The sequence below is a fragment of the Cuculus canorus genome, unplaced genomic scaffold, assembly GCF_017976375.1.
Source record: "Cuculus canorus isolate bCucCan1 unplaced genomic scaffold, bCucCan1.pri subtelo1, whole genome shotgun sequence".
NCBI classification, from domain to species: domain Eukaryota; kingdom Metazoa; phylum Chordata; class Aves; order Cuculiformes; family Cuculidae; genus Cuculus; species Cuculus canorus.
The window spans coordinates 234,687-301,378 of record NW_026527860.1 but is presented as its reverse complement, the minus strand read 5'-3'; the positions used below and the strand labels follow the sequence as shown (position 1 = coordinate 301,378).

The 66,692-nt window shown below is 53.3% G+C and overlaps 3 protein-coding genes and 1 long non-coding RNA gene across 13 annotated transcripts; 2 read left to right on the top strand and 2 right to left on the bottom strand.

The window, feature by feature from the left end:
* Positions 1-22,523: 22,523 nt before the first annotated feature.
* On the bottom strand, positions 22,524-32,749 carry LOC128850844 (uncharacterized). Its single transcript, XM_054055858.1, has 6 exons — positions 32,650-32,749; positions 30,639-30,866; positions 25,235-25,298; positions 24,747-24,935; positions 24,185-24,481; positions 22,524-24,078 (listed from the first exon to the last, which is right to left on the bottom strand). The coding sequence occupies exons 4-6, from the start codon at positions 24,906-24,908 to the stop codon at positions 23,530-23,532; spliced, it is 1,008 nt and encodes a 335-aa protein (XP_053911833.1). The 5' UTR covers positions 24,909-24,935; positions 25,235-25,298; positions 30,639-30,866; positions 32,650-32,749; the 3' UTR covers positions 22,524-23,529.
* A 5,689-nt stretch (positions 32,750-38,438) lies between these two features.
* Positions 38,439-43,785, bottom strand: LOC128850847 (uncharacterized). Its single transcript, XR_008448103.1, has 5 exons — positions 43,624-43,785; positions 41,791-41,905; positions 41,120-41,329; positions 39,196-40,006; positions 38,439-38,573 (listed from the first exon to the last, which is right to left on the bottom strand). It is a non-coding gene; the product is annotated as an uncharacterized LOC128850847 (long non-coding RNA).
* Positions 43,786-43,871: 86 nt separating this feature from the next.
* On the top strand, positions 43,872-57,354 carry LOC128850845 (uncharacterized). Of its 10 annotated transcripts, none has more exons than XR_008448095.1 (8): positions 43,873-44,479; positions 49,839-50,048; positions 51,044-51,854; positions 52,582-52,693; positions 54,144-54,342; positions 54,664-54,764; positions 55,351-55,447; positions 57,232-57,354. XR_008448095.1 is itself a non-coding variant. In XM_054055859.1 (3 exons), exons 1-3 carry the CDS (start codon positions 45,822-45,824, stop codon positions 51,337-51,339), a joined length of 639 nt encoding a protein of 212 aa, XP_053911834.1. In that variant the 5' UTR covers positions 45,669-45,821; the 3' UTR covers positions 51,340-52,464. The 10 variants fall into 10 exon arrangements, 1 of the variants encoding a protein (XP_053911834.1); XR_008448098.1 differs by lacking the exon at positions 43,873-44,479 and adding an exon at positions 44,495-44,983 and having other exon boundaries at positions 51,671-51,854; XR_008448101.1 differs by lacking the exon at positions 43,873-44,479 and adding an exon at positions 44,495-44,983 and having other exon boundaries at positions 52,602-52,693.
* A 3,002-nt stretch (positions 57,355-60,356) lies between these two features.
* On the top strand, positions 60,357-63,196 carry LOC128850855 (uncharacterized). The gene is made up of 5 exons (XM_054055868.1): positions 60,357-61,610; positions 61,698-61,744; positions 62,009-62,305; positions 62,412-62,730; positions 63,117-63,196. The coding sequence occupies exons 1-5, from the start codon at positions 61,583-61,585 to the stop codon at positions 63,194-63,196; spliced, it is 771 nt and encodes a 256-aa protein (XP_053911843.1). The 5' UTR covers positions 60,357-61,582.
* The last annotated feature ends 3,496 nt before the right edge of the window (positions 63,197-66,692 follow it).

The following is a 66,692-nucleotide window of genomic DNA, read 5'->3' as shown; positions in this document are numbered from 1 at the left end:
TCAGAGGGGTATTTGAAGGATGGAAAGGGGTTCCAGAGGGTTCTGGAAGGGGTTTGGTGGTCTCAGAGTAGTCTTTGGAGGATCTAAAGGGGTTCCAGAGGGGACCTTGAAGGATCTAAAGGGTTTCCAGGGAGCTCTGTAATGGTTTTGGTGGTCCCAGAAGGGTCTTTGAAGGACCTTAAAGGGTTTCAGAGGGTTCTGGAAGGGTTTTGGTGGTCTCAGAGGGGTCTTGGAAGGATCTAAAGTGGTTCCAGAGGGGTCCTTGAAGGATCTAAAGGGTTTCCAGAGGGTTCTGGAAGGGTTTTGGTGGTCTCAGAGGGTCTTGGAAGGATCTAAAGTGGTTCCAGAGGTGTCCTTGAAGGATCTAAAGGAGTTCCAGAGGGTTCTGGAAGGGTTTTGGTGTTCTTCAAGGGGTCCTGGAAGGATCTAAAGGGGTTCCAGAGGGGTCCTTGAAGGATCTAATGGGGTTCCAGAGGGTTCTGGAAGGGTTTTGGTGGTCTCAGAATGGTCCTGGAAGGATCTAAAGGGGTTCCAGAGGGGTCCTTGAAGGATCTAATGGGGTTCCAGAGGGTTCTGGAAGGGTTTTGGTGGTCTCAGAGGGGTCTTTGAAGGATCTAAAAGGGTTCCAGATGGGTCTCTGAAGGATATAAAGGGGTTCAAGAGGGTTCTGTAATGGTTTTGGTGGTCCCAGAAGGGTCTTTGAAGGATCTAAAAGGGTTCCAGAGGGGTCCTTGAAGGATCTAATGGGGTTCCAGAGGGTTCTGGATGGGTTTTGGTGGTCCCAGAGGGGTCTTTGAAGGACCAAATTGGTTCCAGAGGGGTCCTTGAAAGATCTAAAGGGGTTCCAGAGGGTTCTGGAAGGGTTTTGGTGGTCTCAGAGGGGTCCTTGAAGGATCTAAAGGGTTTTCAGAGGGTTCTGGAAGGGTTTTGGTGGTCCCAGAGGGGTCTTTGAAGGACCTAAAGGGGTTTCAGAGGGTTCTGGAAGGGTTTTGGTGGTCTCAGAGTGGTCTTTGAAGGACCTAAAGGGGTTACAGAGGTGTCCTTGAAGGACCTAAAGGGATTCCAGAGGGTTCTGGAAGGGTTTTGGTGGTCTCAGAATGGTCCTGGAAAGATCTAAAGGGGTTCCAGAGAGGTCCTGGAGGGATCTAAGGGAGTTCCAGAGGGTTCTGGAAGGGTTTTGGTGGTCTCAGAAGGGTCCTGGAGTGTTCTAAAGGGGATCCAGAGGGTTCTGGAAGGGTTTTGGTGGTCTTCAAGCGGTCCTGGAAGGATCTAAAGGGCTTCCAGAGGGGTCCTTGAAGGATCTAAAGGGCTTCCAGAGGGGTCCTGGAAGGATCTAAAGGGGTTCCAGAGGGTTCTGGAAGGGTATTGGTGGTCTCAGAGGGGTCCTTGAAGGATCTAAAGGGCTTCCAGAGGGGTCCTGGAAGGATCTAAAGGGGTTCCAGAGAGTTTAGAAAGGGTTTTGGTGGTCTCAGAGGGGTCCTGGAAGGATCTAAAGGGTTTCCACAGGGGTCCTTGAAGGATCTAAAGGGGTTCCAGAGGGTTCTGGAAGGGTTTTGGTGGTCTCAGAGGGGTCTTTGAAGGATCTAAAGGGGTTCCAGAGGGGTTCTGGAACGATCTAAAGGAGTTCCAGAGGAGTCCTTGTTAGAACTAAAGGGGTTCCAGAGGGTTCTGGAAGGTTTTTGGTGGTCTCAGAGGGGTCTTTGAAGGATCTAAAGGGGTTCCAGAGGGTTCTGGAAGGGGTTTGGTGGTCTTTGAAGGATCTAAAGGGGTTCCAGAGGGGACCTTGAAGGATCTGAAGGGTTTCCAGGGAGCTCTGTAATGGTTTTGGTGGTCCCAGAAGGGTCTTTGAAGGACCTTAAAGGGTTTCAGAGGGTTTTGGATGGGTTTTGGTGGTCTCAGAGGGTCTTGGAAGGATCTAAAGGGGTTCCAGAGGGTTCTGGAAGGGTTTTGGTGGTCTCAGAGGGTCTTGGAAGGATCTAAAGGGGTTCCAGAGGGTTCTGGAAGGGTTTTGGTGGTCTCAGATGGGTCCATGAAGGATCTAAAGGGGTTCCAGAGGGGTCCTTGAAGGAACTAAAGGGGTTCCAGAGGGTTCTGGAAGGGTTTTGGTGGTCTTAGACGGCCTTTGAAGGATCTAAAGGGGTTCCAGAGGGGTCCTTGAAGGATCTAAAGCGTTTTCAGAGGGTTCTGGAAGGGTTTTGGTGGTCTCAGAGGGGTATTTGAAGGATCGAAAGGGGTTCCAGAGGGGTCCTGGAACGATCTAAAGGAGTTCCAGAGGAGTCCTTGATAGAACTAAAGGTGTTCCAGAGGGTTCTGAAACGGTTTTGTGGTCTCAGAGGGTTCTTTGAAGGATCTAAAGGGGTTCCAGAGGGTTCTGGAAGGGGTTTGGTGGTCTCAGAGGGGTCTTTGAAGAATCTAAAGGGGTACCAGAGGGGACCTTGAAGGATCTAAAGGGTTTCCAGGGAGCTCTGTAATGGTTTTGGTGGTCCCAGAAGGGTCTTTGAAGGACCTTAAAGGGTTTCAGAGGGTTTTGGATGGGTTTTGGTGGTCTCAGAGGGGTCTTTGAAGTTTCTAAAGGGGTTCCAGAGGGGTCCTTGAAGGATCTAAAGGGGTTCCAGAGGGTTCTGGAAGGGTTTTGGTGGTCCCAGAGGGGTAATGGAAGGATCTAAAGGGGTTCCAGAGGGTTCTGTAATGGTTTTGGTGGTCCCAGAAGGGTCTTTGAAGGACCTTAAAGGGTTTCAGAGGGTTCTGGAAGGGTTTTGGTGGTCTCAGAGGGGTCTTTGAAGGATCTAAAGGGGTTCCAGAAGGGTCCCTGAAGGAACTAAAGGGGTTCCAGAGGGTTCTGGAAGGGTTTTGGTGGTCTGAGATGGGTCCATGAAGGATCTAAAGGGGTTCCAGAGGGGTCCTTGAAGGATCTAATGGGGTTTACAGAGGGTTCTGGAAGGGTTTTGGTGGTCCCAGAGGGGTCTTTGAAGGACCAAAGGGGTTCCAAAGGGGTCCTTGAAGGATCTAAAGGGTTTTCAGAGGGTTCTGGAAGGGTTTTGGTGGTCTCAGAGGGGTATTTGAAGGATCGAAAGGGGTTTCAGAGGGTTCTGGAAGGGTTTTGGTGGTCTCAGAGGGGTCCTGGAAGGTTCTAAAGGGTTTTCAGAGGGTTCTGGAAGGGTTTTGGTGGTCTCAGAGGGTCTTGGAAGGATCTAAAGTGGTTCCAGAGAGTTCTGTAATGGTTTTGGTGGTCCCAGAAGGGTCTTTGAAGGACTTTAAAGGGTTTCAGAGGGTTTTGGATGGGTTTTGGTGGTCTCAGAGGGGTCTTTGAAGGATCTAAAGGGGTTCCAGAGGGGTCCTTGAAGGAACTAAAGGGGTTCCAGAGGGTTCTGGAAGGGTTTTGGTGGTCTGAGATGGGTCCATGAAGGATCTAAAGGGGTTCCAGAGGGGTCCTTGAAGGATCTAATGGGGTTTACAGAGGGTTCTGGAAGGGTTTTGGTGGTCCCAGAGGGGTCTTTGAAGGACCAAAGGGGTTCCAGAGGGGTCCTTGAAGGATCTAAAGGGTTTTCAGAGGGTTCTGGAAGGGTTTTGGTGGTCTCAGAGGGGTATTTGAAGGATCAAAAGGGTTTTCAGAGGGTTCTGGAAGGGTTTTGGTGGTCCCAGAGGGGTCTTTGAAGGACCTTAATGGGTTTCAGAGGGTTTTGGATGGGTTTTGGTGGTCTCAGAGGGTCTTGGAAGGATCTAAAGTGGTTCCAGAGGGGTCCTTGAAGGATCTAAAGGGTTTCCAGAGGGTTCTGGAAGGGTTTTGGTGGTCTCAGAGGGGTCTTTGAAGGACCTAAAGGGGTTTCAGAGGGTTCTGGAAGGGTTTTGGTGGTCTCAGAGTGGTCTTTGAAGGACCTAAAGGGGTTACAGAAGTGTCCTTGAAGGACCTAAAGGGATTCCAGAGGGTTCTGGAAGGGTTTTGGTGGTCTCAGAATGGTCCTGGAAAGATCTAAAGGGGTTCCAGAGAGGTCCAGGAGGGATCTAAGGGAGTTCCAGAGGGTTCTGGAAGGGTTTTGGTGGTCTTCAAGCGGTCCTGGAAGGATCTAAAGGGGTTCCAGAGGGGTCCTTGAAGGATCTAAAGGGGTTCCAGAGGGGTCCTGGAAGGATCTAAAGGGGTTCCAGAGGGTTCTGGAAGGGTTTTGGTGGTCTCAGAGGGGTCTTGGAAGGATCTAAAGGGGTTCCAGAGGGTTCCTGGAAGGATCTAAAGGGGTTCCAGAGGGTTCAGAAAGGGTTTTGGTGGTCTCAGAGGGGTCCTGGAAGGATCTAAAGGGTTTCCACAGGGGTCCTTGAAGGAACTAAAGGGGTTCCAGAGGGTTCTGGAAGGGTTTTGGTGGTCTCAGAGGGGTCTTTGAAGGATCTAAAGGGGTTCCAGAGGGTTCTGGAAGGGGTTTGGTGGTCTTTGAAGGATCTAAAGGGGTTCCAGAGGGGACCTTGAAGGATCTGAAGGGTTTCCAGGGAGCTCTGTAATGGTTTTGGTGGTCCCAGAAGGGTCTTTGAAGGACCTTAAAGGGTTTCAGAGGGTTTTGGATGGGTTTTGGTGGTCTCAGAGGGTCTTGGAAGGATCTAAAGGGGTTCCAGAGGGGTCCTTGAAGGATCTAAAGGGGTTCCAGAGGGTTCTGGAAGGGTTTTGGTGGTCTCAGACGGGTCTTGGAAGGATCTAAAGGGGTTCCAGGGGCGTCCTTGAAGGAACTAAAGGGGTTCCAGAGGGTTCTGGAAGGGTTTTGGTGGTCTTAGAGGGCCTTTGAAGGATCTAAAGGGGTTCCAGAGGGGTCCTTGAAGGATCTAAAGCGTTTTCAGAGGGTTCTGGAAGGGTTTTGGTGGTCTCAGAGGGGTATTTGAAGGATCAAAAGGGTTTTCAGAGGGTTCTGGAAGGGTTTTGGTGGTCTCAGAGGGGTCCTGGAAGGTTCTAAAGGGTTTTCAGAGGGTTCTGGAAGGGTTTTGGTGGTCTCAGAGGGGTATTTGAAGGATGGAAAGGGGTTCCAGAGGGTTCTGGAAGGGGTTTGGTGGTCTCAGAGTGGTCTTTGGAGGATCTAAAGGGGTACCAGAGGGGACCTTGAAGGATCTAACGGGTTTCCAGGGAGCTCTGTAATGGTTTTGGTGGTCCCAGCAGGGTCTTTGAAGGACCTTAAAGGGTTTCAGAGGGTTCTGGAAGGGTTTTGGTGGTCTCAGAGGGGTCTTGGAAGGATCTAAAGTGGTTCCAGAGGGGTCCTTGAAGGATCTAAAGGGTTTCCAGAGGGTTCTGGAAGGGTTTTGGTGGTCTCAGAGGGTCTTGGAAGGATCTAAAGTGGTTCCAGAGGTGTCCTTGAAGGATCTAAAGGAGTTCCAGAGGGTTCTGGAAGGGTTTTGGTGTTCTTCAAGGGGTCCTGGAAGGATCTAAAGGGGTTCCAGAGGGGTCCTTGAAGGATCTAATGGGGTTCCAGAGGGTTCTGGAAGGGTTTTGGTGGTCTCAGAATGGTCCTGGAAGGATCTAAAGGGGTTCCAGAGGGGTCCTTGAAGGATCTAATGGGGTTCCAGAGGGTTCTGGAAGGGTTTTGGTGGTCTCAGAGGGGTCTTTGAAGGATCTAAAAGGGTTCCAGATGGGTCTCTGAAGGATATAAAGGGGTTCAAGAGGGTTCTGTAATGGTTTTGGTGGTCCCAGAAGGGTCTTTGAAGGATCTAAAAGGGTTCCAGAGGGGTCCTTGAAGGATCTAATGGGGTTCCAGAGGGTTCTGGATGGGTTTTGGTGGTCCCAGAGGGGTCTTTGAAGGACCAAATTGGTTCCAGAGGGGTCCTTGAAAGATCTAAAGGGGTTCCAGAGGGTTCTGGAAGGGTTTTGGTGGTCTCAGAGGGGTCCTTGAAGGATCTAAAGGGTTTTCAGAGGGTTCTGGAAGGGTTTTGGTGGTCCCAGAGGGGTCTTTGAAGGACCTAAAGGGGTTTCAGAGGGTTCTGGAATGATTTTGGTGGTCTCAGAGTGGTCTTTGAAGGACCTAAAGGGGTTACAGAGGTGTCCTTGAAGGACCTAAAGGGATTCCAGAGGGTTCTGGAAGGGTTTTGGTGGTCTCAGAATGGTCCTGGAAAGATCTAAAGGGGTTCCAGAGAGGTCCTGGAGGGATCTAAGGGAGTTCCAGAGGGTTCTGGAAGGGTTTTGGTGGTCTCAGAAGGGTCCTGGAGTGTTCTAAAGGGGATCCAGAGGGTTCTGGAAGGGTTTTGGTGGTCTTCAAGCGGTCCTGGAAGGATCTAAAGGGCTTCCAGAGGGGTCCTTGAAGGATCTAAAGGGCTTCCAGAGGGGTCCTGGAAGGATCTAAAGGGGTTCCAGAGGGTTCTGGAAGGGTATTGGTGGTCTCAGAGGGGTCCTTGAAGGATCTAAAGGGCTTCCAGAGGGGTCCTGGAAGGATCTAAAGGGGTTCCAGAGAGTTTAGAAAGGGTTTTGGTGGTCTCAGAGGGGTCCTGGAAGGATCTAAAGGGTTTCCACAGGGGTCCTTGAAGGATCTAAAGGGGTTCCAGAGGGTTCTGGAAGGGTTTTGGTGGTCTCAGAGGGGTCTTTGAAGGATCTAAAGGGGTTCCAGAGGGGTTCTGGAACGATCTAAAGGAGTTCCAGAGGAGTCCTTGTTAGAACTAAAGGGGTTCCAGAGGGTTCTGGAAGGTTTTTGGTGGTCTCAGAGGGGTCTTTGAAGGATCTAAAGGGGTTCCAGAGGGTTCTGGAAGGGGTTTGGTGGTCTTTGAAGGATCTAAAGGGGTTCCAGAGGGGACCTTGAAGGATCTGAAGGGTTTCCAGGGAGCTCTGTAATGGTTTTGGTGGTCCCAGCAGGGTCTTTGAAGGACCTTAAAGGGTTTCAGAGGGTTTTGGATGGGTTTTGGTGGTCTCAGAGGGTCTTGGAAGGATCTAAAGGGGTTCCAGAGGGTTCTGGAAGGGTTTTGGTGGTCTCAGAGGGTCTTGGAAGGATCTAAAGGGGTTCCAGAGGGTTCTGGAAGGGTTTTGGTGGTCTCAGATGGGTCCATGAAGGATCTAAAGGGGTTCCAGAGGGGTCCTTGAAGGATCTAAAGGGGTTCCAGAGGGTTCTGGAAGGGTTTTGGTGGTCTTAGACGGCCTTTGAAGGATCTAAAGGGGTTCCAGAGGGGTCCTTGAAGGATCTAAAGCGTTTTCAGAGGGTTCTGGAAGGGTTTTGGTGGTCTCAGAGGGGTCTTTGAAGGATCTAAAGGGGTTCCAGAGGGGTCCTGGAACGATCTAAAGGAGTTCCAGAGGAGTCCTTGATAGAACTAAAGGTGTTCCAGAGGGTTCTGAAACGGTTTTGTGGTCTCAGAGGGTTCTTTGAAGGATCTAAAGGGGTTCCAGAGGGTTCTGGAAGGGGTTTGGTGGTCTCAGAGTGGTCTTTGAAGGATCTAAAGGGGTACCAGAGGGGACCTTGAAGGATCTAAAGGGTTTCCAGGGAGCTCTGTAATGGTTTTGGTGGTCCCAGAAGGGTCTTTGAAGGACCTTAAAGGGTTTCAGAGGGTTTTGGATGGGTTTTGGTGGTCTCAGAGGGGTCTTTGAAGTTTCTAAAGGGGTTCCAGAGGGGTCCTTGAAGGATCTAAAGGGGTTCCAGAGGGTTCTGGAAGGGTTTTGGTGGTCCCAGAGGGGTAATGGAAGGATCTAAAGGGGTTCCAGAGGGTTCTGTAATGGTTTTGGTGGTCCCAGAAGGGTCTTTGAAGGACCTTAAAGGGTTTCAGAGGGTTCTGGAAGGGTTTTGGTGGTCTCAGAGGGGTCTTTGAAGGATCTAAAGGGGTTCCAGAAGGGTCCCTGAAGGAACTAAAGGGGTTCCAGAGGGTTCTGGAAGGGTTTTGGTGGTCTGAGATGGGTCCATGAAGGATCTAAAGGGGTTCCAGAGGGGTCCTTGAAGGATCTAATGGGGTTTACAGAGGGTTCTGGAAGGGTTTTGGTGGTCCCAGAGGGGTCTTTGAAGGACCAAAGGGGTTCCAGAGGGGTCCTTGAAGGATCTAAAGGGTTTTCAGAGGGTTCTGGAAGGGTTTTGGTGGTCTCAGAGGGGTATTTGAAGGATCGAAAGGGGTTCCAGAGGGTTCTGGAAGGGTTTTGGTGGTCTCAGAGGGGTCCTGGAAGGTTCTAAAGGGTTTTCAGAGGGTTCTGGAAGGGTTTTGGTGGTCTCAGAGGGTCTTGGAAGGATCTAAAGTGGTTCCAGAGAGTTCTGTAATGGTTTTGGTGGTCCCAGAAGGGTCTTTGAAGGACTTTAAAGGGTTTCAGAGGGTTTTGGATGGGTTTTGGTGGTCTCAGAGGGGTCTTTGAAGGATCTAAAGGGGTTCCAGAGGGGTCCTTGAAGGAACTAAAGGGGTTCCAGAGGGTTCTGGAAGGGTTTTGGTGGTCTGAGATGGGTCCATGAAGGATCTAAAGGGGTTCCAGAGGGGTCCTTGAAGGATCTAATGGGGTTTACAGAGGGTTCTGGAAGGGTTTTGGTGGTCCCAGAGGGGTCTTTGAAGGACCAAAGGGGTTCCAGAGGGGTCCTTGAAGGATCTAAAGGGTTTTCAGAGGGTTCTGGAAGGGTTTTGGTGGTCTCAAAGGGGTATTTGAAGGATCAAAAGGGTTTTCAGAGGGTTCTGGAAGGGTTTTGGTGGTCTCAGAGGGGTCTTTGAAGGACCTTAAAGGGTTTCAGAGGGTTTTGGATGGGTTTTGGTGGTCTCAGAGGGTCTTGGAAGGATCTAAAGTGGTTCCAGAGGGGTCCTTGAAGGATCTAAAGGGTTTCCAGAGGGTTCTGGAAGGGTTTTGGTGGTCCCAGAGGGGTCTTTGAAGGACCTAAAGGGGTTCCAGAGGGTTCTGGAATGATTTTGGTGGTCTCAGAGTGGTCTTTGAAGGACCTAAAGGGGTTACAGAAGTGTCCTTGAAGGACCTAAAGGGATTCCAGAGGGTTCTGGAAGGGTTTTGGTGGTCTCAGAATGGTCCTGGAAAGATCTAAAGGGGTTCCAGAGAGGTCCTGGAGGGATCTAAGGGAGTTCCAGAGGGTTCTGGAAGGGTTTTGGTGGTCTTCAAGCGGTCCTGGAAGGATCTAAAGGGGTTCCAGAGGGGTCCTTGAAGGATCTAAAGGGCTTCCAGAGGGGTCCTGGAAGGATCTAAAGGGGTTCCAGAGGGTTCTGGAAGGGTTTTGGTGGTCTCAGAGGGGTCCTTGAAGGATCTAAAGGGCTTCCAGAGGGGTCCTGGAAGGATCTAAAGGGGTTCCAGAGGGTTCAGAAAGGGTTTTGGTGGTCTCAGAGGGGTCCTGGAAGGATCTAAAGGGTTTCCACAGGGGTCCTTGAAGGAACTAAAGGGGTTCCAGAGGGTTCTGGAAGGTTTTTGGTGGTCTCAGAGGGGTCTTTGAAGGATCTAAAGGGGTTCCAGAGGGTTCTGGAAGGGGTTTGGTGGTCTTTGAAGGATCTAAAGGGGTTCCAGAGGGGACCTTGAAGGATCTGAAGGGGTTCCAGGGAGCTCTGTAATGGTTTTGGTGGTCCCAGAAGGGTCTTTGAAGGACCTTAAAGGGTTTCAGAGGGTTCTGGAAGGGTTTTGGTGGTCTCAGAGGGTCTTGGAAGGATCTAAAGGGGTTCCAGAGGGGTCCTTGAAGGATCTAAAGGGGTTCCAGAGGGTTCTGGAAGGGTTTTGGTGGTCTCAGAGGGTCTTGGAAGGATCTAAAGGGGTTCCAGAGGGGTCCTTGAAGGAACTAAAGGGGTTCCAGAGGGTTCTGGAAGGGTTTTGGTGGTCTTAGAGGGCCTTTGAAGGATCTAAAGGGGTTCCAGAGGGGTCCTTGAAGGATCTAAAGCGTTTTCAGAGGGTTCTGGAAGGGTTTTGGTGGTCTCAGAGGGGTATTTGAAGGATCAAAAGGGTTTTCAGAGGGTTCTGGAAGGGTTTTGGTGGTCTCAGAGGGGTCCTGGAAGGTTCTAAAGGGTTTTCAGAGGGTTCTGGAAGGGTTTTGGTGGTCTCAGAGGGGTATTTGAAGGATGGAAAGGGGTTCCAGAGGGTTCTGGAAGGGGTTTGGTGGTCTCAGAGTAGTCTTTGGAGGATCTAAAGGGGTTCCAGAGGGGACCTTGAAGGATCTAAAGGGTTTCCAGGGAGCTCTGTAATGGTTTTGGTGGTCCCAGAAGGGTCTTTGAAGGACCTTAAAGGGTTTCAGAGGGTTCTGGAAGGGTTTTGGTGGTCTCAGAGGGGTCTTGGAAGGATCTAAAGTGGTTCCAGAGGGGTCCTTGAAGGATCTAAAGGGTTTCCAGAGGGTTCTGGAAGGGTTTTGGTGGTCTCAGAGGGTCTTGGAAGGATCTAAAGTGGTTCCAGAGGTGTCCTTGAAGGATCTAAAGGAGTTCCAGAGGGTTCTGGAAGGGTTTTGGTGTTCTTCAAGGGGTCCTGGAAGGATCTAAAGGGGTTCCAGAGGGGTCCTTGAAGGATCTAATGGGGTTCCAGAGGGTTCTGGAAGGGTTTTGGTGGTCTCAGAATGGTCCTGGAAGGATCTAAAGGGGTTCCAGAGGGGTCCTTGAAGGATCTAAAGGGGTTCCAGAGGGTTCTGGAAGGGTTTTGGTGGTCTCAGAGGGGTCTTTGAAGGATCTAAAAGGGTTCCAGATGGGTCTCTGAAGGATATAAATGGGTTCAAGAGGGTTCTGTAAAGGTTTTGGTGGTCCCAGAGGGGTCTTTGAAGGATCTAAAAGGGTTCCAGAGGGGTCCTTGAAGGATCTAAAGGGGTTCCAGAGGGTTCTGGAAGGGTTTTGGTGGTCCCAGAGGGGTCTTTGAAGGACCAAATTGGTTCCAGAGGGGTCCTTGAAAGATCTAAAGGGGTTTTCAGAGGGTTCTGGAAGGGTTTTGGTGGTCTCAGAGGGGTCCTTGAAGGATCCAAAGGGTTTTCAGAGGGTTCTGGAAGGGTTTTGGTGGTCCCAGAGGGGTCTTTGAAGGACCTAAAGGGGTTTCAGAGGGTTCTGGAATGATTTTGGTGGTCTCAGAGTGGTCTTTGAAGGACCTAAAGGGGTTACAGAGGTGTCCTTGAAGGACCTAAAGGGATTCCAGAGGGTTCTGGAAGGGTTTTGGTGGTCTCAGAATGGTCCTGGAAAGATCTAAAGGGGTTCCAGAGAGGTCCTGGAGGGATCTAAGGGAGTTCCAGAGGGTTCTGGAAGGGTTTTGGTGGTCTCAGAAGGGTCCTGGAGTGTTCTAAAGGGGATCCAGAGGGTTCTGGAAGGGTTTTGGTGGTCTTCAAGCGGTCCTGGAAGGATCTAAAGGGCTTCCAGAGGGGTCCTTGAAGGATCTAAAGGGCTTCCAGAGGGGTCCTGGAAGGATCTAAAGGGGTTCCAGAGGGTTCAGAAAGGGTTTTGGTGGTCTCAGAGGGGTCCTTGAAGGATCTAAAGGGCTTCCAGAGGGGTCCTGGAAGGATCTAAAGGGGTTCCAGAGAGTTTAGAAAGGGTTTTGGTGGTCTCAGAGGGGTCCTGGAAGGATCTAAAGGGTTTCCACAGGGGTCCTTGAAGGATCTAAAGGGGTTCCAGAGGGTTCTGGAAGGGTTTTGGTGGTCTCAGAGGGGTCTTTGAAGGATCTAAAGGGGTTCCAGAGGGGTTCTGGAACGATCTAAAGGAGTTCCAGAGGAGTCCTTGTTAGAACTAATGGGGTTCCAGAGGGTTCTGGAAGGTTTTTGGTGGTCTCAGAGGGGTCTTTGAAGGATCTAAAGGGGTTCCAGAGGGTTCTGGAAGGGGTTTGGTGGTCTTTGAAGGATCTAAAGGGGTTCCAGAGGGGACCTTGAAGGATCTGAAGGGTTTCCAGGGAGCTCTGTAATGGTTTTGGTGGTCCCAGAAGGGTCTTTGAAGGACCTTAAAGGGTTTCAGAGGGTTTTGGATGGGTTTTGGTGGTCTCAGAGGGTCTTGGAAGGATCTAAAGGGGTTCCAGAGGGTTCTGGAAGGGTTTTGGTGGTCTCAGAGGGTCTTGAAAGGATCTAAAGTGGTTCCAGAGGGTTCTGGAAGGGTTTTGGTGGTCTCAGATGGGTCCATGAAGGATCTAAAGGGGTTCCAGAGGGGTCCTTGAAGGATCTAATGGGGTTCCAGAGGGTTCTGGAAGGGTTTTGGTGGTCTTAGAGGGCCTTTGAAGGATCTAAAGGGGTTCCAGAGGGGTCCTTGAAGGATCTAAAGGGTTTTCAGAGGGTTCTGGAAGGGTTTTGGTGGTCTCAGAGGGGTATTTGAAGGATCGAAAGGGGTTCCAGAGGGGTCCTGGAACGATCTAAAGGAGTTCCAGAGGAGTCCTTGATAGAACTAAAGGTGTTCCAGAGGGTTCTGAAACGGTTTTGTGGTCTCAGAGGGTTCTTTGAAGGATCTAAAGGGGTTCCAGAGGGTTCTGGAAGGGGTTTGGTGGTCTCAGAGGGGTCTTTGAAGAATCTAAAGGGGTACCAGAGGGGACCTTGAAGGATCTAAAGGGTTTCCAGGGAGCTCTGTAATGGTTTTGGTGGTCCCAGAAGGGTCTTTGAAGGACCTTAAAGGGTTTCAGAGGGTTTTGGATGGGTTTTGGTGGTCTCAGAGGGGTCTTTGAAGTTTCTAAAGGGGTTCCAGAGGGGTCCTTGAAGGATCTAAAGGGGTTCCAGAGGGTTCTGGAAGGGTTTTGGTGGTCCCAGAGGGGTAATGGAAGGATCTAAAGGGGTTCCAGAGGGTTCTGTAATGGTTTTGGTGGTCCCAGAAGGGTCTTTGAAGGACCTTAAAGGGTTTCAGAGGGTTCTGGAAGGGTTTTGGTGGTCTCAGAGGGGTCTTTGAAGGATCTAAAGGGGTTCCAGAGGGGTCCCTGAAGGAACTAAAGGGGTTCCAGAGGGTTCTGGAAGGGTTTTGGTGGTCTGAGATGGGTCCATGAAGGATCTAAAGGGGTTCCAGAGGGGTCCTTGAAGGATCTAATGGGGTTTACAGAGGGTTCTGGAAGGGTTTTGGTGGTCCCAGAGGGGTCTTTGAAGGACCAAAGGGGTTACAGAGGGGTCCTTGAAGGATCTAAAGGGTTTTCAGAGGGTTCTGGAAGGGTTTTGGTGGTCTCAGAGGGGTATTTGAAGGATCGAAAGGGGTTTCAGAGGGTTCTGGAAGGGTTTTGGTGGTCTCAGAGGGGTCCTGGAAGGTTCTAAAGGGTTTTCAGAGGGTTCTGGAAGGGTTTTGGTGGTCTCAGAGGGTCTTGGAAGGATCTAAAGTGGTTCCAGAGAGTTCTGTAATGGTTTTGGTGGTCCCAGAAGGGTCTTTGAAGGACTTTAAAGGGTTTCAGAGGGTTTTGGATGGGTTTTGGTGGTCTCAGAGGGGTCTTTGAAGGATCTAAAGGGGTTCCAGAGGGGTCCTTGAAGGAACTAAAGGGGTTCCAGAGGGTTCTGGAAGGGTTTTGGTGGTCTGAGATGGGTCCATGAAGGATCTAAAGGGGTTCCAGAGGGGTCCTTGAAGGATCTAATGGGGTTTACAGAGGGTTCTGGAAGGGTTTTGGTGGTCCCAGAGGGGTCTTTGAAGGACCAAAGGGGTTCCAGAGGGGTCCTTGAAGGATCTAAAGGGTTTTCAGAGGGTTCTGGAAGGGTTTTGGTGGTCTCAAAGGGGTATTTGAAGGATCAAAAGGGTTTTCAGAGGGTTCTGGAAGGGTTTTGGTGGTCTCAGAGGGGTCTTTGAAGGACCTTAAAGGGTTTCAGAGGGTTTTGGATGGGTTTTGGTGGTCTCAGAGGGTCTTGGAAGGATCTAAAGTGGTTCCAGAGGGGTCCTTGAAGGATCTAAAGGGGTTCCAGAGGGTTCTGGAAGGGTTTTGGTGGTCCCAGAGGGGTCTTTGAAGGACCTAAAGGGGTTTCAGAGGGTTCTGGAATGATTTTGGTGGTCTCAGAGTGGTCTTTGAAGGACCTAAAGGGGTTACAGAAGTGTCCTTGAAGGACCTAAAGGGATTCCAGAGGGTTCTGGAAGGGTTTTGGTGGTCTCAGAATGGTCCTGGAAAGATCTAAAGGGGTTCCAGAGAGGTCCTGGAGGGATCTAAGGGAGTTCCAGAGGGTTCTGGAAGGGTTTTGGTGGTCTTCAAGCGGTCCTGGAAGGATCTAAAGGGGTTCCAGAGGGGTCGTGGAAGGATCTAAAGGGCTTCCAGAGGGGTCCTGGAAGGATCTAAAGGGGTTCCAGAGGGTTCTGGAAGGGTTTTGGTGGTCTCAGAGGGGTCCTTGAAGGATCTAAAGGGGTTCCAGAGGGGTCCTGGAAGGATCTAAAGGGGTTCCAGACGATTCTGGAAGGGTTTTGGTGGTCTCAGAGGGGTCCTGGAAGGATCTAAAGGGTTTCCACAGGGGTCCTTGAAGGAACTAAAGGGGTTCCAGAGGGTTCTGGAATGGTTTCGGTGGTCTCAGAGGGGTCTTTGAAGGATCTAAAGGGGTTCCAGAGGGTTCTGGAAGGGGTTTGGTGGTCTTTGAAGGATCTAAAGGGGTTCCAGAGGGGACCTTGAAGGATCTGAAGGGGTTCCAGGGAGCTCTGTAATGGTTTTGGTGGTCCCAGAAGGGTCTTTGAAGGACCTTAAAGGGTTTCAGAGGGTTCTGGAAGGGTTTTGGTGGTCTCAGAGGGTCTTGGAAGGATCTAAAGGGGTTCCAGAGGGGTCCTTGAAGGATCTAAAGGGGTTCCAGAGGGTTCTGGAAGGGTTTTGGTGGTCTCAGAGGGTCTTGGAAGGATCTAAAGGGGTTCCAGAGGGGTCCTTGAAGGAACTAAAGGGGTTCCAGAGGGTTCTGGAAGGGTTTTGGTGGTCTTAGAGGGCCTTTGAAGGATCTAAAGGGGTTCCAGAGGGGTCCTTGAAGGATCTAAAGCGTTTTCAGAGGGTTCTGGAAGGGTTTTGGTGGTCTCAGAGGGGTATTTGAAGGATCGAAAGGGGTTTCAGAGGGTTCTGGAAGGGTTTTGGTGGTCTCAGAGGGGTCCTGGAAGGTTCTAAAGGGTTTTCAGAGGGTTCTGGAAGGGTTTTGGTGCTCTCAGAGGGGTATTTGAAGGATCGAAAGGGGTTCCAGAGGGTTCTGGAAGGGTTTTGGTGGTCTCAGAGGGGTCTTTGGAGGATCTAAAGGGGTTCCAGAGGGGACCTTGAAGGATCTAAAGGGTTTCCAGGGAGCTCTGTAATGGTTTTGGTGGTCCCAGCAGGGTCTTTGAAGGACCTTAAAGGGTTCCAGAGGGTTCTGGAGGGGTTTTGGTGGTCTCAGAGGGGTCATGGAAGGAACTGAATGGGTTCCAGAGGGGTCCTTGAAGGATCTAAAGGGTTTCCAGAGGATTCTGGAAGGGTTTTGGTGGTCTCAGAGGGTCTTGGAAGGATCTAAAGTGGTTCCAGAGGTGTCCTTGAAGGATCTAAAGGAGTTCCAGAGGGTTCTGGAAGGGTTTTGGTGTTCTTCAAGGGGTCCTGGAAGGATCTAAAGGGGTTCCAGAGGGGTCCTTGAAGGATCTAATGGGGTTCCAGAGGGTTCTGGAAGGGTTTTGGTGGTCTCAGAATGGTCCTGGAAGGATCTAAAGGGGTTCCAGAGGGGTCCTTGAAGGATCTAATGGGGTTCCAGAGGGTTCTGGAAGGGTTTTGGTGGTCTCAGAGGGGTCTTTGAAGGATCTAAAAGGGTTCCAGATGGGTCTCTGAAGGATATAAAGGGGTTCAAGAGGGTTCTGTAATGGTTTTGGTGGTCCCAGAGGGGTCTTTGAAGGATCTAAAAGGGTTCCAGAGGGGTCCTTGAAGGATCTAATGGGGTTCCAGAGGGTTCTGGAAGGGTTTTGGTGGTCCCAGAGGGGTCTTTGAAGGACCAAATTGGTTCCAGAGGGGTCCTTGAAGGACCTAAAGGGGTTCCAGAGGGTTCTGGAAGGGTTTTGGTGGTCTCAGAGGGGTCTTTGAAGGATCTAAAGGGGTTCCAGAGGGTTCTGGAAGGGTATTGGTGGTCCCAGAGGGGTCTTTGAAGGACCTAAAGGGGTTTCAGAGGGTTCTGGAATGGTTTTGGTGGTCTCAGAGTGGTCTTTGAAGGACCTAAAGGGGTTACAGAGGTGTCCTTGAAGGACCTAAAGGGATTCCAGAGGGTTCTGGAAGGGTTTTGGTGGTCTCAGAATGGTCCTGGAAAGATCTAAAGGGGTTCCAGAGAGGTCCTGGAGGGATCTAAAGGAGTTCCAGAGGGTTCTGGAAGGGTTTTGGTGGTCTCAGAAGGGTCCTGGAGTGTTCTAAAGGGGATCCAGAGGGTTCTGGAAGGGTTTTGGTGGTCTTCAAGCGGTCCTGGAAGGATCTAAAGGGCTTCCAGAGGGGTCCTTGAAGGATCTAAAGGGCTTCCAGAGGGGTCCTGGAAGGATCTAAAGGGGTTCCAGAGGGTTCAGAAAGGGTTTTGGTGGTCTCAGAGGGGTCCTTGAAGGATCTAAAGGGCTTCCAGAGGGGTCCTGGAAGGATCTAAAGGGGTTCCAGAGGGTTCAGAAAGGGTTTTGGTGGTCTCAGAGGGGTCCTGGAAGGATCTAAAGGGTTTCCACAGGGGTCCTTGAAGGATCTAAAGGGGTTCCAGAGGGTTCTGGAAGGGTTTTGGTGGTCTCAGAGGGGTCTTTGAAGGATCTAAAGGGGTTCCAGAGGGGTTCTGGAACGATCTAAAGGAGTTCCAGAGGAGTCCTTGATAGAACTAAAGGGGTTCCAGAGGGTTATGGAAGGTTTTTGGTGGTCTCAGAGGGGTCTTTGAAGGATCTAAAGGGGTTCCAGAGGGTTCTGGAAGGGGTTTGGTGGTCTTTGAAGGATCTAAAGGGGTTCCAGAGGGGACCTTGAAGGATCTAAAGGGTTTCCAGGGAGCTCTGTAATGGTTTTGGTGGTCCCAGAAGGGTCTTTGAAGGACCTTAAAGGGTTTCAGAGGGTTTTGGATGGGTTTTGGTGGTCTCAGAGGGGACCTGGAAGGATCTAAAGGGGTTCCAGAGGGTTCTGGAAGGGTTTTGGTGGTCTCAGAGGGTCTTGGAAGGATCTAAAGGGGTTCCAGAGGGTTCTGGAAGGGTTTTGGTGGTCTCAGATGGGTCCATGAAGGATCTAAAGGGGTTCCAGAGGGGTCCTTGAAGGATCTAAAGGGGTTCCAGAGGGTTCTGGAAGGGTTTTGGTGGTCTTCAAGAAGGCCTTGAAGGATCTAAAGGGTTTCCAGAGGGGTCCTTGAAGGATCTAAAGGGTTTTCAGAGGGTTCTGGAAGGGTTTTGGTGGTCTCAGAGGGGTATTTGAAGGATCGAAAGGGGTTCCAGAGGGGTCCTGGAACGATCTAAAGGAGTTCCAGAGGAGTCCTTGATAGAACTAAAGGTGTTCCAGAGGGTTCTGAAACGGTTTTGTGGTCTCAGAGGGTTCTTTGAAGGATCTAAAGGGGTTCCAGAGGGTTCTGGAAGGGGTTTGGTGGTCTCAGAGGGGTCTTTGAAGGATCTAAAGGGGTACCAGAGGGGACCTTGAAGGATCTAAAGGGTTTCCAGGGAGCTCTGTAATGGTTTTGGTGGTCCCAGAAGGGTCTTTGAAGGACCTTAAAGGGTTTCAGAGGGTTTTGGATGGGTTTTGGTGGTCTCAGAGGGGTCTTTGAAGTTTCTAAAGGGGTTCCAGAGGGGTCCTTGAAGGATCTAAAGGAGTTCCAGAGGGTTCTGGAAGGGTTTTGGTGGTCCCAGAGGGGTAATGGAAGGATCTAAAGGGGTTCCAGAGGGTTCTGTAATGGTTTTGGTGGTCCCAGAAGGGTCTTTGAAGGACCTTAAAGGGTTTCAGAGGGTTCTGGAAGGGTTTTGGTGGTCTCAGAGGGGTCTTTGAAGGATCTAAAGGGGTTCCAGAGGGGTCCCTGAAGGAACTAAAGGGGTTCCAGAGGGTTCTGGAAGGGTTTTGGTGGTCTGAGATGGGTCCATGAAGGATCTAAAGGGGTTCCAGAGGGGTCCTTGAAGGATCTAAAGGGGTTCCAGAGGGTTCTGGAAGGGTTTTGGTGGTCTCAGAGGGTCTTGGAAGGATCTAAAGTGGTTCCAGAGGGGTCCTTGAAGGATCTAAAGGAGTTCCAGAGGGTTCTGGAAGGGTTTTGGTGGTCCCAGAGGGGTAATGGAAGGATCTAAAGGGGTTCCAGAGGGTTCTGTAATGGTTTTGTGGTCCAGAAGGGTCCTTTGAAGGACCTTAAAGGGGTTTCAGAGGGTTTGGAATGGGTTTTGGTGGTCTCCAGAGGGTCTTGGAAGGATCTAAAGTGGTTCCAGAGGGGTCCTTGAAGGATCTAAAGGGTTTCCAGGGGGTTCTGGAAGGGTTTTGGTGGTCTCAGAGGGTCTTGGAAGGATCTAAAGTGGTTCCAGAGGTGTCCTTGAAGGATCTAAAGGAGTTCCAGAGGGTTCTGGAAGGGTTTTGGTGGTCTCAGAGGGGTCCTGGAAGGATCTTAAAGTGGTTCCAGAGGTGTCCTTGAACGATCTAAAGGAGTTCCAGAGGGTTCTGGAAGGGTTTTGGTGTTCTTCAAGGGGTCCTGGAAGGATCTAAAGGGGTTCCAGAGGGTTCTGAAATGGTTTTGGTGGTCCCAGAGGGGTCTTTGAAGGACTAAAGGGGTTCCAGAGGGGTCCTTGAAGGATCTAAAGGGTTTTCAAAGGGTTCTGTAATGGTTTTGGTGGTCTCAGAGGGTCTTTGAAGGATCTAAAAGGGTTCCAGAGGGGTCCTTGAAGGATCTAATGGGGTTCCAGAGGGTTCTGGATGGGTTTTGGTGGTCCCAGAGGGGTCTTTGAAGGACCAAATTGGTTCTAGAGGGGTCCTTGAAAGATCTAAAGGGGTTCCAGAGGGTTCTGGAAGGGTTTTGGTGGTCTCAGAGCGTCTTGGAAGGATCTAAAGTGGTTCCAGAGGGGTCCTTGAAGGATCTAAAGGGTTTCCAGGGAGCTCTGTAATGGTTTTGGTGGTCCCAGAAGGGTCTTTGAAGGACCTTAAAGGGTTTCAGAGGGTTTTGGATGGGTTTTGGTGGTCTCAGAGGGTCTTGGAAGGATCTAAAGTGGTTCCAGAGGGGTCCTTGAAGGATCTAAAGGGTTTCCAGAGGGTTCTGGAAGGGTTTTGGTGGTCTCAGAGGGTCTTGGAAGGATCTAAAGTGGTTCCAGAGGTGTCCTTGAACGATCTAAAGGAGTTCCAGAGGGTTCTGGAAGGGTTTTGGTGTTCTTCAAGGGGTCCTGGAAGGATCTAAAGGGGTTCCAGAGGGTTCTGAAATGGTTTTGGTGGTCCCAGAGGGGTCTTTGAAGGACTAAAGGGGTTCCAGAGGGGTCCTTGAAGGATCTAAAGGGTTTTCAGAGGGTTCTGTAATGGTTTTGGTGGTCTCAGAGGGTCTTTGAAGGATCTAAAAGGGTTCCAGAGGGGTCCTTGAAGGATCTAATGGGGTTCCAGAGGGTTCTGGATGGGTTTTGGTGGTCCCAGAGGGGTCTTTGAAGGACCAAATTGGTTCTAGAGGGGTCCTTGAAAGATCTAAAGGGGTTCCAGAGGGTTCTGGAAGGGTTTTGGTGGTCTCAGAGCGTCTTGGAAGGATCTAAAGTGGTTCCAGAGGGGTCCTTGAAGGATCTAAAGGAGTTCCAGAGGGTTCTGGAAGGGTTTTGGTGGTCTTCAAGGGGTCCTGGAAGGATCTAAAGGGGTTCCAGCGGGGTCCTTGAAGGATCTAATGGGGTTCCAGAGGGTTCTGGAAGGGTTTTGGTGGTCTTCAAGGGGTCCTGGAAGGATCTAAAGGGGTTCCAGAGGGATCCTTGAAGGATCTAATGGGGTTCCAGAGGGTTCTGGAAGGGTTTTGGTGGTCTCAGAATGGTCCTGGAAGGATCTAAAGGGGTTCCAGTGGGGTCCTTGAAGGATCTAAAGGGGTTCCAGAGGGTTCTGAAATGGTTTTGGTGGTCCCAGAGGGGTCTTTGAAGGACTAAAGGGGTTCCAGAGGGATCCTTGAAGGATCTAAAGGGTTTTCAGAGGGTTCTGGAAGGGTTTTGGTGGTCCCAGAGGGGTCTTTGAAGGACCTAAAGGGATTCCAGAGGGTTCTGGAATGATTTTGGTGGTCTCAGAGCGGTCTTTGAAGGACCTAAAGGGGTTACAGAGGTGTCCTTGAAGGACCTAAAGGGATTCCAGAGGGTTCTGGAAGGGTTTCGGTGGTCTCAGAATGGTCCTGGAAAGATCTAAAAGGGTTCCAGAGAGGTCCTGGAGGGATCTAAAGGAGTTCCAGAGGGTTCTGGAAGGGTTTTGGTGGTCTCAGAGAGGTCCTGGAATGTTCTAAAGGGGATCCAAAGGGTTCTGGAAGGGTTTTGGTGACTCAGAGGGTTCCATGAAGGATCTAAAGGGGTTCCAGAGGGTTCAGAAAGGGTTTTGGTGGTCTCAGAGGGGTCCTGGAAGGATACAAAGGGGTTCCAGAGGGGTCCTGGAAGGATCTAAAGGGCTTCCAGAGAGGTCCTGGAAGGATCTAAAGGGGTTCCAGAGGGGTCCTGGAAGGATCTAAAGGGGTTCCAGACGGTCAGAAAGGGTTTTGGTGGTCTCAGAGGGGTCCTGGAAGGATCTAAAGGGTTTCCACAGGGGTCCTTGAAGGAACTAAAGGGGTTCCAGAGGGTTCTGGAAGGGTTTTGGTGGTCTCAGAGGCCAGTCCGTTCCTCGCAGCCCAGCTTCATCCAGGGGCTCCCGCTGCAGCCCAGCCCCATAGACTCCCGACCCCAGGAGGGACCCCCTCACCTTGATGTGCCCCTTGACAGTCTCCATACGCTCCAAGCGCATCTCCTCGGGGATGCCGATCTCCTCCCAGATGTCCCGCAGAGCCGCCATGGCTCCGTTCAGGACTGACACGGCCTCAGCCGCCACCACGTCGCTGCAGGCACCGGGGCCGCCACCCGTCAGCAGCTGCCACCCAGCACCACTCGGCCCCGGTGCCCAGTGGCTGCTGCCACCCTCCCCATTGCCCTGCCCAGGACCCCTCCAAACCCCGAAACCAGCCACCACCGAGGATCTCTTTGCCCGGTTGCTGTCCCCTTGCCCACAATCCACACTGACCCCCTGCCTGGGACCCCTCGCCTGTTACCCCATCCCTCTGCCGAGTGCTCCGCCTTGCCCACTGCCCCGGTGCCCGTTGTCCAGTGCTCCCCCCCTTGCCAGGGCTCTTTCTCACTATCCTTATTCCCGGTGCCGACACCCTTGCCCAGTGCCCCTCGCCCGTTGCTCGCCCTACCCCCGCTTGTCCGGGTCCCGGTGCCTGTTGCCCCCCCCGCCCGGGTCCGAGTGCCCCCTCTTGACCGGGACCCATGCCCGGTGCCCCTCCCTAGCCCGTGCCTCCTGCCCTGTGCCCCCTCCTCCTTGCCCAAGTCCCGATGGCCACTGCTCGCCCCCTCCTTGCCCGAGTCCCGGTCCCAGTGCCCGTTGCCACCACCCCCACCTCCCCCCATTGCCCGAGTCTCGGACCCGATGGCCATTGCCCCCTTCCCCCCTTAGAATCATAGAACCACCAGGTCGGAAAGGACCCACTGGATCATCGAGTCCAACCATTCCCAACACTCCCTAAACCATGTCCCTAAGCACTTCATCCACCCGTCCCTGAAACACCTCCAGGGAAGGGGACTCCCCCCCCCTCCCTGGGCAGCCTCTGCCGGTGCCCCATGACTCTTGCCGTTAAAATTATTTTTCTGATATCCAGCCCGACCCTCCCCTGGCGGAGCTTCAGGCCATTACCCCTTGTCCCGTCCCCTGTCACTTGGAAGATACCCGTTTTACCCCGCGCTTTGCCCGGGTCCCGGTCCCGACGGCCGTTACCGCCCCGTCCCCCCTTGCCCGAGTCCCGGTCCCGATAGCCGTTAACCCCTGTCTCCCCTTGCCCGGGTCCCGGTCCCGATAGCCGTTAACCCCCGTCCCCCCTTGCCCGAGTCCCGGTCCCGATAGCCGTTACCCCCCCGTCCCCCCTTGCCCGAGTCCCGGTCCCGATAGCCGTTAACCCCCCGTCCCCCCTTGCCCGAGTCCCGGTCCCGATAGCCGTTACCCCCCCGTCCCCCCTTGCCCGAGTCCCGGTCCCGATAGCCGTTAACCCCCGTCCCCCCTTGCCCGAGTCCCGGTCCCGCTACCCGTTGCATCCCCCCTTTTGCCTGGCTCCCAGTCCCGGTGCCCGTTGCCCCTCCTCCTTGCCCGGGTCCCGGCCCCCGTGCCCGTTGCAGCCTCCCCTTTGCCCGGGTCGCGGTGCTCGTTGCACCGCCCGCCTTGTCCGGATCCCGGTCCCGGTGCCCCCTCTTGCCCAGTGCCCATTGGCCATTGCCCCTTGCCCGGGACCCGTGCCCGGTGCCCCTCCCTGGCCCGTGTCCCGGTGCCCCCTGCCCAGCGCCCCTACCCTTGCCTGGGTCCCGGTCCCGGTCCCGGTGCCCCTTATGCTCGGTGCCCCCTTTGCCCAGGCCCCGGTGCGCCCTCCCTTGCGCCCCTCCTGCCCGGGTCCCGGTGCCGCCCGCACCTCCTCCGCATGGCTCCGCCACACTCCGCGCTCGCCGCTGCGATCCAAACCGCCCACCGCCGACGCCGACTGTCCGCCGACTGCGGCCGCCTCACCGCTGGCCCCGCCTCAACCGCCGCGCGGGCCAATGGCAGCGCCCCCTAGCGCCCCGCCCGGCCAATCGCACGCCAGAGTGACCAAGGGCTCGGCCCCCCCGCCCCCTCCGCTCGGGCCGCGCTGCGCATGCGCCGTGCGCGCGGGGTGGAGGGGGCACCGCGGGATGTCCCTCCTCCTTCGCCGCGGGGTGGGAGGGGTCACCCGGGGACGCCCCTCTCTCCATTGGCCCAGGGGACCCCGGTCCTCCCGCCTCTCCCGCAGGACCCACCGTCCCGGGACACCCGGCACTACGCGGGGAACGGCTTGAAAGTGAACGGGGAAGATTTACATCAGACATTAGGGAGAAATTCTTCACCGTGAGGGCGGGGAGGCCCTGGCCCAGGTTGCCCAGGGGGGCCATGGCTGCCCCATCCCCGGAGGTGTTCAAGGCCAGGTTGGATGGGGCTTGGAGCAACAGGATCCAGTGTCCCTGCCCAAGGCAGGGGGTGGCACTGGATGGCCTTAAAGGTCCCTTCCAACCCAAGCCATTCCATCTTTCCACCTTTCATCTCATTTAACGGGTGACACAGGTCGCCGTGTTCCTCAAAGCACGATTGTTTTCGCTAAACTGAAGCCATTTGCCTTAAAAAGAGACTGGTGGAAGAGCAAAGGGCAACCGCTTGAACAATAGGAGCATTTCTGTGCCATGAAGGCCATTTAAGCCATCATCTTCAAATAAATCGTGTTGGAGGTGCTCTAGGCCAGGCTGGATGGGGCTTGCCGAACCCTGATGGGCTTTGAGCTCCCTTCCTACCTACACCATTCCAGGATTCTATGACCCCTAAGGCAGAGCTGGAGCCGGAGCCAGAGCGGTACAGGGGAGCTGTTTATTGGCAGCCTCAGGCCTTGGCCTCGATCATGGCCTCCATCACCCGGGCGCTGTTGGTGATGGCCGTGGTCAGGAAGATGAACTTGAACCCTGGGGGAGAGCCACGGGACACAGCCCCACAACACCATGAGGCAGAACCATCAGGCAGAGCTGTGGGACTCAGCCCCACAGCACCGTGGGGCAGAGCTGTGGGACTCTTGTGGTAGGTGTCCCTGTCCATGGCAGGGCTATCTTTAAGGCTAACTATCATCCCTGGAACCTGTCTGCCATCCCCAAACCCCTGTGCCACCCGCAAACCCCTCTGGCATCCCAGAATCCCTCAAGCATTCCTGAACCTTCCTGCCACCCCTGACTCCCTCTGGCACCCCCAAACCCCTCTGCAATTCCTGAGCCCCTCTGGCATTCTGGAATCTTTCTTCCACCCCTGAACCGCCTTGCCCTTCCCAAACCCCTCTGCCACCCCTGAACCCCTTTGCCATTCCCAAACCCCTCTGGCACCCCTGAACCCCTTTGCCATTCCCAAAGCCCTTTACCATTCTGGAACCTCTCTGCCATTCTTGAACCCCTCTGCTCCCTCGTATCCCTCTGCCACCCCACTGCCACAGCAGCTCTGGCCCTGTGCCGTGTGTGTCTCTGAGGGTGCCCAGCCTGCACAGAGTGACCAGAGCTGCTCTGGCACCAGCGGGCACGTGGGCAAGGCAGCAGCTCCACAAGGACATACCAACCCCAGCTTCTTGCTTCTAGCTGGAAAATTGCTCTTTCTGGCCAAAGAATTAAATGCATCTGTGATCTTTCCTGGAAAACAAGAGGAGAAGAAACAGCTCAGAGCCTCAGGATTAGTCACAGCTGGGCAGAGGGACGCACAGAGTTCCGGGCTCCAGAAGAGAACCAGCAGCAGCACCTGCCAGCCCTGCTGCTCCCATGGGCCAAAGCTCTGCCCTGCTCGTAGCTCTGTGCCCGCAGTGTCCACTTTTGCTGCGTGCTTCCATCCGGCTCTGGAGCAGCAGCTCCCAGCAGGGCAGGGCTGTGCTCCCAGCTCCCCAGGGGCAGAGGGCTGGCTCTCAGCGGCAGCACGGTCTGTCACCAGCTTGCTGACTCTGCTCTCCACAGCGGTCAGCGTCTCTGCGGCCGACTGCTCGGTCAGCAGCCCGATGCGCTTGAGGTTGTGGAAGGTCAACAAGTGCTCAGGCCCGTAGCTCTGGGGAAGGGGACAGGTGGATCAGCACAGAGCCCTGGCTGTGGGCGTAGAAAAGCGGGAGGGTGTTATCTCCACGGGGGAGGCTGCTTAGGGCAACCCCGCAGGCAAAGGGCAGCGGCAGGCAGGGCTCAGGGCTCCTGGGGAGATGTGGAGGCAGGGGCTGTCCTGTGGAGACAGCCCAAGCATCCCTGGGGAATGCTGTTTCCCAGCACCTTGTGCCAAGTCTGACACAACGCTTGCTCTGCTGCGAGCCCTGGACACTCACCTGCAGGTATTGGGTTTTCAGGGACCGGTAATCTTTGGGGATGAGACCTGTGGGGAGCAGCAGGGTGAGCTCTGCACCCAGGCTGGAGGGCCCCCGATCCAACCTTCCCTGCCCAGAGCAGACAGACACCTCACCGTTCTCCGTGATGGAGAGGAGGCACATCAGGCGCAAGCTCTCGATGGGGGACACCTGTATGGGAGCAGGCAGTGAGCCCCTGCAGCGAGCCCCTGCAGTGAGCCATGCAGCCCACAGTGAGAGATGCAGCCCCGCAGTGAGCCCCGCAGCCCTGCAATGAGCCCCAGAGTGAGCCCTGCAACCTCGCAGTGAGCCCCTGTAGCCTCGCAGTGAGCCCTGCAGTGAGCCCCTGTAGCCCTGCAGTGAGCCCCCACAGTGAGCCCCCACAGTGAGCCTTGCAACCCCGCAGAGAGTCCCACAGTCCTGCAGTGAGCGCCGCAGCAGGACGGCGCAGCTGAGCCTGTGTCACTCACCTGCCGGTCAATGTGCTCCTCTATGAAGCTGTGCTCTCTCAGATGTCGAAGCCTTCCAGCAGAGCTGTGGTGGGGGAAGACGCAGCCTCACTTCACCCATCCCCAGGGCTCTCTCTCCAGCCGGAGGCCATGCTCAGCTCCCTCCCTGAGCCCCAGGGAATGAGGCAGGCTTGCAATGCTGGGCTGCCTACCCGACCACACTGTTGGGTGTGTTAGGGCATCTCTGGTTTGGGTCAACCAGGCTGAGCATGGGACAACTTGCAGGTCGCTCCACAGGAGGCAAGCCTGGTGCTGGCTTAGGAATTTGCAAGAGCTGTGCCTCACCTGACCTACCAAATGGGGACACGGCATCCACGCTGCACACTGGCTTTGGTTATTGCCCGCAAAGGTATCAGCTTTCCATTCTGCACGTGACACAGCCAGACCCGGCCGGGCCGCTCTGCAGAGACAGGACAGCGGCCACAGCCTGCTCTGGAGCGGCCATCTGGCCTGGCTGGCAGCTCTGCGAGAAGGAGTCCTCTCCCACGGCTGCTGACCAAGTGCCACTGGAACGCAGCGGGGAGGGAAACCAGCTGCACACACAGCACGGAGCTCATCTGAGCCATCGACAGTGACGCCAGCAGGGAGGCGGGGGACACAAAAAGGACAAACCCAGACCTCACAGCCCCGAACGGGACCGAAGTCTCCAGACACGGACAGCAGTTATCAGCACAGCCAACAGCTGCCTTCAGCTGCAAAGACCTTGTCAATGAAATCAGATTTAGTAGCGCCAGTCTCCTATTACATAACCATATTTCTGCCCGGTGCATTTCTTACTGTTTCATTTTCTCAAAAGGAAACAAAGAAGTGCCAGTGTGAGGATGTAGGGAGGGGAGGAAGTGGCTCAGAAACGCAGTGAGTTTTGTTAGAAGGTCTGTGAACAGAGGCACCCTGAGCACAGAATGAGAACGGCCCTTCAATCAATCCACAAGTGATTTTGCACTTAAACCGGAGAACATCTCAGTAGAAAACCTTTTCTGAGACCGAGATGCAAAACCAGAGTCTGCATTTCAATGGAGAAGCTCTGGTTGCTCAGCCACGGGCTCTGTCAGCAGAGCTGGCCTTTCATCAGGGATGGAGCCCACATCTCCAAGACCATCAGTGCCTGATGAAGATCCAACGTTTGGGCATATTCGCTGGTTGGTGATAACAAGGTGCCCTTGTAGTGCTACGTGATATCACACGATAAAGGTCAGGTGGGAAACTGTGGCATCAGGAACATTCACCCAGAGCAGCTACAGCCTCCTATGTAGCGCAAATTCCCTTCTCCTGCAGTCCCATACCCTGGGCCCTTCTGGGACGTGGACTTTCACAGTCATTCTGCTGCCAAGGATCAGGAGGCTGGGGCTGGACAGACTATGAGGGACACCAGGACACACTCATTTCCTATTCCTTTGCTCCCATTTGACCTCATGGTGGCCGAATGCTGCCTAAGCAACCAGCAGCCCTGGTCTAACACCCCAAAGGCCGCTGCGGAGGAACACAAGTGACGCATGTTCTCATGCTGCAGCGCTCCACATTGGCCACACACAGACCTCTCAACTCAAGGTCCCAGCCCAGGGTGCACTCACCAAACGAGACGTCACCAAAGTGGAGAGAAGGTACATCAAAAGGAAAAGCTGGTCCAATGACACAGCCCCTGTGAGGACAAAGACAGGCATTAGCTTGGTTAGAGACGTGCAAAGCTTTCAGCTTGCATTACCACTCAGATCAACCAAACCTGGTCTCAGAACCATGGTGAGTTTCAAATCAACCAGTCACCCTTGTGCTCAGCATCACATCCGTGCGGACAGGAGGCAGCCCAGGCAAAGCAGCTGGCAGCTGAGAGCCGCTGATGCGGCTGAGGGCACTGCGCCAGGCAGGGTTTGCCCTCAGGTTGCTGCTGGCCCTATGAAGGACCCTGAACAGATGACGGCTCTGTGCCTCAGTTTCCCCATCTGTAATGTGATGGACACAGAGGTGTCCACACAGAAGTGGACTCACTGCAGCCAGCCTTCCTACCTGCAGGTTCCCTGCTTTGGGATTTCTTAGCTGGAACTAGTGTTTCCATGGAGTACAAGGTCATCTTCTCCTCAGATGATTTGGATCCACACAATCATTAGGCATGCAGCATTTTGAAACGCTAATCCAGGAAAGTGCCCAGAATCCCGTCGACCGCAACAAGAACAGCAACGTCCTACACAGCGGCCACGTGAATCTTGGAGGAAAGTACCAGCTTGGCACTGAGGCACCAGCTCACACCCAAGAGCAACACACGTGTTAAACCAAACACGGGCGTTCTGGACCCACTACACCTTCTCACCCATTCTTAAATTCAGCAGCCAGAATCCAAGCTCCCAAACTCACCAACATCCACTGGAATCAGCACTTGGAGCTGCACACCATTCACTAATTTATTTCATGGTTGATGCCACTCACTGCCAGCTCTGCCTCTTAGTTAAAAATCCAGGACCACAGTGAACAGCACTGCTGGTTTTGCTCACAGGACTGCCACTGGCTCTGTTCTGCACGTGAACAGACCCCAGCATCCTGCAGGAGGGACTTGTGTTCATCCATGGTGTCCCCCTTTCTAAACACCAAAGAAAAAAGCATTCAAGCCTTGTCAGTTTAGTTTCCCAGTAAAGAATAATCACCTCTGCTTTGGGCATCTTCTGAGTGCACAGACAAAAAGCACTCAGAAAAAGGGACTTCCAGGGGTTTCAATCCACCGCTAATAAGAATCCTGAGTCTTGGAGCTGAGGCAGTTCCTGAGGATGCCAGGTAGCAAACCTCTGCTAACGATGAAGTTCCCTCTCCAGAGATGTCATGGAATCAGACTGAACTTCCCAAGCCCCAACAGCTGACTTTGGATGGAGCAAAGCCAGCAGACACACTTTCCATTACAGCACATCCCAGGAGAGGATAGAAAACAACCTCCAAACCAACCACAACAGGGAATCACTCTGGGACACTGCCCAGGATGAGCCTTGCCAGCCAATGGCTGCCATTTCGGCTGCAGGCACTGCGTCTCTGAGCAAGTTACACCTCAACGACTGCCAGAAGGCTCAGGCAAGGAGACAACCCAGAGCTCTGGGCACCACAGCCTATAACAGTACAGCCGGCAAGAAAAGGGGGGGAGAGGAGGTGGTTTTGGCAGCAACAGTAGTTTACAATAGCAGTAAATAATGCATTTATGAAGGGAGATCAGGGTCCTTGCAGAGCAGGGAGGTGGGAGAGGAACCACATGAACTCTCATCCTCGTTCCTTCCTTTGCAGCCCAGGGTCCCACCAGCCAGCTCGCCTCCATCCAAAAGAACTGGGAGTTTGGCTCCCTCGAGGTGCTCAAAGCTTCCCAAAGAGGGAGGCTGAGCTTGTCCTCGTAGGTGGGTATCCCCAAGGAGTTTGAAAACAAATACCTGGAGCTGTGGGGCTGCAGAACGAGAGATAAAAGATCTTTGAAATCAAGGACGCAGCTGACACCTCAAAGAGGAGTGGACTGCAATGGGAATTACTGCCAAGGGACAGTTGTATGGGAGCAGACGGGGATGCTGGGGCACCATCCGACCCGCTGCATAGGAGCCACCATCCAGGAATAGGGGAGTACACGGCTGAGGATGAAATTCAACAAAGTAACACCAATCCCCTTTCACTGAGACATACGCTCTGCACTCACGAGACAGAACGGGTTGTGCTGACACAACAGCGTAGAGAGTGGCCACAGGGAAGGGGAGGACGTGGTGGGCACTGGGAGCCAGGGCACTGATAGGGAAAAAAGGACAACTTCATTTGGTAATGGGGAAATGAAAAGACCACTGTCCCGCTGCCAGCTCTTTCCTTCCTCAGGAGCAAGGCCATCGCGGGGCAGAGGCAGTGGCACTATCCAGGAAAAACTCTGTTTCACCTGTCATCAGCACATCTTTACAAGCAAAAGCCGCCCTCCTACAAGAAGAAAGCTGCTTACGCAATAACATCCTGTGACCAATTTTGGGGCAGGGACAGAGGAGATCAAATTATTTGATTGTGAAATGTTCCTTCCTGATCTCCAAAAATAGCAGCCTTTGCCCTCCAAACACAAAGCCAACATAATTGTCTCTCTACTGAGGTCAACTGCCCCTCTCACCACTCCTCTCTTGCAAAGTATTAACCACGCTGTTCTTTTATCCATTTCCCTTAGCTGTTGGTAATATCAACCATGGATTCCCTTCATTCCTTTACTGTTTTGATCTAGCGCCTCCCAACAGCAGCAGCCCAGCAGCCCGGATGCTGAGGACGCACAGGCAGCCCCACAGCTCCAGGGCACTCAGCATCAGCTTTCCTGCCAACACCACGTTATCCCCCAGCCCACGCTTAAGACTGGCTGGGACAAGCTTGCAGGCTGCTGGGATCCCGAGAAGGGAGCTTTGCCTCTCCGATCATCAGTTTTTCTTTCCCCCTCCTCCCTCTTGCTTGGGGAGGGTTATCTTTGCAGTGGCACCAGCCCATGGCACGATGCCCAAGTCCTCGGGACAGCATTTGCTGCTGGGCTTCCCAACTCCCGCACCAGCGCTTTTCTGCCTGCAGAAAGGAGGCACCGGAGCTCTCCCTGCGCAGGCGCTGGGAGGACAGCTTCTCCCAACACATTAGCACCAGAGATGAAGCTCAGGCTGCTGCTGCCGCCCATTTTGTATGGATTATTCACAGAGGATTTTAAAAACACTGCTTCCGGCTGCAGACTCGCCCCAGGCTGCCCCAGCCTTCAGCCACCTCCCAGGCCCTGCTGGCCTTGCTGTGTGTTCAGGTGGGACGTCTCTGACCATCGCTGCCCAGGGCTGATACCATCACACTGTCTGCCAGGGCCCACGGGCAAAGAGCTCCCTGTAGGAAGCAATCACTCCAGGTCCTGGGAGCCCAGGCTGGGCGGCAGGCAATTCCACAACTTTCCCCTGCAGCCTTCAGGCAAACTCTTTTCCATCATGGAAATCACTTAAAGCCCTGGGCTTCTCACACAGTGGTAGCAAAGGGTCACAGCAAGAACCCACTGCTGCCAAATTCCGTGCACACGGCATCCTGGAAAATTACAGAGCCACCAACCATGAAGGCAGAGCTGCTTCCCACAAGGACCCAAGGCTTTTAGAGCTGCGCCGGGTATTGAGAGCATCAGAGGCACAGTCACTTCCCCTTGTAGAGAACCGCACTTCATTTGCTGCTGGAATTGCAGGATTCAAACTGGAGTCAAGGTTAAAAAGCCTTGGCTCTTTGTCTTCATCTCGATCCTAGCAACCCCACACTAAGACTTTAGACAACACCTTTTTTTTCCCTCTGCTGCATCACAAAATGAGGTAGGTGGGAGATGATTACCCAGAGGCGGCTACAAATGTGCCCAAAGAGATCCTATATCCCTCCTCACCTGATAGCCAAAGTCACAGGCTCAGAGGATCCATTCACCCTGAACCTGAATTCTTCTGTGAATTTCCCCAGGATGGTGGAACTGAAGGAGATCTTGATGACCTGGAGCCCATCTGATGAAATAATGCCCTTCCAGGGGAGAAAGGTGAAGCAGGAGCCCAGAGCTGTACTTGGAGGTATCGAGCTGAAGGGAGCATCGATGGCTCCTTTGTTAAACAGGATCACCTGTAGCAGTAAGAACACGAAACAGAAATACATTAAGAAATCTTCCCTTTTACAGAAGGTTGATTTGTGTTTAAATACTCAATATCTGCCAATGGCAGAAGACGCTGTGTGCTGCTGCTTGGTTGAAGTCAAAGAAAATACAAACAGGACAAGTTCTGCCTTTGCTTTTTTTTCATGCAAAGCAGTGATAACTTCACATGAACTGAATCACTCTGGGTTTACCCCGCTGACACAGAGCAGTCTGCTTCGACGTGCAGTGCAGAGGAGCAGCACAGCATCCCCCCGTCGATGCAGCCGTGCCGCTAAGAGCCCTGAAGGCCTACGGCAGCCTCGCGTGTGACTCATCCACACCAGCTTCTGCTCCAGGTGAGCCTGGTCCTGCCAAAGGCAGAACACGTTCAGCTGCCACTGCAGCCGACAAGTTCACTGCCTGCAGCAGACACCTCGGGGCTGCACTAGAACCAACCTCAGCAATGCTCTCCAGCTCTGCTACAGCACATTAGTCAGGGCTTTTGTTATTTTCACTTCAATGTGACAGTTTCTCAGCCCTTGTTAAGACAGAGACGTCAGGAAAGGAGGAGCAGGAGGTGCAGAGCTGCTCCATCTACTCCAAAGAATTTCGCTTCCTTATATACAGCCACCACAAACGAATTTACCATTCTGAGAATAAACTGCAAATTCAGAAATAAGCCTATTTTCTTGCACACTCGGTAGATCAGCTGCCTTGAACGAGTGACACAACCCCGCAGCGTTTGCCAAGATGCACTTCTTTTCATGTCAGGGAAGGAGCGCCCACATCTGCCTGCATGCTGTCACCAAGAAACCCCCCCAGAACAGAGCCCTAATGTTACTGATTGCTTCAGGGGGAAGCCCTGCCAGGGCCGCGGGCTGATCTCTCTGCAATGGACTCCTGCTCCCTAATTTTTGTCCTTGCGAAACCTGTCAGAAAAACTGAGATGGAAGCAGAGAGATGTCCATTCTTTTTACTCTTGCAGCTGCTGTTGAAAATATTCCTGTACTCCAACCCTGCAGTGGTGGCTTGAGAACTGCTCTCTCCTCTCATCTGATTTACACCTTAGTTACAAATCACACTCAGGGATTCTACGCTGAGCTGAGGTTTAGCTCCAGCCCTGCTGCTTAGTGTGGCACTAACAGCATCACCTACTTATTCACATTTTCTCAGGTAAATTGATAAACTGATACAGAGAGAATCAATAAAGTATCAGCATTAAAAATGCAGAGAGCACAATGTTTTGGTTAGAAAACAACTTAATGTGTCCTTTCCTGCCACGGTCCATCTTTTGAAAGCATTTGGCATGAGGTATCACCTCATTTTCTACCTCTTTTCACTGCTCTATCTTGTTTTTTGCAGAAGTCTTGACAGTGGGGGGAGGAGGGGCGAATTTGCAAATATGTAGACAGTTTCCTTGCTTCTTTCCAGAAATGATTTGCTCTCTTTAGAGACAGAGCTGTTCCAAGGCTGAAGTGGCTTTTTGTGCTGTTGGGTTATTTTTGCATGAAGCCTCCCAGCTGACCTCAAAGGGAGGTTGCCCAAAGGCAGGATTTAGGGCCCCATGAACAACACACGCACATTTTAGACCCCATCAAAAAGCATCCACATTCTGTGACACCCCCCCACCCCCAATCTGACTGTTACGTCACTATTCCCTGCCCACAACTGCCTCAGTTGCCAGAAATCCCGCAGGTCCACAAGGCTCACAGCTGCCCAGAAGCCATCAGGATCCACTCCAATTCCTGTGAACCCCTACTGCTCACCTCATAGCTGTGGGCTGATCCAGCAAAAACATTCCCAATGTCCAGCTGCTCGAAGCTGAAGCGGAGCCGGGGCCCTATGCCCTCCGCTTTGATGTGGAGGGGCAGCCTGGCTTCACGGCCTGGGGAGAGATTTCTGTTTCAGTACAATGTTTCCCACTGTTATCCCGGGTTTTCCAGGTTGCCTCCACGCTAGTCCCTGACTCCAGGCTGGAAGAGACCAGCTCTAGATGCTCCAGGAGAAGATATAGGACCCTCAGGAGGTAAGCCCTTGGGCTGCTGCCTGATTTTTAACCAGTCCCTGGGGCTGGTTTCTAGTTTAGTGACCTGCTTGCACCCTGAAAGAGTTTAAAACGTGATCTCTGAATCTCTGAAACGTGCATTTGATCCTGCGTGAGTCACACCGACAGCAGCAGGAGGTACTGGGAACTGCTGCCCCTGGCGAGCCAAGCAAGTCAGCACAGCAAAGCAAACCTCATCCACTCCTGCTCTCCACACATGCAATACTGGTTTTGTGCAGTTTGAAGTAAAATTTTGTGACACTTTCTATTTCTTTATGGCAAAGCAGGACTGAAATACTCGACTACTGCAGTTCAGAAACTCTTCAAATGCCTGGCGAGCAAGATTCACCACCTGCTGCATCACTCAGTAGCTGGTAAGCGCGTCGCAGAAAGGTGCCAGACATTTCCTGGGTATTTATTTTGGTGGTGACAATGAGATCTGGAAATCCCAGAGGAAAACTGTAGAGTGATTGACAGGTTCCTGCCTACATATTTCCCACAGTGAAAAGCAGCAGCCTGCTCAAAGAGCGTCCCAGAAGCCTGCTTCAACAGCCTTGCCAGGCTCTGCGGGAAGCTTCTCTCGGACCCTCACAATTCACAGGAGAAAAGTCAAATCCTCTTCTGAGACTCGTTTTGACGGAGAAGACACTGAGGCAACTCGGGTACCCCAGTCAGACAGCAGGCCTTTGCTGCAGTCTTGACCTCGGCTCCCACACCAAGACCTCTGGGACCAAGCAACTCTCCACTCGCTACCAGCCAGCCGGACTGCTTTCCTTGCAGATGTGGTGTCAACAAAGCATTACTATTTCCAGTTCAGCAAACTGGAAAACTGGTGACGGCCTTCTGATGTGGGGGTCCACAGCGGGCTGGGGACCCCTGCTTACTGCACCCGGAAGGAGATCATGGGACGGGAAGTGGGCAGACAATATAGGACCGTGCAAGAAAGTAGTACCATCTATTCACAGATTGTTTATGTATAAGCTAATCCGATCATGCGGAGACGCGTGTGTTAATCAAGGGTATAAGAGGCGCGTGTAAGATCAAGCCTGCGCCCGCCAGCCATGTAACTCCAATAGAGAAACTTGCTGCCACATCACCGTGTCGTGTCTCAACAGCGACAGGGATCTGCGGCTTCCAGCTTGGAACTGGGGAGAAAGGGAAGAAACAAAGACACCTGCAGCTCAAAGTACCAGTGCCACCAGCACAGCCAGGACTTTTCAGGGACCATAAAAGCATGAAAGAGTAAGAGTGCAGCTGTGCTCGGGGAATCCCAGATCTTGACACTGAGAGCAGACACTCACAAATGTTGCAAGCTACCCTTGACAGCGCATTTCTTCATTCCCTCCTTTAAAGAGCCTCATGAAGAGAAATGAGCTGACCCTTGAATGAAGAAAATGAATCTCAGCGGTGAGGGGCTTAAATTTTAGGGTGTCTCCTTCTGGTTCCCGCTCAGCTGTGAAGAACTGCTGGGGTGGGCCTGGATTCCCTATGATAACACTTGGGACTGGAAAGCCCAGATGCTGTATGTACCCGAACTGTGAGGGTGCCAGCACGGACAGAAGGAGAACGCAGGCCTGGGCAGATGGTGGCACCATGCATTCACAGACCAGGCAGCTGGACCCACCTGTACACGATCTCGTACTTCCCTCTGTTCTTCAGAGTCAGCACTTGCTTTGCCTCACCCAGGACTTTAAGGGCTCCAAAATCCACATAACCTCTACCTGCAGAAAACCCACACAGCAAGGTAAGAAATGGTGAATATTTGTGAGCTGCTGTAGACTACACCAGGTGACAAGAGACATCTTTGGAGTTTTCCGGTGGCACAAAATCCTTCTCAGCAAGTTTCCTTTTGTGGAAGTTTTCTCATTCTGCTCTGCTGCCCTGTCTCTTTCTCAGAGAATATCTGAAGGGTTTTGCAGCTAAGGAGCTCAGCTTCCATCTCCTGGCTTCCAAGCACAGACCCATCACCTTTACAAGCTGTGACAAGCCTTCAGGTGTCCCCGGCTGCTTGTTCACATCACTGCCATTTCAAAGCCCCCATATCGGCCTCCACATGGAGTTACATACTTCCAAGTTTGAAGGTCCAAGACTCGGGGCTGCCTTTGTGCCCTGACAGTGCTTCACTCCTGGCAGCCTGCAGAATACGTGCGCTATGTACCCGTGCCATGCCTGCGTGCTATCCCGTCCCATCCCATCCCATCCCATCCCATCCCATCCCATCCCATCCCATCCCATCCCATCCCATCCCATGTGCTTTGGCTGTCCCTCTGCCAAGGCAGTGCAAGGCACCTGGATTCCTTTGTTCTGGGGGCATCCACTGACCTGCAGAAACGTTGATGTCCAGACCAATGTCATAGGCCTCCGCAAAGACTTGGATACTTTCAACCTGAACAATGCCCAGGAGTTTTTCTGCATCTGAAACCTGAGGCAGCAGGAAACAAACAGTGCTTAGACCGTTCTCCTAAACCCTTTTGGTAGACAACACACGAGTCCTTGTCTCTGCCGGCTGCTTGCACCATGGCCTCCCCTCCGTGGCAAGCATTTGTGGATTCCTAACCTGTTTCTCTCACAGGCTGATGGTATCCTGCAGTGAGAGTCCCATGCTGCTAAGGGCCTGGGGAGGCAATGCAGGTACAAAGGCCTCTCATGAAGGCTCATCCTTTTGCCCTCTTTGCCGGCTGCCTTTCAAGCACAGTCTCCATCCCTAAAGGAACGGGGTTGCCCACCCCCGAGTCCTTCTCACCTCTATTTGGAATGTCTTCTTAATGCTGTCAACCTTTGTGGCCTCGAAACACAAACGCATGCCAAACTCTGAGCAGGGACCAATGATGCCTGCATCCTGCGACACTGAGAAGCCCTCCCCAAGGCCTTCCAGCCCACGGATCCGACAGGCCACGGGCAGCGGGGTAGGGTTGTGCAGGACCACCGTCTTGCTGTCCGTCCTGCAGAGACAGGAAGACACACAATAACACCTGCTCGACAATCACGCCAGCCCTGCAACTCGGAGCAGTCCTTCCCACGCCTCTGAAACCCCAGCTGAATGTCTCCTCTCTGTCACAAGTCTCAGAGGTGAGGGCCTGGGCTAAAAGCGTATCTGACAGAAGGCGGATAAGGAGGAGCAACGGGACGGCTCGCTGAACCAGCACACAAGTCACAAATGCATCAGGATGCCCATCGCACAGCAGTGCTCGGGCTACAAAGCTTGTGGCTGTCATGGGATCTCGGAGCCAGCAAAGAACCGTGAGCAAGAGCCTGAGAACTGCTGGAAGGAGGAGGGACGTTAGTCCAGCCTCCGATTTGCGTGGCCACACAGCCAGCAAGAGAAGCTGAAGGGGACCTGACTGACAGCACTGGTGTCCATCAGAGCGGCCGCAGGGTGACTGACCTGTGCAGAAGCAGCCTTTGAACTGCACCTCCTTGGGGCTGACCTCCAGCTTCACCTGCACTCCCTGGCAGCACAGGCGGAAGACCACTGGGTCTGGGTTGTCCTCAATACAGCAGATGAGGTTGTCTTCCTTGAGCCCAGTCGAAGTGGGGTACGCCCAAATGCTCAACTCCTGGCCCGGTCCCCCAAAAAGAAACACAATAAAGCATTCAGTGAGCAGAAGGAACGGCTTTTCTGCAGGTGCCTGCCCTACCTGCCCATCTTCTCCTACCTGCTTCTCATTAGGTTTAAGCCTCATGCTGGGAGGGTCTAAACGGAACACGTCCATTCTGCGATCGTGTTCAAAGCAGAAATGCACCTCTGCTTCCAAGGATGTCATGTTGAGGATGTTGATCTTCTCACAGTTGCTGGGACAATGCTGTGCCTTGTACCTGTCCACAAGAGGGGAAAAGGCTGCAGAGGAGACCGTTGCCTTTATCATACATTGCCGAAAGCGCTGTGTCCTGGCTGCAGGATGCTGCACTGCGAGACCACGCTCTACCAAGCAGGCTAAGAACAAGGATCCCTTTCAGGGGGACGTTGCATGCTATGAGGGTGCTCCTTGTGCGTTGGAATAGTTAAAGCAAACCAGGCACATGGATTCTTCCCCCTTCTTTGTTTGGTTTTAAAAATAGTTTACCTTATCTCTTTCAAAAAAAGTCATGAGACCGCCCTGTATTTCGTGGGTGAACTCAAAGTCGTGGGGAAGGAAACAAAAAGGATCAATTCCCAAGACCAATGCTAAATCTCTGCTAAAGGTCCCTTCTCTCAGGCGTGGAAAAGAATTTGGAGTTCAAGTGTTAAACAAAAAACAGGAACCCCAAACCATTCATCAGCGGGGCTAAAAATCCTCCTTTGCTTTGTAAACCGTTTGGATTCCTTGAGTGGTCCAAATGCCACAGCTCTCCAGAGCTCCCATGGTGACAGGAACTGTGCCTTCAACATCAAACAATTTAAAGAAAAAAAGAGCAATGTCAAAAGCAGAAACGCCAGCAGCTACAAGGACAACTTTTTTAGGCAGCCTTTCTCCAGCAGTGAGAATCAGGAAAAGGCAACTGTCATCTGGATTCCTCTGCAGGTTCCCCCCCTTCCTCCCCCCATGTCAAATTGTAATGTTTTAGTAATACTACAGACTAAGGAGTGGTTTACAAAGCCATCAGCAGAATAATTGCTCCTTCTGTCTCCCTGTAGAGCTCAAAGCAGCAGAAAGTCGTGGCTCTGGCCCTCAAGGCACCCACCACACAGGAAGATCAGCTCCATCCCTCTCCGGCTCCTCCAAAGCTCAGGTGCCTTTTGTCTGCTTAAGTTCACCCATCCATGGTCCTTCAGCCCCAAGTACCTCCCAAGTGTCTGCCTGGGCCTGCCCTGAGCTGTGCCCCTGGGGCAGCATGTCCATGAAAGCACAAGGCCCTGGAGATCCCATCCCAACTGTCCCATCTGTCTGTCCATAAATCAGAGTGCACAACACCAAGCAGAGCACAGGCAGACATCAGGGATAGCTGAAAACCTTCTCATTAATCCTGAACTGCCTGCTCATGGGATATTGTGCTCCTCTGGTGTTGGAGAATGGCTCCAAGAACAAGGACATGGCTCTTTAAAAATGGAGCAGTACTGAGAAAAAGTGGAAAAGTTTGAATGCCACAATGGAACCCCAGCAAGGCAAATTGCAAATAGTAGTTAAAACAATCTGCAAAAGCTCCTAGGAACAATCAATCGAGTTCAACCTTATTTGGGTATAACTAATGCAGAACTAAGTCCATTATTTAATCTCCTTAAGGGAGGACATGGCTTTAACAGCACCTCCTACTTTTAAGAGTGATGCACAACAAACTTTGGGCAAAATTGAAAAAGCCATTACTCAGAGAAAAGCCCAGAGACCACTTGATGGTCACCCAATATGTATGTTTTTGTTATTCTGTGTCAGGCATTTGGTCTAATAGCACAATTGGTACCTTTTTAAAAGTAAAGCTCCCCAAACTGGGAAAAAAAAAAAAAAAAAGAAACTGCAGTAATCACCAGAGAGGCACATGGAGTAGCATAGAGGGGGCCTCTGAACCTCCCTCACACCAAGCCAGCACCGCTGCACATCACGCCTACCGACAATCCATCTGGTTTGGTGAAGAAGGGGCTGCAGATGACAATCCACTAACTTAGAAACACTCCGAAGCGCAGTGGCAAGGCCAGCACAGAGCCCAGCTCCCTGCAGCCAGGGTCTACATCAGAGGGCTTGCCACTAAAACAGAGGGAAGAGGTTCTCATCCTTCCTCTGCTGGGAACCATGGAGGTGGACCCAGCCGTCCTTGTGCCACTTGTCCTAGACACTTGCGGCCTTTGCTCTGTAACCTCTCTGAGCTCAACCAAGGTCTCCGGAGCAGGGAAACCCTTCACGGATACTGTCTTGGGGATTTACCCCTGGAAGGCTTACAGACCTCTTTTTCCTCTCACGTTGAACTTGTCGTATGTTGTTATTAAGCTGAGTTATTAAGCCCAGCCCATCATCCTACCAGGAGACAGTGGGGAGCTCACAGCCCTGCTCCAAATTCAAATCATCCCCCAAACTTCCCCCAGTCAGCGAGCTCCTGTCCTTGCCTGGCTCACCTGCACCAATGCTGTGGACGGCTGCCTGGTGGCTAATTAATGAGCCACAATTGCTTGCCCGAGCTCTAACGCTAGAGAGTAAGGTCAGCCTTACAGCTGCAAGCAGTCACCAGCTGAGTGCTGCCTACACTGATGTGGAAGGTTGAAGAATTAATAAAAACATTTCCTGCAAGCTCTGCTGGAAACAGAAATACACATGGGAAAGCTTGAGGGCTTGAGAAAGAATAGTTGAGAGGCAAGGTGACGAAGAGCCTCACCTTTCTCATCTTTCACCGCTGCCTCCCCGGCTTTCCAAGAAGCATAATCCCGGGACAGGTTCACAAAATAGATATGAGGTTGTTTTCTGACAGCTTTAAGCAGGCAGAGGAGAGCAGACACCATGTTGCGTGCAAAGAGGGTCTCCAGGCTGTCAAACACCACTCCCTGGGAGCAGTCACTCAGCTGAGGATAAAGTCCAAATGTTGAAGGACAACAGCCAGCGCTGCTGCAAGTGCATCAGCTTTGCTCTTTCCCTTGGTGAGGACACCAAGCTGAGTGGTGCAGTTGCCACACCGGAAGGATGGGATGTCATCCAGAGGGACCTGGACAGGCTGGAGAAGTGGGGCTACGAGAACCTCATGACATTCAACAAGGCCAAGGGCAAGGTCCTAAACCCGGGTCGGGGCAATCCCTGTTTTCAGTACACGATGGGGGACGATGTGATGGAGAGCAGCCTTGAGGAGAAGGACTTGGGGGTGTGTGGGGCCAAGGAGGTCTGGTATCTGGCAGACTTTCATGCATGACTTCCAGAAGCACCAGAGAACTCCCTTGCAATACTCAGCGAGAGAAGCAGGCACACGAGGAAAGGTCTGTGTGTGTGGAGGGAGGCAGCCCACCCCAGCTCCTCTGACAGTTTGGCTGCTGGAAGAATCTGAAGAGGTAATGAAGAGCATCCAAAGCCCCCCATCTGATCTCCCAGCTCTTGCAAAAGCAGTAAAAGATGAGACGTCCCAGCAGCTGTCCCGGGATGGGGATACGGTCTCTGCCTGGCAAGCAGGGCTGTCTCTTTTGAAGGTGCTCCAGACCTGGCTGAGGGAGGCGAGACAGGGAGAAGGGCTGAGGGGCAGCAGGTGCAACGAAAGCCCTGAACCCAGGACTTTGCCCAGGGAAAAGCCCCCAGTGAGCTTTGGAGAGCCCTCCCAAAGCAGCTCGTTGGGCAGCAGGGCAGGGAGAGCTGCAGGCCTGGCCTCCCACCGTGCTCCTTGGGCAGTCCCGTCCTGCACAGGACTGGGGGCCGGGACGGGCCCTGGCAGAGAGGGAACTGGGGAGAGGAGACCATGGGAAGAGGAAAGAAACCGAGACCCTAGCTCCAGGGCAGAGCCTCGCTGAACACCTCAACCAGACTCACCTCACAGGCACCTCTGAGCTACGGGCTGCTCTGATGTGCTGAGGACATACACAAACTGACAGTGTCTGCTCCTGACCAAGCTGGAGCACTATAGTACGAAGACCACTGCTCCCCTTAGCACTGCACCCTTTCTACCCTACCCAGCAGAAGCTATAGGAAGTAGTACCAGGTGTTCCCACGAGATCTGAAAGATGTTTGTGAACAGACTTGGGTGATCCAAAATGCATCTGCGTGTCTATCCAAAGTAAGCCTCAAAAGTCTGCCCTTCCTACACAGCAGCATTGATGGAACTCAACAAAATATCTTCTTCAGTTGGCTGATCGCTGCTTTGCTCCAAAGGTGCAAGGGAAACAAGTTCTAACGCTTCTCTTAGAAAAGAGATACTTTAGATACTTAACCAGTTCCAAAAAAACCCAAAACAACCCCAAAACATCCACAAATCATTCTCACTCCTCTAACTCTCCAGGATGCCTCAGTGCATCACAGAAACTGGGATAAACATACACAACTGACAAGTACTGGAGAAGCGTATCGTAGACTATACACATTCCAGAGGATCTTTTAGAGCTGTGGGGGAGAAACCTCCACAAAATCAGAAGTTCAACACAAGAAACTGCTGAGCAAAATGCTTGACCTTATGCATATGAAAAATGGGCTCATTACGGCTGACAAGACAACTCAAAGTAGGGAACATATTGCTTTCAGTGAACTGGAACTTTCATGTTAAAATACTATCCAATATTCCTCTCTTGCTGCTGACCAATACACTTCTGTTAACCTGTGGCTGGCCTCACCTCCACTGCAATCCAAAGTGCACCTCGTGTTTCCAATGACTGTATCGAATCGACCGATTTCTTTCCCGCACTGCATCAGTTCCTTAGCCAGCTGTTCATCCAGGTTTGTACTGCGAAGTACGGTCTTTCCCAGAACAACCTCTTCAAATTGAGGTTTGAAGGGGGTTCCTCCACACTGCCGGGTTATAACCACTGAGCCTGGCTCCAGACCTGCAGGAAAAAGACACAGACGTGGCTTTACAATGCAGTTAATCCTTTGTTTCCACAGACAAAGCATACATCTTGACCCAATCCTGCTTCTTCTAAAGGTGGCAATTTTGCCTCTGAATTCACCAAGAGATTGTTTCTGCATGCCGAGCTGCTTCATTACAAATCAATTCTGAAGGAACAAAGTTCTTCCTTTTGGACCATATGTTTTATCTTATCTCATACTTTTCATACAGGGCAGAAATCTCCTTCTCCTCGTGTTGTCACATCTCCAACACGACAGCATTTGGTTTATCCAGAGGCAGATATTGCCTCTTCTTTCAAAGTTACGGAAGCAAAATAATCCTGCAGTTTCCTGCAAGAAACTGTTCTGACCATCAACCACCTACTTGCAGAGAGATGCTCTACTCTCCTACAAAGATGCTTTGGTTTGAAGAAAAGAAAGAAATCAAAAGGGAAAACACCTATTCCACCAGAAGTGCCAATACAAACAGTGGTTACGTTGGAACACTTGGCACGATACAACAGTTTGATCAGCTCATGCGACACGATTGAAATAGAAGGAATGCCCATACCGTGCTGAAATGAAAGCAGAAATTCATATTCCACATTCACACAGACAACGCAAAAAGGAGCCAGGCAGTATCTCCTTACTGATCATTTTTTCCCCCCAATGTCACCTAATTCACTCCCACAAAAAACCTAACCTCTAGGCCTACTGAAAGGCAGGGAAACAGGCAAACAAAGACTCTCACTGGCTTTAATAGGCTACGGATAAAGTACAATATTCCTCAAAATCATTAGTTATACAATATTTACATTCTTACAAGCAGAAGTAGTGTCCTTTCCTAATAGCTGATGAACCCACTTCATCACAGAAATGCCCTTTAACACACAAAACCCCCTCACTATGGTTTTTTTTAGCAAACTGAGGTGCTAGTGAATAGTTAAATTCTTTCAAAACACAGATATTGTGGTTTAGCTACAAAGCTCAGCAAATGTGAGTCCACCTTCACGTTCACCATAATGCAATCATTACAGCTCAAAAGATGCATAATGATACTACAGCGATGCAGTTGCAATTGAAGCCTGTAATCACATCTACAAATTAAAGGTATGAAGTTTTAGAATGCATACGTGGCAGCACAAGTCCCATGGAATGCTACTCTCAGGCCACGTTAGCACATTCGACAATGCTACTGCAGGTACTGAGCTCTGCATGCAATACAGCCCTTTTTTCCCAGCACCCCCCATGCATCAAGTGATCCTTTCCCCCCATTATTCAGGATACGGAACAGGGACAAGGCAACAGCGAGCCTGATCAAAACATTTAGAAGGACATTCCTGCAGTGGTCCACTGAGGAAAAAGGAGACAAGAAAGGAATGAAGGGCTCAGAGATTTGCTCTCTTACAATAAAGGGCTGAGAAGGAATTCTCCATTAGCTGACTGCACTCTTTTGAGCAGGCGGATACAAACTTAAAAACCTGACTCGGTCTACTTAAAGTGTTTAAGAGAAATGTGCCTTCACATTTTCTGCTTTGAATAGAATAATTGCAATGTGTTGCCTATCTGTTGAAGTGAGGCACTCACACTGACGGACAAAACAGGTCCCACTTTGTACCCTGCGTAACGCTCAGATGTTACGACAGTCACTCTGTCCCTCCGCTACGGCTCTTATTGCCCCGATCGCCGCCCCTCCGGCCCTGTCGAAGGGGCACCCACAAATCCTGTGCCCCCTTCCTTCCCCCGCCCCGAGGGAACCTCCCTCCAAGGGAACACTGCCGCCTCCTCTCCTCTCCTCGCCGCCCCCAGCCCGGGCTCTGCGGGAGCCTCATCGCTTCGGTCCCCACCCGACCCTCCTCCCGATTAAACGGCTCTTTGGCATTCAGAGCCCGACAGAGCAAATCTTCCACAGATCCACATTCTGGCCAAGACGAGGAGTCCGATCTCATTTCCTCCCTCGTCCGTTCTACCGTACAATCCCGGATCATTTCAGTTTTGTCCTCTCCCGTAGTGGCCGAATTATGGTTCCGTGACCTCAACACCCCGCAGGGGCTGTCCGGGGGAATCCCTGCCGGCAGCCTATGGCTCCCTTCGTCCTCGGGGCCCATCTTATCCCATCCCCGCCCCATCTTGCCCGGGAGGCTCTTACGGCCACTGCACACTCTCTTCGCCCCTCCAGCGCCGAGGGAAACCGCGCTGAAAAGTTCTCCTCCTCACACGCTCGCGTCCCTTCTCCCCCAGCATCCAGAGGGTGTCCCTCACCTCCAATCCCGACAAACCGGATAATACTCACCAGCCCGAGTTCCTATCCGCGTCTTTGTGCAGCTCGAGCGATGCCGGAGGAGCCCCGAAGGAGCCGTTAACAAAGAGGCCCATCCGTCCCCCTCCCGTCAGAACGACGAGGCCCATCCGTGTCTCTCCAGAAGGGTCAGCCCAGGCGGGCGATGGGCGGCGAGCGGCGCCCCCCGGGAGCACTGCCCCTCCCTCCGCTGAACCCGCACCACCCCCAGGCTGGCGGCACCCAGGAGAGACAGTTTGGATCTCCCCCACCCCCCCGAGCCAAAAATGCCAGGAGCCTGTTTATTCCCCTAAGAGCTGATCTGATTTTCGCCTGGAGGTTGGAACTTTCAATCCCCTTTTCTTTCCACCGTTTTTCTATGCCTACATTGAACCCACCCCGCGGCTGAACTAAAGCAGAACAATCCGCTACATTTTAAACAATCATTAAGGTTTCCTCTTTCCCCCTCACAGCCCATCGCGAGGGTCGTTAGGGGCAGCATTACACGTCCTCATGGGCCATTGTTTACGGGCACAAAGACAACCGTTCCTCCCCTTCCCTCGCACTGCCAAAGGCAGCTGAGAAGGTGTCCCCCCGGACCCCCGAGCACACGCTCCGCCCAGACCGGACTGGGGGGGTTCGTTTCTCCCTGCGGCGATCCGGAGGCCAACAAGGACGCTCCCAGGGAGAAAATCAAAAGCAGGATTTATTCTGGCTCCGGCGAACACGAACAGAGCAGAGCAGCGCGGGCACAGCCGGGACACGGGGGAGTAACTTCCCGAAGTTACAGAAGCGAATGGCGGCCTTTCCGATCGCCACCCGATCCCCGGACGGCACCCAGGCCACGCGGATCCGACCCGACACGCGCACCGTAAGGGAACGGGAGGGAGAGGGAGGAGGGGAAGGAGAGGGATCCCCACGCCGACGGCAGCGGCGGCTCTCGGGAACACCCGGCGTCGCAGCAGCGGCTTCTTCCAGGCCGCGCGGTCCGGCCCGGCGCCATCGAAGCGACGGCCGAGAGAGCGCGGGAGCTGAGCCGCCCCCCGCGGCCCCTCGCCGGTTCTTTCTCGCGGGCCCCTCCGAGCCCCGCCGGCGCCGGCGGCTCCCGGCCCGCCCCGTGTCTCTCGGGAGGGTGCGGCCCGGGCAGCCCGGCGGGCAGAGGAGGGAGGGGGGCGGGCGGCGCCCGCTGCTGCAGCGCCTCTCCCCGCGGCAGCCACCGCCGGCCCCGAGCTCAGCCCGGCGGGGAGAGCGGGGCCCGCTCCGGCACTGCCCCCGCCCGGCCCCGCGGAGCGCCCCGAGGGGCGGGAGAGGAGCGGCCCCGCTCCGCGGGAGGTCTGCCTTGTGCCGCGGCAGCTGCGGTGTTCCCCAGCGCCAGGTGAGAGCCGAGCCCGGCACGGGGGGGTGCGGGAACCCTGCACCGCGCAGCGGGAGCGGCGGAGCCGCGGGACGGGGGGGGAACGGGTGGGGAGCGGGAGGATGGGGGATAGCGGCAGGAACGGGGGTGCGGCGGGAACGGGGGGGGAACGGATGGGGAGCGGGAGGATGGGGGATAGCGGCAGGAACGGGGGTGCGGCGGGAACGGGGGGGGACGGATGGGGAGCGGGAGGATGGGGGATAGCGGCAGTAACGGGGGTGCGGCGGGAACGGGGGGGGACGGATGGGGAGCGGGAGGATGGGGAATAGCGGCAGGAACGGGGGAGCCGTGGGAACGGGGGGGAACGGATGGGGAGGAAGGGGATGGGGGATAGCGGCGGAACGGGGGTGCGGCGGGAACGGGGGGGGACGGATGGGGAGCGGGAGGATGGGGGATAGCGGCAGGAACGGGGGTGCGGCGGGAACGGGGGGGACGGATGGGGAGCGGGAGGATGGGGGATAGCGGCAGGAACGGGGGGGGAACGGATGGGGAGCGGGAGGATGGGGGATAGCGGCAGGAACGGGGGGGGAACGGATGGGGAGCGGGAGGATGGGGGATAGCGGCAGGAATGGGGGAGCCGCGGGATGGGCGGCGCTGGCGGGCGGGAGGAGGATGTTTCGTCGTCAGACATTCATGTTTTGTTTAACCCCCGGCAACTGTAGGTGCTTTAGAACAGTGTGAATAAACACAGTTTGTTCGGGGGATAACTCGTGTGCTTCTTAGAGTTTGAGGCCAAAGAGTTCTGCAGGCGAGCTTTGGCTCTGCTGTAAATCCGTGGCGGTGGTCCTGTGCACACGTAATGATACGGTTCCTTTTATGGCCCATTTTAGCCCTGGGACTAAGTCTGCAATCAGATCCGGATGGACGGATAACCGGGAAAAGTCAGTACCGGTCCCTCCCTGCAGTGAGGCGGTGGTGGAGGAGTGCTGCTGGTAAAGTTATGAGCTGAGGGATGGTGAAATGCAGGCAGTGCTGAGGAAGGGAGCTGCGAGGCCTGAGGGCAGTGGGGGCTGAGGCGCCGCGTGAGTGTCTCTGTGCTTTTATAGAGGCCTCGCCTTTTCCCAGTTTATTCCCTGGAGAGGAGCGTTTATTGCTGGCGTTCTTACAAAGAAGGAAATATTTTTGCTTGAGAACAAATTGTAAAGTGATCTCAAATTGTCCCCTCTTTGTATGCCGAAGCTATTCCAGTACCATCGCCACAGACAGCTGTTCATTGTGCCTCAGTGTGTGCCCCGTGGGGTGTGGGGCAGAGTCCCACAGAGCCGAGCGGGAGTAGTTCAGAGGAGGCAGTTCTGCTCACCCGAGCGGGCAAACTCCGGGCTGTGTGTGCCTTCCTGAAGAGCCGTGAGCCTGCTCGTTATTTCTCCTGGAGTCCAGCAGGTCTCTCGAGGGGAAGAAGAAAGGCAGCCAAAGCCTTTGGGTTCCACCTCGGGTGGGGTTTGTGTGAAGAGAGGCAAATGGGGCCCTGGGAGATGGAAAGGAATTACCTCTGAAGGTGGGAAAGAATCCCCCGTGTCGGCTGCTTTTTCAGCTGCTGGAGGTGGTGGTCTGTGGTGGTCAGGGACAAATAGGGTGGGTTGGGATGGCAGCTCTGCCTTTGGCCTTGCAGCTGCCGCTGGATGGTGAGTGACACGAGAGAGCATGGGGAGAATTTCAAGGACAGAAACAATTGATACATTCAGAATATCGGGGTTGTAAATCTTACCTTTGCTTTCTGAGGAACAGTTTGGTGGCCTCAGTGCGGGCATCTCGGCCGCTGTAGGCTTCTTAAGGGAACCAACCAATCCATGCTGCCTAGGACTGACCCATGAGGGGTGGGACGTAGAGAAAAGCACTGTCTTTCTGGAGAGGCAGACAAGATAACCCAAACCATCTAAAAGAGCACTGAGTGCCTATGTTTAGGCTTGAGAGTTGTTCCTGGAAAGTCTTAACAATTTTTTTGCATAAGCTCCAGGCAAACTCTTTTGTTTGTCTCCTCTGACAAAGCAGTTTGAATTTGCTGAGCTGTGGTGTGGTTGTGGTGAGACTTCATTAAGCTATTAAGTCATCTTCTTGTGCCTGGAAGACATTTATTGCTTGATTTCATCTCCCAGAAAGTACTCAGGAAGTATTGGCCAGTATTTTGCTTCAGCTTGTGATTAGTGACGAGCCTTCCGTACCTGTTCCGGTTGAACTGGAAGCATCAAGCACAGATGGCAGATATTTGATGAATCGTTCAGCTTGCTTGGTTAGTCCTCTGCCAAATTTTCCTTGAATGTGATCCCACATGCTGAGTAGTTCAGTTTTCCTTCCTTGCCTTGTTTCTTGATTCTTCAGAAAGTTTTATATATATATTTTTTTTTTGAAGCTATCTCGCATCCTTCCGGGAAGCAACGTAAGAGGAAGCAAACTCTTTTTACCTCTTCCTTGCTTTCCCTTTTTCTTGTTTTTTTTTTTTTTTTTTTCCTTTTCCATGTTTTTCTCTGTGCTTCAGATTTCCATGGCTTTTTTCCTCTCCTGTTTCAGATCCTCCGTAGTATTGTTACCAGTCTCATGTTGTAGAGGTTTTTCCTCCTGGCTGGATGACACGAAGTTACAGGAAACGGTATTGCCAGAAATCCCCTTTTTGCCTGTCTACAAAGCCCAAATCTTCCCACCTCTCTCAGGTTCCTGGGAGGGTCAGTCAAAATGTAGAGGTGAGGCTTCCCTTTCAGCTTTGATGTAGGTGGTCTGTGTAGTAAGGGGGTCTATGGAATATCCCCTGGTCTGGCTCCCATTGTGCCTCTCACCATAAAGACCCACCCTGCTTCACAGGTCTGATATTGGTTAAGATAAAGGTTGCACTGTTGCAAATGCCCTCTACCATCTGAGCTTTTCTTCAGCGATTTCACCCTGTGTAATGAACGGAATGTTAAATAACAGATGTTATTTTCCATAATTATTCTTCATGGGCTTTTTAGAATGATCGTGAGAAGAACCACATCTGGGAATAGATTTTTGTTGGCTGAAGATGTTTGCATGCTCATGTTGATCTTTGCGTGTTCTTCTATATACTGAATCGTGCAATTGACTCTTGTTCTGTTGAATATCATCCGCCTCAGTTTGTATGTGTTGGAGGAAACCTTTCACGGGTGAAAACTTTTATTGCCTACGTAGCTGAAGAACTGGGGCTTGGGAGCCCTGGTAGTGACTATCGTAACATCTGAGCGTTACGCAGGGTACAAAGTGGGACCTGTTTTGTCCGTCAGTGTGAGTGCCTCACTTCAACAGATAGGCAACACATTGCAATTATTCTATTCAAAGCAGAAAATGTGAAGGCACATTTCTCTTAAACACTTTCAGTAGACCGAGTCAGGTTTTTAAGTTTGTATCAGCCTGCTCAAAAGAGTGCAGTCAGCTAATGGAGAATTCCTTCTCAGCCCTTTATTGTAAGAGAGCAAATCTCTGAGCCCTTCATTCCTTTCTTGTCTCCTTTTTCCTCAGTGGACCACTGCAGGAATGTCCTTCTAAATGTTTTGATCAGGCTCGCTGTTGCCTTGTCCCTGTTCCGTATCCTGAATAATGGGGGGAAAGGATCACTTGATGCATGGGGGGTGCTGGGAAAAAAGGGCTGTATTGCATGCAGAGCTCAGTACCTGCAGTAGCATTGTCGAATGTGCTAACGTGGCCTGAGAGTAGCATTCCATGGGACTTGTGCTGCCACGTATGCATTCTAAAACTTCATACCTTTAATTTGTAGATGTGATTACAGGCTTCAATTGCAACTGCATCGCTGTAGTATCATTATGCATCTTTTGAGCTGTAATGATTGCATTATGGTGAACGTGAAGGTGGACTCACATTTGCTGAGCTTTGTAGCTAAACCACAATATCTGTGTTTTGAAAGAATTTAACTATTCACGAGCACCTCAGTTTGCTAAAAAAAACCATAGTGAGGGGGTTTTGTGTGTTAAAGGGCATTTCTGTGATGAAGTGGGTTCATCAGCTATTAGGAAAGGACACTACTTCTGCTTGTAAGAATGTAAATATTGTATAACTAATGATTTTGAGGAATATTGTACTTTATCCGTAGCCTATTAAAGCCAGTGAGAGTCTTTGTTTGCCTGTTTCCCTGCCTTTCAGTAGGCCTAGAGGTTAGGTTTTTTGTGGGAGTGAATTAGGTGACATTGGGGGGAAAAAATGATCAGTAAGGAGATACTGCCTGGCTCCTTTTTGCGTTGTCTGTGTGAATGTGGAATATGAATTTCTGCTTTCATTTCAGCATGGTATGGGCATTCCTTCTATTTCAATCGTGTCGCATGAGCTGATCAAACTGTTGTATCGTGCCAAGTGTTCCAACGTAACCACTGTTTGTATTGGCACTTCTGGTGGAATAGGTATTTTCCCTTTTGATTTCTTTCTTTTCTTCAAACCAAAGCATCTTTGTAGGAGAGTAGAGCATCTCTCTGCAAGTAGGTGGTTGATGGTCAGAACAGTTTCTTGCAGGAAACTGCAGGATTATTTTGCTTCCGTAACTTTGAAAGAAGAGGCAATATCTGCCTCTGGATAAACCAAATGCTGTCGTGTTGGAGATGTGACAACACGAGGAGAAGGAGATTTCTGCCCTGTATGAAAAGTATGAGATAAGATAAAACATATGGTCCAAAAGGAAGAACTTTGTTCCTTCAGAATTGATTTGTAATGAAGCAGCTCGGCATGCAGAAACAATCTCTTGGTGAATTCAGAGGCAAAATTGCCACCTTTAGAAGAAGCAGGATTGGGTCAAGATGTGTGCTTTGTCTGTGGAAACAAAGGATTAACTGCATTGTAAAGCCACGTCTGTGTCTTTTTCCTGCAGGTCTGGAGCCAGGCTCAGTGGTTATAACCCGGCAGTGTGGAGGAACCCCCTTCAAACCTCAATTTGAAGAGGTTGTTCTGGGAAAGACCGTACTTCGCAGTACAAACCTGGATGAACAGCTGGCTAAGGAACTGATGCAGTGCGGGAAAGAAATCGGTCGATTCGATACAGTCATTGGAAACACGAGGTGCACTTTGGATTGCAGTGGAGGTGAGGCCAGCCACAGGTTAACAGAAGTGTATTGGTCAGCAGCAAGAGAGGAATATTGGATAGTATTTTAACATGAAAGTTCCAGTTCACTGAAAGGAATATGTTCCCTACTTTGAGTTGTCTTGTCAGCCGTAATGAGCCCATTTTTCATATGCATAAGGTCAAGCATTTTGCTCAGCAGTTTCTTGTGTTGAACTTCTGATTTTGTGGAGGTTTCTCCCCCACAGCTCTAAAAGATCCTCTGGAATGTGTATAGTCTACGATACGCTTCTCCAGTACCTGTCAGTTGTGTATGTTTATCCCAGTTTCTGTGATGCACTGAGGCATCCTGGAGAGTTAGAGGAGTGAGAATGATTTGTGGATGTTTTGGGGTTGTTTTGGGTTTTTTTGGAACTGGTTAAGTATCTAAAGTATCTCTTTTCTAAGAGAAGCGTTAGAACTTGTTTCCCTTGCACCTTTGGAGCAAAGCAGCGATCAGCCAACTGAAGAAAATATTGTGTTGAGTTCCATCAATGCTGCTGTGTAGGAAGGGCAGACTTTTGAGGCTTACTTTGGATAGACACGCAGATGCATTTTGGATCACCCAAGTCTGTTCACAAACATCTTTCAGATCTCGTGGGAACACCTGGTACTACTTCCTATAGCTTCTGCTGGGTAGCTCAGAGGTGCCTGTGAGGTGAGTCTGGTTGAGGTGTTCAGCGAGGCTCTGCCCTGGAGCTAGGGTCTCGGTTTCTTTCCTCTTCCCATGGTCTCCTCTCCCCAGTTCCCTCTCTGCCAGGGCCCGTCCCGGCCCCCAGTCCTGTGCAGGACGGGACTGCCCAAGGAGCACGGTGGGAGGCCAGGCCTGCAGCTCTCCCTGCCCTGCTGCCCAACGAGCTGCTTTGGGAGGGCTCTCCAAAGCTCACTGGGGGCTTTTCCCTGGGCAAAGTCCTGGGTTCAGGGCTTTCGTTGCACCTGCTGCCCCTCAGCCCTTCTCCCTGTCTCGCCTCCCTCAGCCAGGTCTGGAGCACCTTCAAAAGAGACAGCCCTGCTTGCCAGGCAGAGACCGTATCCCCATCCCGGGACAGCTGCTGGGACGTCTCATCTTTTACTGCTTTTGCAAGAGCTGGGAGATCAGATGGGGGGCTTTGGATGCTCTTCATTACCTCTTCAGATTCTTCCAGCAGCAAAGCTGTCAGAGGAGCTGGGGTGGGCTGCCTCCCTCCACACACACAGACCTTTCCTCGTGTGCCTGCTTCTCTCGCTGAGTATTGCAAGGGAGTTCTCTGGTGCTTCTGGAAGTCATGCATGAAAGTCTGCCAGATACCAGACCTCCTTGGCCCCACACACCCCCAAGTCCTTCTCCTCAAGGCTGCTCTCCATCACATCGTCCCCCATCGTGTACTGAAAACAGGGATTGCCCCGACCCGGGTTTAGGACCTTGCCCTTGGCCTTGTTGAATGTCATGAGGTTCTCGTAGCCCCACTTCTCCAGCCTGTCCAGGTCCCTCTGGATGACATCCCATCCTTCCGGTGTGGCAACTGCACCACTCAGCTTGGTGTCCTCACCAAGGGAAAGAGCAAAGCTGATGCACCTGGAGCAGCGCTGGCTGTTGTCCTTCAACATTTGGACTTTATCCTCAGCTGAGTGACTGCTCCCAGGGAGTGGTGTTTGACAGCCTGGAGACCCTCTTTGCACGCAACATGGTGTCTGCTCTCCTCTGCCTGCTTAAAGCTGTCAGAAAACAACCTCATATCTATTTTGTGAACCTGTCCCGGGATTATGCTTCTTGGAAAGCCGGGGAGGCAGCGGTGAAAGATGAGAAAGGTGAGGCTCTTCGTCACCTTGCCTCTCAACTATTCTTTCTCAAGCCCTCAAGCTTTCCCATGTGTATTTCTGTTTCCAGCAGAGCTTGCAGGAAATGTTTTTATTAATTCTTCAACCTTCCACATCAGTGTAGGCAGCACTCAGCTGGTGACTGCTGGCAGCTGTAAGGCTGACCTTACTCTCTAGCGTTAGAGCTCGGGCAAGCAATTGTGGCTCATTAATTAGCCACCAGGCAGCCGTCCACAGCATTGGTGCAGGTGAGCCAGGCAAGGACAGGAGCTCGCTGACTGGGGGAAGTTTGGGGGATGATTTGAATTTGGAGCAGGGCTGTGAGCTCCCCACTGTCTCCTGGTAGGATGATGGGCTGGGCTTAATAACTCAGCTTAATAACAACATACGACAAGTTCAACGTGAGAGGAAAAAGAGGTCTGTAAGCCTTCCAGGGGTAAATCACCAAGACAGTATCCGTGAAGGGTTTCCCTGCTCCGGAGACCTTGGTTGAGCTCAGAGAGGTTACAGAGCAAAGGCCGCAAGTGTCTAGGACAAGTGGCACAAGGACGGCTGGGTCCACCTCCATGGTTCCCAGCGGAGGAAGGATGAGAACCTCTTCCCTCTGTTTTAGTGGCAAGCCCTCTGATGTAGACCCTGGCTGCAGGGAGCTGGGCTCTGTGCTGGCCTTGCCACTGCGCTGCGGAGTGTTTCTAAGTTAGTGGATTGTCATCTGCAGCCCCTTCTTCACCAAACCAGATGGATTGTCGGTAGGCGTGATGTGCAGCGGTGCTGGCTTGTTGTGAGGGAGGTTCAGAGGCCCCCTCTATGCTACTCCATGTGCCTCTCTGGTGATTACTGCAGTTTCTTTTTTTTTTTTTTTTTCCAGTTTGGGGAGCTTTACTTTTAAAAAGGTACCAATTGTGCTATTAGACCAAATGCCTGACACAGAATAACAAAAACATACATATTGGGTGACCATCAAGTGGTCTCTGGGCTTTTCTCTGAGTAATGGCTTTTTCAATTTTGCCCAAAGTTTGTTGTGCATCACTCTTAAAAGTAGGAGGTGCTGTTAAAGCCACGTCCTCCCTTAAGGAGATTAAATAATGGACTTAGTTCTGCATTAGTTATACCCAAATAAGGTTGAACTCGATTGATTGTTCCTAGGAGCTTTTGCAGATTGTTTTAACTACTATTTGCAATTTGCCTTGCAGGGGTTCCATTGTGGCATTCAAACTTTTCCACTTTTTCTCAGTACTGCTCCATTTTTAAAGAGCCATGTCCTTGTTCTTGGAGCCATTCTCCAACACCAGAGGAGCACAATATCCCATGAGCAGGCAGTTCAGGATTAATGAGAAGGTTTTCAGCTATCCCTGATGTCTGCCTGTGCTCTGCTTGGTGTTGTGCACTCTGATTTATGGACAGACAGATGGGACAGTTGGGATGGGATCTCCAGGGCCTTGTGCTTCCATGGACATGCTGCCCCAGGGGCACAGCTCAGGGCAGGCCCAGGCAGACACTTGGGAGGTACTTGGGGCTGAAGGACCATGGATGGGTGAACTTAAGCAGACAAAAGGCACCTGAGCTTTGGAGGAGCCGGAGAGGGATGGAGCTGATCTTCCTGTGTGGTGGGTGCCTTGAGGGCCGGAGCCACCACTTTCTGCTGCTTTGAGCTCTACAGGGAGACAGAAGGAGCAATTATTCTGCTGATGGCTTTGTAAACCACTCCTTAGTCTGTAGTATTACTAAAACATTACAATTTGACATGGGGGGAGGAAGGGGGGGAACCTGCAGAGGAATCCAGATGACAGTTGCCTTTTCCTGATTCTCACTGCTGGAGAAAGGCTGCCTAAAAAAGTTGTCCTTGTAGCTGCTGGCGTGTTTCTGCTTTTGACATTGCTCTTTTTTTTCTTTACATTGTTTGATGTTGAAGGCACAGTTCTTGTCACCATGGGAGCTCTGGAGAGCTGTGGCATTTGGACCACTCAAGGAATCCAAACGGTTTACAAAGCAAAGGAGGGTTTTTAGCCCCGCTGATGAATGGTTTGGGGTTCCTGTTTTTTGTTTAACACTGGAACTCCAAATTCTTTTCCACGCCTGAGAGAAGGGACCTTTAGCAGAGATTTAGCATTGGTCTTGGGAATTGATCCTTTTTGTTTCCTTCCCCACGACTTTGAGTTCACCCACGAAATACAGGGCGGTCTCATGACTTTTTTTGAAAGAGATAAGGTAAACTGTTTTTAAAACCAAACAAAGAAGGGGGAAGAATCCGTGTTATTGTGTGTCTTCCTGTCTCTGCAGGACGGACAGCAAGACGGTGGTCCTGCACAACCCTACCCCGCTGCCCGTGGCCTGGCGGATCCGTGGGCTGGAAGGCCTTGGGGAGGGCTTCTCAGTGTCGCAGGATGCAGGCATCATTGGTCCCTGCTCAGAGTTTGGCATGCGTTTGTGTTTCGAGGCCACAAAGGTTGACAGCATTAAGAAGACATTCCAAATAGAGGTGAGAAGGACTCGGGGGTGGGCAACCCCGTTCCTTTAGGGATGGAGACTGTGCTTGAAAGGCACCCGGCAAAGAGGGCAAAAGGATGAGCCTTCATGAGAGGCCTTTGTACCTGCATTGCCTCCCCAGGCCCTTAGCAGCATGGGACTCTCACTGCAGGATACCATCAGCCTGTGAGAGAAACAGGTTAGGAATCCACAAATGCTTGCCACGGAGGGGAGGCCATGGTGCAAGCAGCCGGCAGAGACAAGGACCCGTGTGTTGTCTACCAAAAGGGTTTAGGAGAACGGTCTAAGCACTGTTTGTTTCCTGCTGCCTCAGGTTTCAGATGCAGAAAAACTCCTGGGCATTGTTCGGGTTGAAAGTTGTCCAAGTCTTTGCGGAGGCCTATGACATTGGTCTGGACATCAACGTTTCTGCAGGTCAGTGGATGCCCCCAGAACAAAGGAATCCAGGTGCCTTGCACTGCCTTGGCAGAGGGACAGCCAAAGCACATGAGATGGGATGGGATGGGATGGGATGGGATGGGATGGGATGGGATGGGACGGGATAGCACGCAGGCATGGCACGGGTACATAGCGCACGTATTCTGCAGGCTGCCAGGAGTGAAGCACTGTCAGGGCACAAAGGCAGCCCCGAGTCTTGGACCTTCAAACTTGGTAGTATGTAACTCCATGTGGAGGCCGATATGGGGGCTTTGAAATGGCAGTGATGTGAACAAGCAGCCGGGGACACCTGAAGGCTTGTCACAGCTTGTAAAGGTGATGGGTCTGTGCTTGGAAGCCAGGAGATGGAAGCTGAGCTCCTTAGCTGCAAAACCCTTCAGATATTCTCTGAGAAAGAGACAGGGCAGCAGAGCAGAATGAGAAAACTTCCACAAAAGGAAACTTGCTGAGAAGGATTTTGTGCCACCGGAAAACCCCAAAGATGTCTCTTGTCACCTGGTGTAGTCTACAGCAGCTCACAAATATTCACCATTTCTTACCTTGCTGTGTGGGTTTTCTGCAGGTAGAGGTTATGTGGATTTTGGAGCCCTTAAAGTCCTGGGTGAGGCAAAGCAAGTGCTGACTCTGAAGAACAGAGGGAAGTACGAGATCGTGTACAGGTGGGTCCAGCTGCCTGGTCTGTGAATGCATGGTGCCACCATCTGCCCAGGCCTGCGTTCTCCTTCTGTCCGTGCTGGCACCCTCACAGTTCGGGTACATACAGCATCTGGGCTTTCCAGTCCCAAGTGTTATCATAGGGAATCCAGGCCCACCCCAGCAGTTCTTCACAGCTGAGCGGGAACCAGAAGGAGACACCCTAAAATTTAAGCCCCTCACCGCTGAGATTCATTTTCTTCATTCAAGGGTCAGCTCATTTCTCTTCATGAGGCTCTTTAAAGGAGGGAATGAAGAAATGCGCTGTCAAGGGTAGCTTGCAACATTTGTGAGTGTCTGCTCTCAGTGTCAAGATCTGGGATTCCCCGAGCACAGCTGCACTCTTACTCTTTCATGCTTTTATGGTCCCTGAAAAGTCCTGGCAGTGCTGGTGGCACTGGTACTTTTAGCTGCAGGTGTCTTTGTTTCTTCCCTTTCTCCCCAGTTCCAAGCTGGAAGCCGCAGATCCCTGTCGCTGTTGAGACACGACACGGTGATGTGGCAGCAAGTTTCTCTATTGGAGTTACATGGCTGGCGGGCGCAGGCTTGATCTTACACGCGCCTCTTATACCCTTGATTAACACACGCGTCTCCGCATGATCGGATTAGCTTATACATAAACAATTTGTGAATGGATGGTACTACTTTCTTGCACGGTCCTATATTGTCTGCCCACTTCCCGTCCCATGATCTCCTTCCGGGTGCAGTAAGCAGGGGTCCCCAGCCCGCTGTGGACCCCCACATCAGAAGGCCGTCACCAGTTTTCCAGTTTGCTGAACTGGAAATAGTAATGCTTTGTTGACACCACATCTGCAAGGAAAGCAGTCCGGCTGGCTGGTAGCGAGTGGAGAGTTGCTTGGTCCCAGAGGTCTTGGTGTGGGAGCCGAGGTCAAGACTGCAGCAAAGGCCTGCTGTCCGACTGGGGCTACCCGAGTTGCCTCAGTGTCTTCTCCGTCAAAACGAGTCTCAGAAGAGGATTTGACTTTTCTCCTGTGAATTGTGAGGGTCCGAGAGAAGCTTCCCGCAGAGCCTGGCAAGGCTGTTGAAGCAGGCTTCTGGGACGCTCTTTGAGCAGGCTGCTGCTTTTCACTGTGGGAAATATGTAGGCAGGAACCTGTCAATCACTCTACAGTTTTCCTCTGGGATTTCCAGATCTCATTGTCACCACCAAAATAAATACCCAGGAAATGTCTGGCACCTTTCTGCGATGCGCTTACCAGCTACTGAGTGATGCAGCAGGTGGTGAATCTTGCTCGCCAGGCATTTGAAGAGTTTCTGAACTGCAGTAGTCGAGTGTTTCAGTCCTGCTTTGCCATAAAGAAATAGAAAGTGTCACAAAATTTTACTTCAAACTGCACAAACCCAGTATTGCATGTGTGGAGATGAGGAGTGGATGAGGTTTGCTTTGCCGTGCTGACTTGCTTGGCTCGCCAGGGGCAGCAGTTCCCAGTACCTCCTGCTGCTGTCGGTGTGACTCACGCAGGATCAAATGCACGTTTCAGAGATTCAGAGATCACGTTTTAAACTCTTTCAGGGTGCAAGCAGGTCACTAAACTAGAAACCAGCCCCAGGGACTGGTTAAAAATCAGGCAGCAGCCCAAGGGCTTACCTCCTGAGGGTCCTATATCTTCTCCTGGAGCATCTAGAGCTGGTCTCTTCCAGCCTGGAATCAGGGACTAGCGTGGAGACAACCTGGAAAACCTGGGATAACAGTGGGAAACATTGTACTGAAACAGAAATCTCTCCCCAGGCCGTGAAGCCAGGCTGCCCCTCCACATCAAAGCGGAGGGCATAGGGCCCCGGCTCCGCTTCAGCTTCGAGCAGCTGGACATTGGGAATGTTTTTGCTGGATCAGCCCACAGGTATGAGGTGAGCAGTAGGGGTTCACAGGAATTGGAGTGGATCCTGATGGCTTCTGGGCAGCTGTGAGCCTTGTGGACCTGCAGGATTTCTGGCAACTGAGGCAGTTGTGGGCAGGGAATAGTGACGTAACAGTCACATTGGGGGTGGGGGGGTGTCACAGAATGTGGATGCTTTTTGATGGGGTCTAAAATGTGCATGTGTTGTACATGGGGCCCTAAATCTAAATTGGCCTGCAATTCCAGCAGCAAATGAAGTGCGGTTCTCTACAAGGGGAAGTGACTGTGCCTCTGATGCTCTCAATACCCGGCGCAGCTCTAAAAGCCTTGAGTCCTTGTGGGAAGCAGCTCTGCCTTCATGGTTGGTGGCTCTGTCATTTTCCAGGATGCCGTGTGCACGGAATTTGGCAGCAGTGGTTCTTGCTGTGACCCTTTGCTACCACTGTGTGAGAAGCCCAGGGCTTTAAGTGATTTCCATGATGGAAAAGAGTTTGCCTGAAGGCTGCAGGGGAAAGTTGTGGAATTGCCTGCCGCCCAGCCTGGGCTCCCAGGACCTGGAGTGATTCCTTCCTACAGGGAGCTCTTTGCCCGTGGGCCCTGGCAGACAGTGTGATGGTATCAGCCCTGGGCAGCGATGGTCAGAGACGTCCCACCTGAACACACAGCAAGGCCAGCAGGGCCTGGGAGGTGGCTGAAGGCTGGGGCAGCCTGGGGCGAGTCTGCAGCCGGAAGCAGTGTTTTTAAAATCCTCTGTGAATAATCCATACAAAATGGGCGGCAGCAGCAGCCTGAGCTTCATCTGTGGTGCTAATGTGTTGGGAGAAGCTGTCCTCCCAGCGCCTGCGCAGGGAGAGCTCCGGTGCCTCCTTTCTGCAGGCAGAAAAGCGCTGGTGCGGGAGTTGGGAAGCCCAGCAGCAAATGCTGTCCCGAGGACTTGGGCATCGTGCCATGGGCTGGTGCCACTGCAAAGATAACCCTCCCCAAGCAAGAGGGAGGAGGGGGCAAGAAAAACTGATGATCGGAGAGGCAAAGCTCCCTTCTCGGGATCCCAGCAGCCTGCAAGCTTGTCCCAGCCAGTCTTAAGCGTGGGCTGGGGGATAACATGGTGTTGGCAGGAAAGCTGATGCTGAGTGGTTTGCTGCCTGGCATCCTCAGGAACTGCCTCAGCTCCAAGACTCAGGATTCTTTTTAGCGGTGGATTGAAACCCTGGAAGTCACTTTTTCTGAGTGCTTTTTGTCTGTGCACTCAGAAGATGCCCAAAGCAGAGGTGATTATTCTTTACTGGGAAACTAAACTGACAAGGCTTGAATGCTTTTTTCTTTGGTGTTTAGAAAGGGGGACACCATGGATGAACACAAGTCCCTCCTGCAGGATGCTGGGGTCTGTTCACGTGCAGAACAGAGCCAGTGGCAGTCCTGTGAGCAAAACCAGCAGTGCTGTTCACTGTGGTCCTGGATTTTTAACTAAGAGGCAGAGCTGGCAGTGAGTGGCATCAACCATGAAATAAATTAGTGAATGGTGTGCAGCTCCAAGTGCTGATTCCAGTGGATGTTGGTGAGTTTGGGAGCTGGGATTCTGGCTGCTGAATTTAAGAATGGGTGAGAAGGTGTAGTGGGTCCAGAACGCCCGTGTTTGGTTTAACACGTGTGTTGCTCTTGGGTGTGAGCTGGTGCCTCAGTGCCAAGCTGGTGCTTTCCTCCAAGATTCACGTGGCCGCTGTGTAGGACGTTGCTGTTCTTGTTGCGGTCGACGGGATTCTGGGCACTTTCCTGGATTAGCGTTTCAAAATGCTGCATGCCTAACGATTGTGTGGATCCAAATCATCTGAGGAGAAGATGACCTTGTACTCCATGGAAACACTAGTTCCAGCTAAGAAATCCCAAAGCAGGGAACCTGCAGGTAGGAAGGCTGGCTGCAGTGAGTCCACTTCTGTGTGGACACCTCTGTGTCCATCACATTACAGATGGGGAAACTGAGGCACAGAGCCATCGTTTGTTCATAGGGCCAGCAGCAACCTGAGGGCAAACCCTGCCTGGCGCAGTGCCCTCAGCCGCATCAGCGGCTCTCAGCTGCCAGCTGCTTTGCCCGGGCTGCCTCCTGTCCACACGGATGTGATGCTGAGCACAAGGGTGACTGGTTGATTTGAAACTCACCATGGTTCTGAGACCAGGTTTGGTTGATCTGAGTGGTAATGCAAGCTGAAAGCTTTGCACGTCTCTAACCAAGCTAATGCCTGTCTTTGTCCTCACAGGGGCTGTGTCATTGGACCAGCTTTTCCTTTTGATGTACCTTCTCTCCACTTTGGTGACGTCTCGTTTGGTGAGTGCACCCTGGGTTGGGACCTTGAGTTGAGAGGTCTGTGTGTGGCCAATGTGGAGCGCTGCAGCATGAGAACACGCGTCACTTGTGTTCCTCCGCAGCGGCCTTTGGGGTGTTAGACCAGGGCTGCTGGTTGCTTAGGCAGCATTCGGCCACCATGAGGTCAAATGGGAGCAAAGGAATAGGAAATGAGTGTGTCCTGGTGTCCCTCGTAGTCTGTCCAGCCCCAGCCTCCTGATCCTTGGCAGCAGAATGACTGTGAAAGTCCACGTCCCAGAAGGGCCCAGGGTATGGGACTGCAGGAGAAGGGAATTTGCGCTACATAGGAGGCTGTAGCTGCTCTGGGTGAATGTTCCTGATGCCACAGTTTCCCACCTGACCTTTAGCGTGTGATATCACGTAGCACTACAAGGGCACCTTGTTATCTCCAACCAGCGAATATGCCCAAACGTTGGATCTTCATCAGGCACTGATGGTCTTGGAGATGTGGGCTCCATCCCTGATGAAAGGCCAGCTCTGCTGACAGAGCCCGTGGCTGAGCAACCAGAGCTTCTCCATTGAAATGCAGACTCTGGTTTTGCATCTCCGTCTCAGAAAAGGTTTTCTGCTGAGATGTTCTCCAGTTTAAGTGCAAAATCACTTGTGGATTGATTGAAGGGCCGTTCTCATTCTGTGCTCAGGGTGCCTCGTTCACAGACCTTCTAACAAAACTCACTGCGTTTCTGAGCCACTTCCTCCCCTCCCTACATCCTCACACTGGCACTTCTTTGTTTCCTTTTGAGAAAATGAAACAGTAAGAAATGCACCGGGCAGAAATATGGTTATGTAATAGGAGACTGGTGCTACTAAATCTGATTTCATTGACAAGGTCTTTGCAGCTGAAGGCAGCTGTTGGCTGTGCTGATAACTGCTGTCCGTGTCTGGAGACTTCGGTCCCGTTCGGGGCTGTGAGGTCTGGGTTTGTCCTTTTTGTGTCCCCCGCCTCCCTGCTGGCGTCACTGTCGATGGCTCAGATGAGCTCCGTGCTGTGTGTGCAGCTGGTTTCCCTCCCCGCTGCGTTCCAGTGGCACTTGGTCAGCAGCCGTGGGAGAGGACTCCTTCTCGCAGAGCTGCCAGCCAGGCCAGATGGCCGCTCCAGAGCAGGCTGTGGCCGCTGTCCTGTCTCTGCAGAGCGGCCCGGCCGGGGGTGGCTGTGTCACGTGCAGAATGGAAAGCTGATACCTTTGCGGGCAATAACCAAAGCCAGTGTGCAGCGTGGATGCCGTGTCCCCATTTGGTAGGTCAGGTGAGGCACAGCTCTTGCAAATTCCTAAGCCAGCACCAGGCTTGCCTCCTGTGGAGCGACCTGCAAGTTGTCCCATGCTCAGCCTGGTTGACCCAAACCAGAGATGCCCTAACACACCCAACAGTGTGGTCGGGTAGGCAGCCCAGCATTGCAAGCCTGCCTCATTCCCTGGGGCTCAGGGAGGGAGCTGAGCATGGCCTCCGGCTGGAGAGAGAGCCCTGGGGATGGGGGAAGTGAGGCTGCGTCTTCCCCCACCACAGCTCTGCTGGAAGGCTTCGACATCTGAGAGAGCACAGCTTCATAGAGGAGCACATTGACCGGCAGGTGAGTGACACAGGCTCAGCTGCGCCGTCCTGCTGCGGCGCTCACTGCAGGACTGTGGGACTCTCTGCGGGGTTGCAAGGCTCACTGTGGGGGCTCACTGTGGGGGCTCACTGCAGGGCTACAGGGGCTCACTGCGAGGTTGCAGGGCTCACTCTGGGGCTCATTGCAGGGCTGCGGGGCTCACTGCGGGGCTGCATCTCTCACTGCGGGGCTGCATCTCTCACTGTGGGCTGCATGGCTCACTGCAGGGGCTCGCTGCAGGGGCTCACTGCCTGCTCCCATACAGGTGTCCCCCATCGAGAGCTTGCGCCTGATGTGCCTCCTCTCCATCATGGAGAACGGTGAGGTGTCTGTCTGCTCTGGGCAGGGAAGGTTGGATCGGGGGCCCTCCAGCCTGGGTGCAGAGCTCACCCTGCTGCTCCCCACAGGTCTCATCCCCAAAGATTACCGGTCCCTGAAAACCCAATACCTGCAGGTGAGTGTCCAGGGCTCACAGCAGAGCAAGCGTCGTGTCAGACTTGGCACAAGGTGCTGGGAAACAGCATTCCCCAGGGATGCTTGGGCTGTCGCCACAGGACAGCCCCTGCCTCCACATCTCCCCAGGAGCCCTGAGCCCTGCCTGCCGCTGCCCTTTGCCTGCGGGGTTGCCCTAAGCAGCCTCCCCCTGGAGATAACACCCTCCCGCTTTTCTACGCCCACAGCCAGGGCTCTGTGCTGATCCACCTGTCCCCTTCCCCAGAGCTACGGGCCTGAGCACTTGTTGACCTTCCACAACCTCAAGCGCATCGGGCTGCTGACCGAGCAGTCGGCCGCAGAGACGCTGACCGCTGTGGAGAGCAGAGTCAGCAAGCTGGTGACAGACCGTGCTGCCGCTGAGAGCCAGCCCTCTGCCCCTGGGGAGCTGGGAGCACAGCCCTGCCCTGCTGGGAGCTGCTGCTCCAGGGCCGGATGGAAGCACGCAGCAAAAGTGGACACTGCGGGCACAGAGCTACGAGCAGGGCAGAGCTTTGGCCCATGGGAGCAGCAGGGCTGGCAGGTGCTGCTGCTGGTTCTCTTCTGGAGCCCGGAACTCTGTGCGTCCCTCTGCCCAGCTGTGACTAATCCTGAGGCTCTGAGCTGTTTCTTCTCCGCTTGTTTTCCAGGAAAGATCACAGATGCATTTAATTCTTTGGCCAGAAAGAGCAATTTTCCAGCTAGAAGCAAGAAGCTGGGGTTGGTATGTCCTTGTGGAGCTGCTGCCTTGCCCACGTGCCCGCTGGTGCCGGAGCAGCTCTGGTCACTCTGTGCAGGCTGGGCACCCTCAGAGACACCCACGGCACAGGGCCAGAGCTGCTGTGGCAGTGGGGTGGCAGAGGGAGACGAGGGAGCAGAGGGGTTCAAGAATGGCAGAGACGTTCCAGAATGGTAAAGGGCTTTGGGAATGGCAAAGGGGTTCAGGGGTGCCAGAGGGGTTTGGGAATGGCAAAGGGGTTCGGGGGTGGCAGAGGGGTTTGGGAAGGGCAAGGCGGTTCAGGGGTGGAAGAAAGATTCCAGAATGCCAGAGGGGCTCAGGAATTGCAGAGGGGTTTGGGGGTGCCAGAGGGAGTCAGGGGTGGCAGGAAGGTTCAGGAATGCTTGAGGGATTCTGGGATGCCAGAGGGGTTTGCGGGTGGCACAGGGGTTTGGGGATGGCAGCCAGGTTCCAGGGATGATAGTTAGCCTTAAAGATAGCCCTGCCATGGACAGGGACACCTACCACAAGAGTCCCACAGCTCTGCCCCACGGTGCTGTGGGGCTGAGTCCCACAGCTCTGCCTGATGGTTCTGCCTCATGGTGTTGTGGGGCTGTGTCCCGTGGCTCTCCCCCAGGGTTCAAGTTCATCTTCCCGACCACGGCCATCGCCAACAGCGCCCGGATGATGGAGGCCATGATCGAGGCCAAGGCCTGAGGCTGCCAATAAACAGCTCCCCTGTACCGCTCTGGCTCCGGCTCCAGCTCTGCCTTAGGGGTCATAGAATCCTGGAATGGTGTAGGTAGGAAGGGACCTCAAAGCCCATCAGGGTTCGGCAAGCCCCATCCAGCCTGGCCTAGAGCACCTCCAACACGATTTATTTGAAGATGATGGCTTAAATGGCCTTCATGGCACAGAAATGCTCCTATTGTTCAAGCGGTTGCCCTTTGCTCTTCCACCAGTCTCTTTTTAAGGCAAATGGCTTCAGTTTAGCGAAAACAATCGTGCTTTGAGGAACACGGCGACCTGTGTCACCCGTTAAATGAGATGAAAGGCGGAAAGATGGAATGGCTTGGGTTGGAAGGGACCTTTAAGGCCATCCAGTGCCACCCCCTGCCTTGGGCAGGGACACTGGATCCTGTTGCTCCAAGCCCCATCCAACCTGGCCTTGAACACCTCCGGGGATGGGGCAGCCATGGCCCCCCTGGGCAACCTGGGCCAGGGCCTCCCCGCCCTCACGGTGAAGAATTTCTCCCTAATGTCTGATGTAAATCTTCCCCGTTCACTTTCAAGCCGTTCCCCGCGTAGTGCCGGGTGTCCCGGGACGGTGGGTCCTGCGGGAGAGGCGGGAGGACCGGGGTCCCCTGGGCCAATGGAGAGAGGGGCGTCCCCGGGTGACCCCTCCCACCCCGCGGCGAAGGAGGAGGGACATCCCGCGGTGCCCCCTCCACCCCCGCGCGCACGGCGCATGCGCAGCGCGGCCCGAGCGGCCCGAGCGGAGCGGGCGGGAGGCCGAGCCCTTGGTCACTCTGGCGTGCGATTGGCCGGGCGGGGCGCTAGGGGGCGCTGCCATTGGCCCGCGCGGCGGTTGAGGCGGGGCCAGCGGTGAGGCGGCCGCAGTCGGCGGACAGTCGGCGTCGGCGGTGGGCGGTTTGGATCGCAGCGGCGAGCGCGGAGTGTGGCGGAGCCATGCGGAGGAGGTGCGGGCGGCACCGGGACCCGGGCAGGAGGGGCGCAAGGGAGGGCGCACCGGGGCCTGGGCAAAGGGGGCACCGAGCATAAGGGGCACCGGGACCGGGACCGGGACCGGGACCCAGGCGAGGGTAGGGGCGCTGGGCAGGGGGCACCGGGACACGGGCCAGGGAGGGGCACCGGGCACGGGTCCCGGGCAAGGGGCAATGGCCAATGGGCACTGGGCAAGAGGGGGCACCGGGACCGGGATCCGGACAAGGCGGGCGGTGCAACGAGCACCGCGACCCTGGTAAAGGGGAGGCTGCAACGGGCACGGGGGCCGGGACCCGGGCAAGGAGGAGGGGCAACGGGCACCGGGACTGGGAGCCAGGCAAAAGGGGGGATGCAACGGGTAGCGGGACCGGGACTCGGGCAAGGGGGGGCGGGGGTTAACGGCTATCGGGACCGGGACTCGGGCAAGGGGGGGCGGGGGTTAACGGCTATCGGGACCGGGACTCGGGCAAGGGGGGGCGGGGGTTAACGGCTATCGGGACTGGGACTTGGCTAGTGGAGGGGGGGGGGGTGGGAGGGTAACGGCTATCGGGACCGGGACTCGGGCAAGGGGGGACGGGGGGGTAACGGCCATCGGGACCGGGACCCGGGCAATGGGGGGAGGTGGGGGTGGTGGCAACGGGCACTGGGACCGGGACTCGGGCAAGGAGGGGGCGAGCAGTGGCCATCGGGACTCGGGCAAGGAGGAGGGGGCACAGGGCAGGAGGCACAGGCTAGGGAGGGGCACCGGGCATGGGTCCCGGTCAAGAGGGGGCACTCGGACCCGGGCGGGGGGGGGCAACAGGCACCGGGACCCGGACAAGCGGCGGTAGGGCGAGCAACGGGCGAGGGGCACTGGGCAAGGGTGTCGGCACCGGGAATAAGGATAGTGAGAAAGAGCCCTGGCAAGGGGGGGAGCACTGGACAACGGGCACCGGGGCAGTGGGCAAGGCGGAGCACTCGGCAGAGGGATGGGGTAACAGGCAGGGGTCCCAGGCAGGGTGTCAGTGTGGATTGTGGGCAAGGGGACAGCAACCGGGCAAAGAGATCCTCGGTGGTGGCTGGTTTCGGGGTTTGAGGGGTCCTGGGCAGGGCAATGGGGAGGGTGGCAGCAGCAGCTGGGCACCGGGGCCGAGTGGTGCTGGGTGGCAGCTGCTGACGGGTGGCGGCCCCGGTGCCTGCAGCGACGTGGTGGCGGCTGAGGCCGTGTCAGTCCTGAACGGAGCCATGGCGGCTCTGCGGGACATCTGGGAGGAGATCGGCATCCCCGAGGAGATGCGCTTGGAGCGTATGGAGACTGTCAAGGGGCACATCAAGGTGAGGGGGTCCCTCCTGGGGTCGGGAGTCTATGGGGCTGGGCTGCAGCGGGAGCCTCTGGATGAAGCTGGGCTGCGAGGAACGGACTGGCCTCTGAGACCACCAAAACCCTTCCAGAACCCTCTGGAACCCCTTTCAGTCCTTCAAGGACCCTTCTGGAACCCCTTTAGATCCTTCAAAGACCACTCTGAGACCACCAAAAACCTTCCAGAACCATCTGAAACACCTTTAAATCCTTCAAGGACCCCTCTGGAACCCATTTAGATCCTTCAAAGACCCCTCTGAGACCAACAAACCCTTCCAGAACCCTCTGGAACCTCTTTAGTTCCTTCAAGGACCCCTGTGGAAACCCTTTAGATCCTTCCAGGACCCCTCTGAGACCACCAAAAGCCTTTCTGAACCCTCTGAAACCCCTTTAGATCCTTCCAGGACCCCTCTGAGACCACCAAAACCCTTCCAGAACCCTCTGGAACCCCTTTAGTTCCTTCAAGGACCCCTGTGGAAACCCTTTACATCCTTCCAGGACCCCTCTGAGACCACCAAAACCCTTTCTGAACCCTCTGGAACCCCTTTAGATCCTTCCAGGACCTCTCTGGAACCCCTTTAGATCCTTCAATGACCCCTCTGGAACCCCTTTAGATCTTTCATGGACCCACCTGGGACCACCAAAACCCTTCCAGAACCCTCTGGAACCCCTTTAGGTCCTTCAAAGACTCCTCTGGAACCCTTTTAGATCCTTCCAGGACCCCTCTGAGACCACCAAAACCCTTCCTGAACCCTCGGGAACCCCTTTAGATCATTGAAAGACAACTCTGAGACCACCAAAACCCTTCCTGAACCCTCTGGAACGCCTTTAGGTCCTTCAAGGACTCCTCTGAAACCCCTTTAGATCCTTCCAGGACCCCTCTGAGACCACCAAAACCCTTCCTGAACCCTCTGGAACCCCTTTAGATCCTTCAAAGACCCCTCCGAGACCACCAAAATACTTCCAGAACCCTCTGAAACCCCTTTAGGTCCTTTAAAGAACCCTCTGGGACCACCAAAACCCTTCCAGAACCCTCTGGAAATTCTTTAGATCTTTCAAGGACCCCTCTGGAACCCCTTTAGAACATTCCAGGACCCTTCTGAGACCACCAAAACCCTTCCAGAACGCTCTGGAACCCCTTTAGTTCCT

Bases quoted from the DNA above. Each gene is read 5' to 3' on its own strand.
- LOC128850844 (XM_054055858.1), bottom strand. From the start codon at position 24,908: ATGTGCCTCCTCTCCATCACGGAGAACGGTGAGGTGTCTGTCTGCTCT. The intron at 24,482-24,746 runs GTGAGTGTCCAG...CCCCTTCCCCAG, and splicing joins TGAAAACCCAATACCTGCAG to AGCTACGGGCCTGAGCACTT. The intron at 24,079-24,184 runs GTGCTGCTGCTG...CTTGTTTTCCAG, and splicing joins GGGAGCAGCAGGGCTGGCAG to GAAAGATCACAGATGCATTT.
- LOC128850845 (XM_054055859.1), top strand. From the start codon at position 45,822: ATGATACGGTTCCTTTTATGGCCCATTTTAGCCCTGGGACTAAGTCTG. The intron at 45,955-49,838 runs GTAAAGTTATGA...TTTTTCCTGCAG, and splicing joins GTGGTGGAGGAGTGCTGCTG to GTCTGGAGCCAGGCTCAGTG. The intron at 50,049-51,043 runs GTGAGGCCAGCC...CGCCTCCCTCAG, and splicing joins CACTTTGGATTGCAGTGGAG to CCAGGTCTGGAGCACCTTCA.
- LOC128850855 (XM_054055868.1), top strand. From the start codon at position 61,583: ATGTGCCTCCTCTCCATCATGGAGAACG. The intron at 61,745-62,008 runs GTGAGTGTCCAG...CCCCTTCCCCAG, and splicing joins TGAAAACCCAATACCTGCAG to AGCTACGGGCCTGAGCACTT. The intron at 62,731-63,116 runs GCAAAGGGGTTC...GCTCTCCCCCAG, and splicing joins GCCAGAGGGGTTTGGGAATG to GGTTCAAGTTCATCTTCCCG.